This window comes from Chelonia mydas, chromosome 6 (genome assembly GCF_015237465.2).
Source record: "Chelonia mydas isolate rCheMyd1 chromosome 6, rCheMyd1.pri.v2, whole genome shotgun sequence".
Classification (NCBI taxonomy): Eukaryota; Metazoa; Chordata; order Testudines; family Cheloniidae; genus Chelonia; species Chelonia mydas.
In genome coordinates, this window is record NC_051246.2 from 131,716,817 (window position 1) to 131,788,905 (window position 72,089).

Sequence of the window (72,089 nt, forward strand, 5' to 3'; positions counted from 1 at the left end):
CCTTGTTGTTTTTGTGGATAGAGACTAACATGGCTCCCCCTGATACTTATCAATATCTTAGCATCATTTCCAAAAGAGAGTTGTTATCTCCTCTGTCCTCCAGAGGACACGCAGAGTCACAGGGAGGGCACTGACCCCTCATCTCACCAGTGTACACTGGGGTCAGATTCTCTTCCGCTGAAGCTGCTGCACTGTGTATAAACCCTTGCGCATTGGGGCGAGTGAGTGCCCTGAGCCCTGGGCTACAGAGTCAGTCTTGCTCTCTGGCTCAGTGAATGCTGGAAGTATTTAAACACGGTGGAACAGCTTCAACAGAAGCGACTGAGAGCCCCTGGCTCCAGAACACCCTATACCCCATGCTTAGGGCACTCACTGGGATCCATGAGGACTGCTCTGAATTAGCCCATATGGGATTGGAACCCTGGTCTCCCACCGTCAGGGTGCGTGTGCTAACTACGGCATGATTGGGTATAAAGGGACCACCACAGCTGCCTGTGTGGGCCCTGATCTGCTAGGCATGCTCTTAGCTCGCTTCTGTGCACCCCCACCAGCTCGGGTCCCCCAGGTGAGATAGGCAGGGGAAAGCCTAGTCTGTGAATCGCATCAGGGCTTCGGTGTGAGTTAGGCACTGAGCGGCTTGGCAGTATCCGAATTTAGATGGCTGCATTCCCAGCAGCAGAAATGTAAGGGGCTAGTGCACTTTACCAGGGTAAGTTAGTTGCCTAGAAACTTTACCAGGTGTATACGAGGCCCTGCAGCAGCTGAGTTGGGGTTTTGTGAATGCCAGCAATGCCTCAATGTTGGACTTAGTTGCCTAGAGTGGCAGTTAGGTACCTAAGTCCCCTTTGTAAATCTAGTTCCTTAGTGACCCGATTTTCAGAGCTGCTGAGAGCTCTGAAGCCTCCAGTGATTTAGGGGGAGCTGGTGAGTGCTAAAAAGTCAGTTCACTGATCTAGAAGCCTAATTAGACACCTGGGTTAAGGGTTAAAATGAATATATAGAGGTCTGGGATGCCGTGAGTTCAAGATGATGCTATTGTTTATATTTTGCAGTCGATTACTTTGCTCACTTCCGTTGCGTTTTAAATGTTTTGAGTAAATGAATCTGAGCTATTCTGTGTGGACAAATGACATTCAGAGTTAGAGACAAGGCAGATAAGGTAATAGCTTTTACTAGACCAGCTTCTGTTGGTGAAAGAGACAGGCTTTCGAGCCATGCAGAGCTCTTCTTCAGGTCTGGCTTGAAAGCTTGTCTCTCTCACCAACAGAAGTTGGTCCAATAAAAGATACGACCTCCCCCACCCTGTCTGTGATATCCTGGGACTGACATGGCTACAGCTATGCTGCATATTCACACTTGTCAGCTTTGATTTGTTTTTTCCTCCTGCCTGGAACTCTGTGGGTCGATGCACATTCAGCTTTGTGACCAGTAGCTACCTAAGAAGTAAGATGTTTGTACTGCAACGAAAGCCTCCACATTCCTTTTTGGTGCTAAAGATTTTTTGTTTCTTTACATATTTTTAACTTATCTTTTTAGTGCCTGTGGTACACTAGCACATGGTTTGGAGGGCGACGTTGCTTAAATGCTATAAATAATTTAACAACAAGTAGGTAACATTCCAACGTTCGTACCTTGGCAGTGGTACAATCCATTTGAGCCACATTATAATGAAGCAGTGCTTTAGAGCAGAATGGGGAATGCCTGGGATGATCTGAAGACTCTTTCATACTTTGCAACTGCAATTCACCTGTTTGCTGCAGGCTTAGTGAGTGATACATATTGTATGAAGGATGATGTAAGGCTTAATGAATTATATCCATATGTTTGTGATAACCTTCTTGCCAGGGCCTCGTTCAGCCACGTTAACAGTGGCAGAATTGGGCCCTTCAATATTATGATGATTTATTCAGGGATTGTAAATGTTACCTCTAAAATCTGCATAAAGTGCCTATGGCCCAGTGAAAAATCAATGTGTTTGTATAGTCCTGGTCCATGACTAGTGCTCCTCGGCTCTACAATAATACAAAAAATAAACACTAATAATAATGGGACTTCTTGGAAAAGTTGCTTTTGAAGATTTTACCTCATGTCTCCTTCTATACTTAAGAAAACACATGTACCATCAAATGTCCTTTATAAACTATTCAAGTAGAGAATTTACATGTCTTGCACTGCAGGCTAATGTTCTACAAATCCCATTTTTATGACAATTAGCCTTATATTTCTTAACTGATTTTGAACATTTTAATTTTCAAATAGGTTCACCACAAGGTTATTTCTGAAAGAATTTGTAACAATTGGGAAAGTTCAAAGTCCTTGTTGGTTTGCATATCATTGCCTTTATGAGCTGCTGGCATTAAGTCAGTACCCATGGCTGTAATAGATAAAGCATGCACCTCCGGATGTAACTCAGAGCCTGCCACTTGGTGGTGCTGCGATCCTGCTGTTTGTTAGCTCTGTCTGCTCCAAAGTTCAATAAACTTTGTTGTGTGTGTGGTTGTGTAGATTTTGACAATCAAATCAGTTTGGGAATAAGAAGATAAAGTGAATCTGAATAGATTCTTTATATCTTTTTTTCAGCTTTATCTGTGAGTAAATACACATTATTTTTTGTAAATATCAAAGTGCTTCACGGTTTGATCAACTCTACCAAAAACATCTTATTGAAAGCCAGTATGGGAATCAGAGTAGCAGCCGTGTTAGTCTGTAACCGCAAAAAGAAAAGGAGGACTTGTGGCACCTTAGAGACTAACCAATGTATTTGAGCATAAGCTTTCATGAGCTACAGCTCACTTCATCGGATGCATCCAGTGGAAAATACAGTGGGGAGATTTATATACACAGAGAACATGAAACAATGGGTGTTACCATACACACTGTAATGAGAGTGATCAGGTAAGGTGAGCTATTACCAGCAGGGGAGTGGGGGGAAAAAACCTTGTGAAGTGATAATCAAGGTGGGCCATTTTCAGCAGTTGACAAGAATGTCTGAGGAACAGTGGGGAGTGGATGGGGGGAATAAACAAGGGGAAATAATTTTACTTTGTGTAATGACCCATCCACTCTCAGTCTCTATTCAAGCCTAAGTTAATTGTGTCCAGTTTGCAAATTAATTCCAATTCAGCAGTCTCTCCTTGGAGTCTGTTTTTGAAGTTTTTTTGTTGAAGAATTGCAACTTTTAGGTCTGCAATCTAGTGACCAGAGAGATTGAAGTGTTCTCCGACTGTTTTTTGAATGTTATAATTCTTGACGTCTGATTTGTGTCCATTTATACTTTTACGTAGAGACTGTCCAGTTTGACCAATGTACATGGCAGAGGGGCATTGCTGGCACATGATGGCATATATCACATTGATAGATGTGCAGGTGAACGAGCCTCTGATAGTGTGGCTGATGTGATTAGGCCCTATGATGGTATCCCCTGAATAGATATGTGGACCCAGTTGGCAATGGGCTTTGTTGCAAGGATAGGTTCCTGGGATATTGCTTTTGTTGTGTGGTGTGTGGTTGCTGGTGAGTATTTGCTTCAGGTTGGGGAGCTGTCTGTAAGCAAGGACTGGCCTGTCTCCCAAGATCTGTGAGAGTGAGGGATCATCCTTCAGGATAGTTTGTAGATCCTTGATGATGCACTGGAGAGGTTTTAGTTGGGGTTTGAAGGTGATGGCTAGTGGCGTTCTGTTATTTTCTTTGTTGGGCCTGTCCTGTAGTAGGTGACTTCTGGGTACGCTTCTGGCTCTGTCAATCTGTTTCTTCACTTCAGCAGGTGGGTATTGTAGTTGTAAGAATGCTTGATAGAGATCTTGTAGGTGTTTGTCTGAGGGGTTGGAGCAAATGCGGTTGTATCGTAGAGCTTGGCTGTAGACAATGGATCGTGTGGTGTGGTCTGGGTGAAAGCTGGAGGCATGTAGGTAGGCATAGCGGTCAGTAGGTTTCCAGTATAGGGTGGTGTTTATGTGACCATCTCTTATTAGCACTGTCGTGTCCAGGAAGTGGATCTCTTGTGTGGACTGGTCCAGGCTGAGGTTGATGGTGGGATGGAAATTGTTGAAATCATGGTGGAATTCCTCAAGGGCTTCTTTTCCATGGGTCCAGATGATGAAGATGTCATCAATGTAGCGCAAGTAGAGTAGGGGCATTAGGGACGAGAGCTGAGGAAGCGTTGTTCTAAGTCAGCCATAAAAATGTTGGCATACTGTGGGGCCATGCGGGTACCCATAGCAGTGCTGCTGATTTGAAGGTATACATTGTCCCCAAATGTGAAATAGTTATGGGTGAGGACAAAGTCACAAAGTTCAGCCACCAGGTTTGCCATTACATTATCGGGGATACTGTTCCTGTTGGCTAGACAAGTCGTCATTCCCATTGAGTACATGACGGAGTATCCAGAGGCCTCAGCTGAGGTGAAGTCCCATTGCGGGAGGCGCTGTGCAGACTCTAGTAAGAAAGAGTCCTCGCCCCAGAGAGCTGACCGTGTAAACATTCCAGACTGGAAAAGGGTGGGTGGGGAACTGGCAGCACAGCGAGGTGGCCTGTTATGCCCAAGCTCTTGTGCAGCAGGCTGGTGGAACAGCTAGGAATAGAACTCCCGTCTTCTGACTCGACTGGTGCCCTAGATATCACTGGTTTCAGAGTAACAGCCGTGTTAGTCTGTATTCGTAAAAAGAAAAGGAGTACTTGTGGCACCTTAGAGACTAACCAGTTTATTTGAGCATGAGCTTTCGTGAGCTACAGCTCACTTCATCGGATGCATAGCATATCGTGGAAACTGCGGAAGACATTATATACACACAGAGACCATGAAACAAAACTTCCTCCCACCCCACTCCCCCGCTGGCAACAGCTTATCTAAAGTGATCATCAAGTAGAGCCATTTCCAGCACAAATCCAGGTTTTCTCACCCTTCCCCCCCCCCCCCCACCCACACACACATACAAACTCACTCTCCTGCTGGCAACAGCCCATCCCCCTTTGAAACCCCTCTTTATAATGCGCATGATAATCAAGGTGGGTCAGCTCCAGCACTAATCCAGGTTTTCTCACCCCCCCCAAAAAAACACCCCCCCCCTCCAAAAATCACACACACAAACTCATTCTCCTGCTGGCAACAGCTCATCTTACAATGTGCACAGCAATAATCCAAGTTTAACCAGAACGTCTTGGGGGGCATTTTGCAGGAAAAAAACAAGGGGAGACAGGCTACCTTGCATAATGACTTAGCCACTCCCAGTCTCTATTCAAGCCCAAATTAATAGTATCCAATTTGCAAATGAATTCCAATTCAGCAGTTTCTCGCTGGAGTCTGGATTTGAAGTTTTTTTGCTTTAAGATAGCGACCCTCATGTCTGTGATTGCGTGACCAGAGAGATTGAAGTGTTCTCCGACTGGTTTATGAATGTTATAATTCTTGACATCTGATTTGTGTCCATTTATTCTTTTACGTAGAGACTGTCCAGTTTGACCAATGTACATGGCAGAGGGGCATTGCTGGCACATGGTGGCATATATCACATTGGTGGATGTGCAGGTGAACGAGCCTCTGATAGTGTGGCTGATGTTGTTAGGTCCTGTGGTGGTGTCCCCTGAATAGATATGTGGGCACAGTTGGCAACGGGCTTTGTTGCAAGGATAGGTTCCTGGGCTAGTGGTTCTGTTGTGTGGTATGTGGTTGTTGGTGAGTATTCGCTTCAGGTTGGGGGACTGTCTGTAGGCAAGGACTGGCCTTTCTCCCAAGATTTGTGAGAGTGTTGGGTCATCCTTCAGGATAGGTTGTAGATCTTTAATAATGCGTTGGAGGGGTTTTAGTTGGGGGCTGAAGGTGACGGCTAGTGGCGTTCTGTTATTTTCTTTGTTAGGCCTGTCCTGTAGTAGGTGACTCTGGGAACTCTTCTGGCTCTGTCAATCTGTTTCTTCACTTCCGCAGGTGGGTATTGTAGTTGTAAGAATGCTTGATAGAGATCTTGTAGGTGTTTGTCTCTGTCTGAGGGGTTGGAGCAAATGCGGTTGTATCGCAGAGCTTGGCTGTAGACGATGGATCGTGTGGTGTGGTCAGGGTGAAAGCTGGAGGCATGTAGGTAGGAATAGCGGTCAGTAGGTTTCCGGTATAGGGTGGTGTTGATGTGACCATCGTTTATTAGCACTGTAGTGTCCAGGAAGTGGATCTCTTGTGTGGACTGGACCAGGCTGAGGTTGATGGTGGGATGGAAATTGTTGAAATCATGGTGGAATTCCTCAAGGGCTTCTTTTCCATGGGTCCAGATGATGAAGATGTCATCAATATAGCGCAAGTAAAGTAGGGGCGTTAGGGGACGAGAGCTGAGGAAGCGTTGTTCTAAATCAGCCATAAAAATGTTGGCATACTGTGGGGCCATGCGGGTACCCATAGCAGTGCCGCTGATCTGAAGGTATACATTGTCCCCAAATGTAAAATAGTTATGGGTAAGGACAAAGTCACAAAGTTCAGCCACCAGGTTAGCCGTGACATTATCGGGGATAGTGTTCTTGATGGCTTGTAGTCCATCTTTGTGTGGAATGTTGGTGTAGAGGGCTTCTACATCCATAGTGGCCAGGAGGGTGTTATCAGGAAGATCACCAATGGATTGTAGTTTCCTCAGGAAGTCAGTGGTGTCTCGAAGGTAGCTGGGAGTGCTGGTAGCGTAGGGCCTGAGGAGTGAGTCTACATAGCCAGACAATCCTGCTGTCAGGGTGCCAATGCCTGAGATGATGGGGCGCCCAGGATTTCCAGGTTTATGGATCTTGGGTAGTAGATAGAATATCCCAGGTCGGGGTTCCAGGGGTGTGTCTGTGCGGATTTGATCTTGTGCTTTTTCAGGAAGTTTCTTGAGCAAATGCTGTAGATGCTTTTGGTAACTCTCAGTGGGATCAGAGGGTAATGGCTTGTAGAAAGTGGTGTTGGAGAGCTGCCGAGCAGCCTCTTGTTCATATTCCGACCTATTCATGATGACAACAGCACCTCCTTTGTCTCTCTGCGCACGAGAGTTTTGTGAGAGCAGAGCTGAACAGATGAGCTCATCTTTATAAAGTGGAAGAGCGTGATGTGGGACCAAGAGGTGACAGTAAAGGTATTATCAGGATTGAGCTCCATTAGCAATGTTGTTCGGAGCAGGATTGGGATCCCAAGTCAAGTCCAACGGCAAAACTTCCATTGACGTTGATGGCCCAAGCTGTTAATAAAGAAGTTGTGGGAATTTAACCACATGTTTATGGCTGCGTCTGGCCCCATGAATTACAGGTGAGTGGTGCATGTCTTGTTGATAGACTGGGACCTTGGATACAGCTGGATGGAAAGAGACCTTAAGATAAACTTTATAGAATTGGTCTTTTTCATTTTGGATTACCTATTCTGTAGAGGCCAAAAACATTCCACATTCTCTTATGCACTTTAATGAGTAACAGCCCATCTCTTGCAATAGCCTGCGACTGCAGCTAGTACCTAGAGTTTCAGAACAAGGTCTGAAACCATTCATATAATGGGCAATTTTGCAAAAACAAGACACTGGGGGTAACTTCTTCCTGTCCTCCAGCCAGTCAGTGATTCCTTTGTGACCTGAAGCAGGATGCTTGCTGCTCCATATGAACGTGCAAACTCCTGTAACTGCAGATGGTATCCTTATTACTCATGTACATGGCTATTACTGCTTTGAATCCTCCTAAAATATTTTCTCAGTAATATCTTATGCCAATTAATCCAGCAAACTCATAATATAGTGTATTAAAAATGTATTCTCTTTGAGCTCTCTTTGGATTTGTTGGCTTATAATTTAATTAGATGTTCCAGGGTGGTGGTGGTTGGTTTTGCCAGAGAGGGCAAGTAGGGAATGCTCCATGCTATTTGTTATTTACATCCCTCTTTTGTGTCTCCTCGCTAAACTGAGCACTCTCTCCTTCTCTGGAATTCCCTTAAGGCCTCCTAGTTCCTCTGTTACCTCTTCCAAGTGGAGTGATCAAAAATGAGTGTAATGGCCATGCTGATTGTATGCCACCAGTTTATATCATGGTATTTAGCCTAACACCATTCTCTGTCCCTTTCTGAATAGTCTGCACACCCTATTTGAGTTTCTGACCACAGGTCAGCACGGGGCAGATGCCTTCACTGAGTGTGTCTCAGTGATTCCTGGGCCTCTTGCCTGAAATTTCCGTCTATGTGCTGCTGCTAAATAGAAACTTATTGTCATTGTGGCACAAATGCTGCCCCTATCCTGTGCTTCAAGCAGGGCCCGGCATGACGTGGACCAGTGGCGGACCGCCAGACCGTTTGTTTATATTTGCACGTCCGCTGGCAGCTCCCAGTGGCCGCGGTTCTGCAACATAATATGCAACTAGTGTGCAGCTTCCTGTAGAATTTTCCATCAGGCTGCACTTGAGCTGAACAAGTTGTAGAGTTTTTGAATGTTTTGAAAGAAACTCTTCACCTCCATGCTAGACTCTGCTGTGTGCACTGCATGGTGAATAGATTGCCTGGGGATTTTTCTGCCCTACCCTTTTATTTCTTCTTCCAATCCTCAAACGTCAAAAAGCATTCTTAAATTTCCAAAACATTATCTTGATTTTGATGAGCATAATACAAAATGAAAGTAATTTGCTCCATAGGAAAAGTATCAGGGGTTCTGTCAGCAACAATACCATAGTAGGCTGCCCTTCATACTCCTTGGGTACCGGCCATCAGGACTAATTTTCCACACTCTTCCAGGAACTCATTGTGAGGCCTCCAAGAAAGATAATGCGCTTGCATGCAAGTCTGCTGATCCTGATGCATTTGTACTTCATTTAGTTCTAAGACTGTTGTGCCAACTAAGCAATTCTAAAATTCCTAGGAAAAGGTCATTCCCGTGGTCCCCTGCTTCACGACTGGGTCCACAAAATGAAAGATTCCATTCAGCTAAAAACAATGTGATAGCTAAGATGGATTTCAAAATTTTGCACCACTTTACTGTTTCTGCCTCAATGTGTTTTTGAAGAGCATCATCAATTCCAGTATGATTCTTCAAACTTTTTTCCAAATTTTTCCAGTCAGAGTAGACTGAGAAATGGCTTTTTACCTGATCACACAGCTTCTTCCAGTTATATTTGAGTCCAGCATCAGGGCGGCCAAGCATGGATACTTTGGACTTGTGTTCACTACATCATCAAAAAGACAACAAGAAAAACAGAACAGTCCTTGAGCAGATTGACTCTATCCACTTCAGTCTCTGGACGCCTCTCCTCCATTGGGCCAGGTCTTGAAAAGTATGTTGACTGGAAAAGCATAGGCACAGGAATCTCATGGAAAATGGCTAGATGCTTAGAAACCCCATTCAATACAATCAAATTTCTATCTGCACTTGTGAGCGGTGTTTCAGAGGAGCAGCCGTGTTAGTCTGTATTCGCAAAAAGAACAGGAGGACTTGTGGCACCTTAGAGACTAACACATTTATTTGAGCATAAGCTTTCGTGAGCTACAGCTCACTTCATCGGATGCATACTGTGGCATGCACTGTCTTCATGGTGCTGGGTCACGGCTAGGCAGATGTTGATCACTAGTTTCACTCTACAATTTTTTATCCAGCGTGAATCCAGGACCAATATCAGTGTTCTCATTATTTCAAATAAGAATTTCTTCCTAATGAGATCCTCCTGAATCTCCTGGAGTGTAACAAGCGTCTTTTGGTGTCTTCTTCACTTCCCAGTCAGGGTCCTGTAAGTTCTATTCCTTTTCGCTTCCTTTTCAAGTTGTATTTCCTTTGCCTTTCATTTAGCTAACACTGACACATAGCAATACGTCGAGGCATTTCTTTACTTGCCTAGGGTCCGGATCAAAAAGTAGAACAGTTTTGTTACTTCATCTGTCTTTTCATCTCGGATATTATTCAACGCAGAACATACATGAAATAGAATTTATATTTCTTATAGTTAAAATGGAATGCAGGGGAAGCGTGTTCCGTGCTAGTCATTAAAGGACGAGGACTTTAAAAAGCTCTGTAACCTTGGAGGGAAATGCTGTCCATTATCATAAAGTATATATTTAGAACAGAAGATGATAGCTATTTATGAGCCATTCAAGATTATGTTTAATAAGACGGGTGCAGAGCATTTAATACAAGGAAGTCCTGATCTCGCAACACAAATCACAACACAACACAAATCAATCATAACACTTGATATTCCACTGAGTGTGGAGCTCCACTTTAGAAGACAGAATAAAGGCGAGAGGAAGCTTTTGCTGATCTACAATTTCCACCACGACCCATTCCCCAAATGGCAGATTCCAGTTTTTCTCAAAGCAGACGAGGCAAGTCTGTACGAGCATTAAAGCCAGCTATAGCTCTCCACAAGAGACTCTGACTGACCACCGTAGATGCCATTATGGGGGCTATTCCAATGACCTCGTGTTTTTCCGAGAGAGGAAGGGTTCTGTGTGGAAGATTTTCCTCAGGCCGTGCACCAAGTCTGATGTACAATGCACTCCTCAGCTGTATTGCTTAAACACAGTTCAAAATACTTCCACGAAGACTCTCCCTTTCAACGAGTTGAAGATTTGATGTTGGGAAGTGACTACATGTCAGGCAGCACAAAGCTACAGCTGTCAGAAGAGAGACAGGCGGAGACATATTTTCAGCGCAGTATTCCAAGGATCTTCCTGTCAGACAGGTAATAATGAGGTTTATGGAGAGTCCCACGGAGGAGTTAAATGACAGGAGAAAGCTTTTAGCAAACTGGAGGTAAGAACACGGCACAAAATTCGACCTAGTCTTCTGAGGAATACTTAGCTGCCATTGACCCTGAGTCCTCTTTTCACCAAGTTCATGAACAGAACCCTAATTGTTCTGGTGATTTACTGTCCAGGAGACTGATTATGCCACATTCTCAGTAGACATTTTCTAATGGCCAACTGCTCCCCTCCATCTGTGCCCCATATCCAACCCTGTTCCCCTCTCTCTCCCCCCATCCCTGCCATGGGTGTCCCTGGGAGGGAATTTCCCACGCAACACAGAGTAGCGAGGCGTGCAGGGACTGGGCACCCCTGCCCCTGCCCCAGCATCAGCATGGGCTCCTCCAGCCCAGTGCTCCCCCTGCACTGCATCTCCCTCCCAGGTCGGACAAGAGCATCTGGACTTGTCTCCCCTGCCCTACCTAAATACTACTCCTCCCTGCTGGCTCGAGGCTTCCTGCCGGTCCCCTGCGTCCAGAGGAACTTCCCCAGGTTCCAGCAGGAGGGCCTGACAGGACCCGGGTGCCAGCTGGGCTCCCTCTGAATAGAAGCCTCTCCTGCGCTACGCCAGTGCACTCCTTACTCCTCTGTGCTGACTTGAGTCTTCCTGCGGTGCTGAGAGGAGGTGCTCTGGGTTCTGGCAGATGGAGTAGGTTTAGGGTGCTGGCTGCTAGCAGGAGCGCTCCCTGCCTGCTACCTCTCTCCTTACTGGCTCAAGGCTTCCAACCAGTCCTCGGCGCTGAGAGGAGTAGCTGCTGGTTCCCACAGGCCTAGCAGGACCCAGGTGCTTCTCCCAGGCATATGAGATTCACGGCAGTTACCGCATTGCTGCACATGTGTGCAGCTTAAAGGGAACCCATGTCACAGTATTGGTCGCAATGCCTCTGAATCAAATTTAGCCCAGACTCTCTCTGTCATTTTGGGGGCCCTCTCAAAGTGGGAGTCGGATAAATTGGCCCTTTTGCAGAACCTCTGGGAGGTTGTGCAGATCAGTGGGGAGGAAGAATTTAAACTGAAAAATGTTCATGATAATTAGGAATTGTGTAAGAGTATTTTACTAGATCCCCCAAACCAATCATGGAGAGAATACTATACTAGTTACCAACCTGGCTTAAAGGGGAAGTGAAAGCAGCTATGAAAAATCAAATTACATAAAATAAAATAATTGGAAGAAAGGGGAAGGTGATAATACTGAATTCAAAGTACAATCTAAGAAGTGTAGAGAACTGATAAGGGAAGCAAAAGCACAGTAGGAGACATCTATGGCCAGCAGAGATAAGGACAATAAAGGGTTTTTCAAGTATGTTAGGAACCAAAAGAATCCTAATAATGATACTGATCCATTACTGGATGGAAACGGTAGAATTAGAAATAATTGTGCAAAAAATGCAAAAGTGTTCAATAAATATTTGTGTTTTGTATTTGAGGAACAAGTCAATTAATGTAGTCATCAGATGATGATGATGAAATTCTTTCCATTCCAATAGTATCTAAAGAGAATGTTCAACAGTAGCTACTAAAGATGGACATTTTAAAATCAATAGGTCTGGATAATTTGCATCCAGGAGTTTAAAAACAGCTGGCCAAAGATCTATCTGGACTATCAATGCTGATTAGTCAATATTTTTGGCACACTGGTTGGACTGGAAGAAAGCTAATGTTGTGTCAATACTTAAAAAGGGTAAATGGGTGACCTGGAAAATGTATACGTCTGTCAGCCTGACGTTAAACAGTGGAAGAGCTGATACAGACTCGATTTCACAGAGAATTAAAGGAAAGTAATATAATTAATGCCAATCAACATAGATTTATGGAAAATAGATCTTGTCCAACTAATTTAATATCATCTGCTTGTGACTGGCTGTTTACAATAATATTACTGCATAACTGGGAATCTTTCTCGTTTTTGTTTTTTTTAATTGCTAGGATTCCTTTACAAAGTGTAATGTGGCCAGATATTGCTGTTGTTCCTTCTGAGCTGACCCAAGTCCTGATTCTTTTAGGCTGCTGTTTCCCAAGTTCCCACTTTTGGAACTCCATGTCCATCTCCCTCTGGTGGCAGCGATTTTAGAGTGCCTGTTTGCTCTTTGCCTTGTGTTCACATTCAAAGGGCTCCTTAGATCTATTCCGTCTCAACGGCCAAAATCTGCTGATACAGACGTTTGCATTGCCCTCTGGAAGCTGTCTCTTCAATTTGGGGCACTTTTGTTAGGTCAGCAAACCCATTCATGTTTGTGGCTCTTGGGGTAATTGCTGTAAGTGAAATACTCCGATGGGTGTTAATGTGCTCTGGGAGGATATTCTGACCTGTGCCTTTTTATTCTTCATTTGCTTTTGCTTGCCAACATAATTTTTGAAATAAAGGAACTCTCTACTTCTGTCTTTGACAGGAGATCATTTTTTTCCTGCAAATTCTAACCTTTGGTCTTCTGCTTTAGCTGTAGCAAAAAAATCAAAGTACGCCTAGGGGTGCTGCAGTGCTGGAAGAGCGCTCTGGCCTTGTGGTGCTAAAAGAGATGCCTTGATAGGCTTTGCAAGTTCTATGTCATGTTCTTCAATTAATGTTGCCAGGGGCTGACAATGCTTTTGCTTCTCCCACAAGGTCCACAACATGGCCCGTGATCATGTGGGCACCAGAAGCTTTGGTCGCACAATCAGATAGTGATGGACATAAACTGAATTTACAATCAGACCATCTTAAGCACCTTGCCAGCAATCGATCCAGGTGGCAATGGATTTGCAAGGCCCTTTGGGATTTGCAAAGATAATGATGACATTGTGCAGAGGAGTCTGTAGCCAGTGAGGAGGATGGATCTACCCTTTGTGTTCAATACCCATCCGTAAAACAGCAATAATATGAAAAAGGACAAGAAGGTCAGGCACCAGAGCCAGTGCTGAAAAAGAGAGGGGAAAAAAAAAGAAAATCCACATTTGAAAAGAAGCAAAACATAATGGAATACATTAACAATGCAATAAAACAGTTAAAAATATAAAGCAAACATAGCTAAACAAATCCTCTCCTGCTTTACTCAAACAAAGAAATTCTAACAATATACATTTTTCTCTTTTGTTTTTCAGAATTAGAAGCACACTGAGTTCAGCTGTAAACAAGTCGTCATGCAATCAAAACCCCTTAATTTAAAACTCTTTGCATATGCATACCTGTGACCCAGGAAATGTACGGAACCCTACAACTCTGGACAGCCGGTTCTACTATATGGCACCTGATTTAGTCTCCTTAATGCTTCTTGTTTGGGAGGTTTCTTGGTCCAAGTCTTACAGCAGAATCTGCTAGTGCTAAAGCTTGTGCTGAAGACCCGGGTCTGGGACTCAGGAGATGAAGGCTCAGTTCCCCGCTCAGCCCAGACTTCTTGGGTGAACTTTGGGAAGTCATTAAGGGCTAGATTCACAAGGAACTTAGGCACTGAAGAGCCCAGGTGCCTAGCCACTCAGTGGAATCAGGTGTCCAGGCTCCCTAAACTAAGCATGGGGAGAGAGAAGTGCCTAGCAATGGGATTCACAAAAGCCAGCAAGCGAAACGGGGAGCTGCCTAAGCTAGCGGAGAGGCTAGGGGTGGTTCATTAGTGCCTTCCTCTCAGGAAGGTCAGCACCTCGCCTTGTTTGGGATTCACAGTCAGGAACCTTCTCCTTGAGTCAGGTGCCTATGTTGTTTCTTGCAAGAAAGGTGGGAGTGCACACGCCAAGCCACACAAAACAGCGAGCTGCAGGAGGACAGGGCCCTCAGCTCTCCCATTACAGTATTTAGCCCTCTGGCTAAGGGTGCTCAGCCAGGCTCTAGGAGACCCCAGTTCAAGTCCCTCTCTACCTGATGTAGAGGAGAGATTTGAACATGGGTGTCCCACCTTACAGGAGAGTGTCCTAACTGTGGGCCTATGGGATATTTATGTGGGAGGGGCTGCTCTCCAGCTCTCCTTTGTAGCTGTTCCACTGGGTATGAAATAATTAATTGCTAGGCATCAGCCAGAGCCAGGGAAAACGACTCTGCAGTGCAACGGTTTGGGCATTCACCTGCGAGGCAGTAGGTCCTTGGTCAAATGCCAGACTGGAATCAGAGGGACGGGAGAATTGAATTGGCATCTCCCCCATGAGTACCCTAACCACTGGGAAAATAGTCCTGAGGGAGGGTGTTAGTCTCACCCCTCGGCCATTTTTGTGAGGAGTGGGGCATGCTTTGAAAAAACCCCACAGCCAGAAGAGGCAGGACAACACCTGTCTTGAGAATCATGCTGGGACTTAGGTGCCAAGCTGCAGAGCCGGCTCAGCACTGAGGCAGTTTTGTGCATCCCCAACCGCTGAAACTTAGGGACTAGCAGAAACAGGGGTCTTCGGACTTTAGGCAGCATTTGAGCAGAGATTTTGTGAATGCCCGTGGTGCCTAAATGTTAGACTTAGGTGCACGCAAGTCCCTTTGTGAATCTAGCTCTTCATCTTTGTGTGTATTAGAGCTTCCAGTCCGTGATAAAGCAGTAACAACACTTTTCTTCCTCACACGGGTGTTGTCCCACTCTAGAATCCAGCCTGCTCTAGGATAACGCTGGAGACCCATGCTGGGTTCCAAAAGTAGAAGCTGCACTGGGATGAGCTTTATCAAGTGGACACGTCTAGTGTATATATATATATGCTGAAAGTCACCAATTTTGCCAAAGCCTCTTCAAGAAAATCTCCGAGGTGACACACGCACAGAATCCTTCAAAGACCTGCACATGAGTTTAACTTCATGGACTTGGAATAGCTTCACTGACTGTGATGGGACTACCCACAGTATGTGAAGTGAACTGTATGAATGTGTTTCTAAAAGAACAGATTCGTAGGTCTTAGTCCTACAGGTATCTTCTATGACGCTTAAAGATGATTGGTTTGAGTAATCATCAGTAAACACCATACTCAGTAATAAGTGTTTTCAGTATCACAGAGCCACCTTTGACAATTTATGGTTGACATAAGTTTTGATATTTCTTGCCAAAACAACACGTATAAGTACACACTTGTATAGACATTAGACCAAAACATTTTTGATTGGGGACATTATGCAAATATTGCCATTTGTCAATAAGTTTGCCTCTGCTCCAAGGACAACTAGAAAGTCATGATGGATAGACTTTTATAAATTACTCCTTCAGCATTCACCGGTTTGACTTAAAGTTTCAGTTCATTTAATGACCTAAGCAAATATTATTTTCAATTAAATTTTGCAAGATCAAAGTATTGGCAAAGCAACATCAGATGTCTGATCAACAAGTTCAAGAAATAACTTCCCCTGTGTTGTTAACCTGGCAGTGCTGGTTTGTGGCTGCCTCCACCAGAAACTGAGAGAAAGCAGAATAGAGCTTATAACCATTTCTGACATTGGGCTGCTTATTTTTATGTCACTAATTCCCTCTTCATCAAGATGGCTACTGCCTGCAGGAGAGTTAGAAATGCTAATTTTGACTCAAAAAAATATTCTCAATTGAGCTCAAAGACACCCCGGGGCATGATTTTATGGGGACATTAATCCATGCTTCAGATGTGCCGTGTTTCTGCTTTAGTCCCTTGGGGCACTTATTAATAGTCCAATGAAACATGCCCTGAAGTGTCTAATTGCAATTAAAATATGGCCCTTTATTTTTAATTTAATTTTTCTAATTATTCTCCTTAAAAACAATTTCCTGAAGAGCTCTTACCCTAGAAAAACGTCTGTGCACTTGCTATGAGTGTTTTCTCAAGCCTGTATTAGGACTTGGCATCTCTGTGGGTTTGTACTTCACTTGCAGTGTAAGCCATCACAGCGGCAAAAAAAGTCATTATGATCTATAGGCCTGTCACAAGGTGGCTTAATCCCAGCTGTGGCTAATTAGCTGCATTCCAGGTAGTCGGGGGTGAGGCAAGGGATCAGGTGAAAACCATCAGGTAACTTGGTCTTTTAGATTGAAGGCCAACAAGCAGCTCAGTTGAAAGAGACTGACAAAGTTGTGGGGGAAGTAGATAGGTGGTTATGGAAGGCTGTGAGGTAGGGGACGGGGCCTGTCTTATTTAATTTATCCTAGGCTGTTAGGGTTTTGAGAAATAGACCCATCCCTATAGAAGGGACTGAAATTTTGCTTCTGTGGGGAGTTGTATTTGATCCCCTGGCTGGTAAGCTGGCCTACCAGTTTATAAGGCCCCTGTTCAGATAGCATATAAGCACATGCTTATGGGCCCTCTAAATTGGTGGGACTTGAGAATGTGATTAAGTGCTGTCCTGAATCAGAGACCAAGCATGGCTGACTCTCCCATGTTTCAGAGCATCCAGACCTGTTCAGAGGTATGGGTTGTTAATATGCAATTATGGTAGACCCCAGAATGTGACTTAACATCACTTATTTTGTAGATTTTATGGCATAAAGGCTGACACTTTATACATAGCCCCTGTGTGCTCACTGTTCTCTCATACTTCAGGCATGTTTCATAGGTCTTCCAACAACGTGACTGCACTTGGACTGTCTGTTACAACCTAAACAGAGAACTTTCACCCTTAACAGATTGTTTTCCTTTTAAATCAGATGTCCAGCCATACTGAAAGGCATGGGAAACTAGTAGAACACATGCCAGCGAGAACTCATCAAAATTATTTATGCAGAAAGTTTTCTCAGTGGGAAACTGGAATTTTTTTTCTGACCCCCCCTGCTTGGGGAGCACTGGAGAAAAATAGGGTTCATTAATCTCTGTCTACCTCCTGGGAGTTGTAGTCTGGCTGGGGAACCTGGTCCATAGAGGAGAATGATAGTATTGGGTGCCCAAACTACATCTCCCATGATGCTTGTGGTCTCCCTTCTGGTTGAACTGCTGCAGTGCATTATGGCAGTCCCAAGACCCTGGGAGACAGCCCCACCCAAAGGAGAAAGCGGAAGGAAGCACTGAACTACAGTTCCCCCGAGGCACCACAAGATCTCAGGTGGATTGAGGTCAGTGTAGCACAACAAAGTGTTTTGATCTGGAAAGATCTAAAAGTTTTTAATTTCAATAATTCAGAATTTTGATATTTCAACTTTTGGCCCGAACAATGATGGAAACAAATGTTTAACTAGTGGAACTTCTCACATAATGGAAATTCTGATTTGTTTCAACCAGCTTTACTAAATATATTTATCCTATCACAGCAGTACATCTGCGGCACTAAATTAGCTTGGCTAGTCTAGCCTTCTAAAAGTCATGTGTGTGCGAGTGTGAGAGTGTCAGTTCTTCTTTGCGTGACTGCTCATGTGCATTCCAGTAGTTGTGAGCACGCGCCATGCGCACAATCGTCAGAAGGCTTTTCCCCTAGCCGTACCCATCGGGTTGGCTGTCGAGATCCCTGGAGTGGCGTCTTCGTGGCGGTGTATATAGGTCCCTGCCAACCCACCGCCTGCTCAGTTCCTGCTTACCGCTAGTTACGGTTGTTGGAGTGGCTCAGTCTCTTGCATTCACAAGTGCCTACCTAGTGGTTCCCTTTTCTTCGTTGTAAATAGTTTAATTGAGTTGTAGTAATAGTAGTTATATAGTAGTTTATAGTTAGTTAAGCTTACTTTGTGGGGCTCTACCCCCCTACTGCCCTCAGGTACTGGGGTGTGCCTCGGTCACAGGGGTTTAAGGCATGCGAGATTATTGTATTTAAAGTCTGTGCAACATGATCTAACTAAGGTTTCTATTGTGTCATCAGAAGTGCCATCATTTGAGATGGACAAGGTCAAAGATTAGCAATGAGATCAGCAATAGCTCTTACACTTTCTACAACAAGAAGTTCTGAGCTCTAATTATATACTCTTAACAGGGGAGTCTCTCATCTCCAATCAATATCTGCTGAGTTTAGGGGTTTTGGAAGTCCAGGAACCAGAGAGAACTGAGGTAAGCAGTTTCTGTGATAAAATCAATACTGCAAAACCTTTTTTTGTCATTAGGATACATACTCAATCATAAGTCACAAAAGACCGATTCTGTCTCCTGATCTAGCCTGTTTTGTGACAGGTGGTTCTGCTCATGCAGCTGCTTTTCATGAATATATATTTCTCCTTTGGATTGTAAAATATATTGATCATTCTCTCTAGACAGCTTCTTCCTATACCGATAGGGTGATATGTGCCTCCTAGGCTATGCTAATGGAATGGTGTCATGTGAGACAGGCCAGATGATATGTTACCTTTAAACTGTTTTAACAATTCTACAGTTTCTCAATTAAAACAAGTGAAGAGTCTGGAAATATACATATTGCCAGATAAGAAAAGGAGGACTTGTGGCACCTTAGAGACTAACAAATTTATTTGAGCATAAGCTTTCGTGAGTTACAGCTCACTTCATCGGATGCATTCAGTGGGAAATACAGTGGGGAGATTTATATACATAGAGTACATGAAACAATGGGTGTTACCATACACACTGTAAGGAGATTGATCACTTAAGGTGAGCTATTACCAGCAGGAGACCGGGGGTAGGGGGGGAACCTTTTGTAGTGGCAATTCTTCAACAAAAAAACTTCAAAAACAGACTCCAAGGAGAGACTGCTGAATTGGAATTAATTTGCAAACTGGATACAATTAATTTAGGCTTGAATAGAGACTGGGAGTGGATGGGTCATTACACAAAGTAAAACTATTTCCCCATGTTTTTTCCCCCCCCCCCCCCCGCATCCTCCACTGTTCCTCAGAGGTTCTTGTCAACTGTTGGAGATGGCCCACTTTGATTATCACTATAAAAGGTCCCCCCCCGCCCCGCTCTCCTGCTGGTAATAGCTCACCTTAAGTGATCACTCTTCTTACAGTGTGTATGGTAACACCGATTGTTTCATGTTCTCTATGGATATAAATCTCCCCACTGTATTTTCCACTGAATGCATCCAATGAAGTGAGCTGTAGCTCCCGAAAGCTTATGCTCAAATAATTTGTTAGTCTCTAAGGTGCCACAAGTCCTCCTTTTCTTTTTGCGAATACAGACTAACACGGCTGCTACTCTGAAACCTGTCATTGCCAGATAAGAGAGTTTATTTTAAATTTGAATTTTTTCATACTTCAGACATTGTTTTGAATTTGAGAAGATCTTAAATTTCATTGATTTTTCTTTTTAAATGACTATCTATGTATATCGTATAGGGGCAAATTTGCAAATATATCTCGGGTTTCTAAATGTGATGGTCATTGGTGTTATACTGAATATGTGGTTCCCTGAAACATGTGATGAAGTTTTATAACAGATTGAAATTTCTTCTGGCAAGAAGGCAGTTAAAATTCACAGCTTTTCACATAGTGGAATTTTCTTAGATGCCTGTATAGGGAAAGCATGTTTCATGACTTCCTTTTCATTGTCACAGAGTTGGTTTTAGAATGGCTGTTGCTCTTGAAGGTTTCTGTTGTTTGTCTTTAGTTTCTTATTGATGCTTTTGCTTATTTATTAAATGGTCTGAAAGTCTTCATAAACTGAATGGCATATTCTGCCCGAGTTTGATCTCCATTTAACTGATATCCAGTGTATAAAATATAAGACAAATTCCTGCTTAATTACTACCGACATGTTGATCTACGTTCTAGGGATGTATTTACACATGATCAAGGATTTTCACGGTGGAAGTATGGAAGCTCTTAGATTTAAACTTGCTATGCATGCAAATGCTATTTTTTCTATTTATTTAAAAACCAGAGAGCTCAGTTCCTGCCACTGTTACTGCTATTGACTGGCTTGGCTCTTTTTAAAGAGTGAAAATCAATTATAAGTCAAAGGGAATGCATATTTCTGCTTCCTCTGCAGATGGGATTTCCTTTCAGAAAGTAAGTGACTTATTTAGGAGTGTCTTTCCCCTCCAAAGTTGCATAATCTTTATTCTGATGATATTGATCCCCTTTTAATACGGCTAAACATGATTCAGAGCAAAGATAAGTGCCACTGTGTTTATTCTTTACGGCTGCATTGACTCAGAGTTGCTATCCTCCCGAGTCGTTTATAGATATTTCTTTTTCTTACTGCCACTGTTGATTCCTGAGAAGAGCTATATTTGAAATATAGGGAGCTTATGGAATTTATGAAAGTTTTAAAAAATACTGCTTAAAAAGGCAGCTACAAAAAGCAAGATTAAGTAAACTTCAGATTTTACAAAGCCATTTCTGCTGTGCTGTACGCTGGCTTACAGTCTTCTCATATCTCTTAGCTGTAGCAAAATAAAATAACTTCATAATCTGTCACTCGGGGTTTTATGTCCTATTGGTAAAATTCCTAGGGCAAGAGTAACCCGTCCTTGTGTTCTCCCCCTTGGGTCGGATGTTTGCAGATGCCCAGTTTTGATTAATAAGAAAAAAAATGGTTTCCCATTTGCAAAAACCAGAATTTTGCCTCGGAGACATTTCAAATGAAACATTTTTACTGAAAAATTTTACATTTGAAAAATGTTCTGTGGAAAGTTTTGAACAGATTCTAAGCAACATGTTTCGTCGTCCGTACCCATAACAAAACTAAAGAATGCACGAGTGGTCACAGTGAGACTCTGCTGTTGATGTGAATGAACTTTTTCAAAATGTGGGGCCCACTCATCGGTCTGAAGCAACGGGAATGTTCTGAGAGTGCGAGCTGCCATCTGTGCTACAGACAGAAAACAACCCAGTCGGAAGCTGAAAATGGCCAGCTGCAGAAGGTACTCTGTGGTCTTGATTCGTGTCTCACGTTTTCCAAGTTGGCATTCAGCAGAAAGATGGCTTTTCTTTTCCTTGACTAAATACAGCTGCATCTGAGAGAGCCTCATTGTCCCTGGTGTCTGCAGCTACTCAGGGTTGATGTTCCAGAACCTATAGAGCCTGTGAGAGTCAGATCCATTTTAATGACTGTGACCATTTAGGTTTTCATTTGCAATTTCTCATTTTTATTATTTTTAGTCCATGGCTGTACATTAGTGCAGACTGGTAGCCTGCCTCAATACATCAGGGAAATTAGACTGCACTGAAAGATAGGACACATAAAAATAAAATTTGTGAAAAATTGCAATGACATGGTCATGTTGGTACAGGAGTTTGTGACGTAGTGAAATTAAATATCTTTCCAATGTACCAATTGTGTGTAGGCAATACAGATATTAACAAGGTGCTGTGTTGGACCTGTCCTTAGTGAAGCTTAGCCTTTAGTTTGAATATCACATCAACAAATTACTACCAACTTTATGCACCCAACTTCTCAAGCATTAAGTTTCCAAGGGTGTTAAAAACCCCTTCACTGTCATTCTCACTGACAATACGTGGGTGTATGAGAAGTTTGTCTGACTGCTGAAGTTGCTATTTAGGTAGCTGAATTGCCTAATAGATGAGACATCGGTGTTAGAGAGCGTGTGCCTGCCCAGGTCACTGCTTGCTGGCCACTGTCGGGCTGCGGCAAAGCATTGCAACCGTTTTCTGGTCAATGTGCTGGTCAGTGTGTCTGGTTCATCCTGGCTGGTCCTGGATTTATGAAAATAAAGCTCGTCAGAGAAGCAGTTAAAACCTGAAGGAAAGGATAGTGGCTTAGGGATTGTGATGTTGTGATCACAGTCTATTTCCTTTTTCTCTTACTAGTAGTTGATATGCACTTTGAAGGGAAGTTTCCAAAGTGACTGACTAGTGACTTTGGGTACCTAGCTTGAAACATGTTAGAAGGGGCTGTTTTTTATTCAGAGGGCAAGAAGCCACTTTTTGTTGTGTCAGGTTGAGCGTTCAGAAATTGAGGCACACAGAATCACTAGTCGCTTTGGAAAATCTTCTCCAAAGCAGTTTAAAGTGCAGCATGGGTTATCGTCTTTCCCCTTGCAGCTGTTCTTTTGGAAATCAATACACTAATTTCACTATTTTCCCCTAGATCTCAATTGCTTCGGGTCATAAACACTAATGAATCTATGATCAGAATGCTATCCAGCCAAAGGATATCATTCTGGTTCTTGGTGCATCATCTCTGATTTGGGAAGGTCTGAAGCATTCCTCTGCAAGTGTGATGGGTCCCGGGCGCTGTCATGTGCTAACGCTTGCAGGGTTTGTTCAGAATTCTCAGCTCTGGTTAGTACGTGGTAGTTACTGTTCAAAGCACCATTCATAACATCAAATACAGTAATTCTGGCTCCAGAATTTGCTCATTGTCATTTTGATTAGTCATCAGTACGTACCTTATATGGTGATCGTGACACACAGCCGGGCCATGTTTTAGCTCAATAATACTTTGCGGCTTGGTCTACACGACCAACTTAAGTCGGTGTAAATACGTCACTCAAATCCACCCCTTGAGTGACCCAGTTATACTGACCCAGCTGCCAGTGTAGACAGACCTCTGTTGATGGGAGGGCTTCTCCTGTTGACATAGCTACCGCCTCTGCAGGAGATGGGGTGCCTGCGCCATCGGGAGAAGCTCTCCGGTTGGCATAGGTTGCATTTCCACTAAACGCTACAGCAGCGCAGCTCTGTCGGTGCAGCACTGTGTGTGTAGACAGGCCCTGTACGTTATGGTCTAAGCGCTAACGACACACGTTTACGAAATAAAACTTAAAATCTGTCGGTAACCATTTTGTCCTATAGTTACAGGAAAAAAAGCTACCATTTAGTTAAATGTTCAACACAAACTTCGCCAGTCATATCCTCATGCCAAGTCCTCCTGTGTGACATCTGTTTGCAGTCTTGCTCCCATGGATGAGACTACACAACCACATGAGCACACACATGGTGCTGTGGCATCGTTGTCGGATCTGACAGGCTGCCACGTCAACACAAACTGTTAAAGCAAATACTAGACCGCTTAGGCCAGCAAGAATGGAGTGAAGACTTCTCATGCCGTGCTTGAGAAGGAAGGATGATCTTGTGGTTGGTCGCAGCACTGCACTAGGTAACACGGGATCTGAGTTCAAGTCCCTGCTCCGCCACTGAGCTTTGTGTGGGACTGGGCAAGTCACTGAACATTTATGTGCTTCGGTTTCTCCATTTGTAAAACGGGGATGATATTTCCTTTCTCTCCCCCTTTGTTTTGTCTGCTTAGAATGTAAGTTCCTTGGGGCAGAGACTGCTGCTTACTCTAGGGATATATGGTGCCTAGTGCAACGCGGCACTGATCTTGTTGGAAACTGAAGGCTCTACTGTTATACAAATAATAAGCTGTAACCTGTGTTAGGATATAGATATTCAGGCCTGTCTGTAAAGGCCTGTACTTTAAGAATTTAGGGGTATTCTTATTACTTGGCTAGTTAGAGGTATAAAAGAATCAAAATCACTGTCTGCTGGTGTAAGGGCCTTCTCTTACTGTGACAGTTTGAGGCCCTGTTCTTAGGCTAAGGCCTTTGGCTAAGCAGCAGAGGCAGCCATAAGCCAGGAAGCGAACAGTCACATCCTCACATTCCAAACTAGCCACATTGAAAGAAGGTGCTATTGGGCTGTTAGGAATACAATCCTGTCCTGAATACAATCCTGTCCTGATAATTCCTATCACCTCCAAAGAAAGGGAAGTGCCTAGAAAATGTAAAAGGAAACTTAGTTTGATAGCATCCTGTCTGGCAAGAACTCACTTATCAATAGCTGGGATGTGAAATCCTCACTTCTGTATTGTTTTCCCACTTTGCTATTGTTTGTCTGTATAATCTCTGTCTGGTCCTGTGATTGTTTCTGTCTGCTGTATAATTAATTTTGCTGGGTGTAATCTAATTAAGGTGGTGGGATATAATTGGTTAGCTAATCATGTTACAATATGTTAGGATTGGTTAGTTAAATTTCAGTAGAATGATTGGTTAAGGTATAGCTAAGAATATTACTATATAAATTAGGGGCAAACAGGAAGTAAGTTGGGATTCGAAAATAAGGAAAAAGGAACTTGTATTTAAGCTTGCTGGAAGTTCACCCCAATAAACATCGAATTGTTTGCACCTTTGGACTTCGGGTATTGTTGCTCTCTGTTCATGCGAGAAGGACCAGGGAAGTGGGAGAGTGAAGGAATAAGCTCTCTAACATCTTGGTGCCGGGACTTGGATACATCGCATTGGATAGGTGAGTGGCAGCCTGTAAGTCCCCCTCCCCAACAGTCCGCGCAGCTGCTTGGAGGGGGTATGGCGAACTCTCGTGATGGTAGTTGCGGGTTCTGGCAAGCTGGGGTAACGGATTTTTTGAACAAATGGATAAGGAAGAATCAGGGCCCATACCAGGTGCAGGGGTTCACCTGGGATGAGATTGAGAAGGAGATGGGAGAGGTTTTGGGAGACCCCAAGGGAAAGGAGTGTAGGAAAAAGGGAATGGTATTACAAGGTTTGTGTGCTGGGATGGCATACTGGGTAAAAAGGGAAGCTGATCTCCTCCAACACATTAAAGATTTGGAGGGGATTGTGGATCAGCAACGGATTTTAACAGAAAAATCTGTGTTAGCAGTAGAGGTAGCAGATTTGAAGGCACGGGATGCTGCACGGACAGAGGAGTCTTGTGAGGCAATCCGAAGAGAGAGGGACGAACTGCTGGGGAGAGTAGGAGACTTAGAGGAGGAATTGTATCATTGTAAACATGGGGGCAATGGACTTGGGGACCCCAAACCATCCGCCCCACTAATGGAACTGAAGGAGACACCTCCACCACCCTACCCTGAAAAAACACTGTACCCACCACTGCCAGTGGACGTTGTAAGCCGGCGATCCACAGTTACAGCCCCTGCGAGAGAGGCTACCCGGGAGGAGCTGCAGGAGGCAGGAATAGTGGCCCCGGTTGCAGGGTGGGGGGACCAGGCCCCACAAGTAGTAGAACAGGCAGAAATCCGCCCCTTGTCCCTGAAGGACCGGGAGGCAGTACTGGGTCGTTTGGGAAAGGTACCCCGGAATGATTGGGATCAGTTTGTGCTGTGGCTAGTGGAGGTGGACAGGGAGATGGAGGGTCTAACTCGTGAGGACCAGGTGATCTTATGGCGTAGTCTTTTGGGACGAGGTACCTTGGGAATCGATGTGGCAGGAGTGGCACACACATTTCTAATCCCCGGACAGGTGGCAAAACACTTGTTTGGGGTGTATTCTCGTACTGCGGGGATGAATAAGATGAAGCGAATCCCTGGGGAAACAGGGCGGGATACACTTAATCGCATACAGGCATGGGCACGGTGCTGGGTGAATCCCCTGGATGGTCCATGGGTGTTGCCACAGGCAGGGGCACCGGGACCTGGTGGGGGTGTGGAGCAGGGTAGGGGTGTGGAATTGCTGGAGAAATGGTTGGAGCTGAGCAATCCGCAGTTCGTGGGGCATTTAAGGTTGCAGCACCCTGAACTTGCTCCCAATCAGCTACCCCAGTTTCTGGAACAGGCAGATGTGTGGAGGCAGATGCATCAGGGGGAAGAGCCAGTCCATGCTATTACTGCGGGGGATCAATACAAGGTGGAAAGGAGTGGGTCAGCCTGGAGAGGAGGAGGTAGAGGGAGAGTTCGTGGCTTTGGGAGGGTAGTCAGGGACGAGCGGGCAGCTATAGAGCAACAGATCCAGAGACTGCAGGCTAAACTGACTACCCATGATCTTACCAGATCAGGGGGAAAGTGGTCCCGGAGGCCAAGGGACTGGGACTGCCTGAAATGCCAGACACACAATTTTGCATGGAGACAGGAATGTGTTCGGTGCCAGGACCCCCGGTCCCCCCATGAACCAGTGGGAGGGACAGAGGTGGGTGCTGCAACTTAGGGGTGCCCTGGGAGGCGTCCTGTCCATGTTCTCAGTTTAGGACGGGATGCATCTGGTCGCCCCACGCTCCAGGGGGCAATCGAAGGGAGTCCCATGAGGGATTTTTTGATAGACACTGGAGCAGCCATCAGTTTAACCACATGGGGGCAGGGGAGACCCTCAGAAGGGACTGTGACAATTGTAGGGGCAACAGGAGGGGAGACACAGTTAACCCTGAGGCGGGGACAAATCAAAGGAATCTGGGGGGAAGGGGAGATTATGTGGGGTTGTAATGATATGCTTAATCTGTTGGGGGCAGGAGATTTACACAAACTGGGACTTGTACTGGATTTAGCCAATTGGGTGTGTTTACTGGGGCAAATGCAGGACGGTCAGGGCTATACCATTCCCATGGGGATAGCCACTATGACCATTAAAGCAGCACATGCCCTCCCACCACCCCCGGCTGGGTGGGAACACATCCCTGTGTGGGCGAAGGATAACCTGGATTGTGGTAGGGGCAGCATGGAGGTACTGATGGAGGGAGGGGACCCTCCCCCACAGAAACAGTATCCTATTCCTCGGGAGGCATTGGCAGAGGTGGGGGCAACTATTGGGGAATTGGAACAGAGGGGACTGATTCGGGCAGTTGCATCCCCTTGTAATGCTGCTGTGTGGCCCGTGAGGAAGCCAAATGGTACCTGGCGCCTCACTGTGGACTACAGGGCACTAAATGCTCTGGCCAATTCGCCAGCCTCAGTGGTGGCAGCGTACCCTGAAATGTTGGCCCGTATTGGACCCCAATTCCGAATTTTCACTGTTTTGGACATAGCTAATGGGTTTTGGTCTCTGCCACTAGCTACCTCATGTCAGTATAAAACTGCATTCACATGGGAGGGCAGACAATTCTGCTGGACAGTCCTACCCCAGGGATATAGGGACTCCCCTGCAATTTTTCACAGATACATGAAACAGGCTCTGGAGGGGGTGGATTCAGCAAGGTGCATACAATATGTAGACGACCTGTTGCTAATGTCAGGGACAGAGGAAGAAGACAGGGAACTAACTGAGCAGGTCCTGCAAGCTTTGGCAAGAGCAGGATTGAAGGTCAATGGGAAAAAGGCTCAGATGGGACAGACAAGAGTGACCTACTTAGGAGTGGAAGTGTCTCAGATGGGAAGGGAAATCGATAAGGGACGGGTGCAACTGATTCAGTCCCTGCCACTGCCTACAGATGTTAAAAGCTTGCAAAGTTTTCTGGGTCTAACTGGATTTTGCAGGGATTTTGTGGCCAATTATGCAGAAATAGCCCAGCCTCTATTTGACCTAACCCGAGCCTCAACTTGGGAATGGTCAGAAGAGTGTACTGAGGCAGTGAGAGTGCTAAAGGAAAACCTGGCCAGTGCTCCAGTGCTGGCCTCCCCGGATGGGGAGAAATTCTTTTATCTGTACCCTTTGGTATCAGACACTACCATTGGTTGTGCATTAACACAGGAGTATGGAGCAAAGGACCGACCTGTGGCCTTTGCCTCTCGACTTTTGAGTGCTGTGGAATTGAAGTACGGATGGTGTGAAAAGGTGCTGTTGTGCACCTACTGGGGGGTAGGGAAATTTAAATACCTTACGGGAATGCAGAAAGTAATAGTCCGATCTCATCATGACCCCCTGCGGCTGTTAAACATGCACACTATCTTACAGGGACAAGTGAGTGGGCAGCGTATTGCTAAATGGTTGCTGGCTCTACAGGCAGAAAACATTACAGCAGAGGTGTTAAAGGAACCCACAGTCTGGGTAGCTGGATTACATCTGGCTGGCACCCCACACCAATGTGAAGCCAGCCCAGGTAAAACCCAACATCAGGTGTTTCGGGCGGCTAACCCCAATCAGGTAAAAGAGGGGACACTGGTATGGTTTTTGGATGGAAGTTGTAGCTATCAAGGGGGACTGAAAACTGCAGGCTTAGCTGTTGTGGGAATCAGAGGCAATGAGACAGTCAGCACGATTGGTTTCTCACTAGAAGCAAAGTCAGCTCAGGAGGCAGAACTGGCAGCCTTGCTAACAGCTTTAAATGAAGTGGATCCCAAATTTGAGCCAGAATGTTGGGTGGTGGTAGATTCAGATTATGTATTTCGTGGTGCCACATTAATGCTGAGATGGTGGGCAGATAATCATTTCAGGGCAACAGACGGCTCCACAATCAAGCATGCTACCTGGTGGAAGCGAGTGGAGGAGCTGAGTCACTGTTTTACACGGATCAATGTGGTAAAGGTAAAGGCACACAAGAAAACAGGACCCCTAAGCAAAGGAAATAATCTGGCTGACGTAGAGGCCAGGCGGGCTGCAACAGAGGCACCCCCATGGCCCTGGGAGCCAGAAGAGAGAGTGCCTGTAGCAGTGATAACAAGAAGCGGGGTGGATACAGATCGGGGAGGGCGAATTCGAGAGTTGCAGGAATCCGACCCAGGACTGGAAGGCATCATGAAACTTGGGGACAGGCATGTGCCAAAGGTGGAACTAATGGAAGGGATTTGGTGTGTCTTAACAATTGAGGGACCGGTAATGTTGTGCCCTCAGGGAAGTCGGACGGCTTTCTTAAGCTGGGTGCATGGAAGCTTGGCAGGGGGACACCCTGGGTTTGAGGAGGCACTGGGGACTTTAAAAAGGTTGTGCTGGTGGCCAGGAATGGCAGCTGATTTAAAATCACATCTGGAACGTTGTTTGGACTGTGCCAGGCACAGCCCACCTCACAAGGTGCTAAGGGGAGAATTAATGAGACAAACCCCAAGGGGACCATGGGAAAGAATACAGATTGATTACACAGGACCCTTACCACCAGATCACAGGAAAAACCGATTCATGTTGGTGGTAGTGGATGCTTTCAGCCGGTGGGTGGAAGCTTTCCCCACAAAGTATCAAACTGCCCGGGTAACTGCTGCAATACTGGTAAATGAGGTATTCACTCGCTGGGGGGTCCCAAAGGTGATTGACTCAGACCAAGGAGCTGCTTTTCGGTCAGATCTGTTAGGGGAGCTATCAGCCCTCACTGGAATCACACAGTTGTTCCATATTGCTTATCACCCCCAGGCTGCGGGGCAGGTGGAACGCATGAACCGCACCATTAAAAGTGAGCTAAGAAAGGGAGTGGAAATCGGAGGAAAAAACTGGTCACAGTTACTGCCCTTTGTCTTAATGAGAATAAGGGCCCGAGAATCAAAGGGCACCGGATTTTCTCCATATGAAGCTCTCATGGGAAGGCCTATGGAACGGTGGGAAAATCTACTTACCCCAGTACCTGGGGAAGTCACTACACATGGCTTAACACAAGAATGGATTTTAACTTTAATCGAACATGTAAAACAAGTACAGCAGGCGGTGGCCTGGCGAGACGAGCAAGGAGCAGCAAGAGTCAAAGCATGGTATGACCTGCCTGGGGAGCGTAATCTACCCATGGTGGGAGATCTAGTGATGTACAAGATTCCAGGTCAACACCATCCATTCCCAGCTCCTAAATGGAAGGGTCCCTATCTTGTCCTTGACCAATTAGGGCCCAGTCTGCTATTACTGGGTACAGAGAATGGAGGACGGGAGTGGGTTCACTGCACGCAAATAAAAAGGTACAAACAGGGGATTGGGAAAGGGGACGTGTAAAGTTTGTTATGTGTGTATTACAGGTTAATTCAAAAAGGAGAAAAGGATGAAAATTCCCTGGCCCTGGATGGAACTATTACTAGTGCTAATCACAATTGTCACATTTACAAATTCTATTCAGATCCCACGATGTGAAGTGTCAAAAGGAGGAAACACATGGACGGCTACACATGCAACCTGTGGTAATAAAGCTAATGAAGACTATGAGAATCTCCCCATAGAAAGATGTACCACTAATACTCCAACAGGAATTTGGCAGTGTCGGTATATGGTTTATGGATTAGATGGGGGAATCCCAACCAAGTGGAGAATATCAAATTTATCAGGAAATATCGCATGGTACTCCCTGGGTGCTGCCATGATTAACGATAGTGGAAAACACAGTTACCCAGCTATGTGGTTTGTTACAGAGGGTCCAAAGAATATAACCCTCTGGTCCCCTGGAGCAAATGAACCCTCTTGGGAAAATAGGGCCCCACATTTAGGGTGTGATGTTACCATATGTAACCACAATGGTACTTCCATGGAAGATAATCCCCGAGGGTGTGATTGTTATGTACATATTACATTAGGTGTAAAATCCCCTTTGGGACGCTGGGTGTACGATGAGTTAACCATTTTACAGAATGTAACCCTACAGGTGATATGGATGCCAAGTTGGAAGAATCCAAATTTAAAGTGGCCACAGCCTGGAGCCAAGAATATTCCCCGATGAGCAAATGTCTGGGAGCCATTGTGGGAGCAGGTGCAGCCAGCACTTTTTAACGTGTCCTTTCACTCTATTACATGGGTGGTACGCCCCAAGGAATGGTGGGTGGACCAAATCCATCCTAACTGTAGTATGTACATAAAAGGATTGAAACAACAATTCAATGCATGGGTGAGGGGACACAGCTGGAATCGTCGTCGGAAAAGGGGATTGTGGGCAGCTGGGAACACTATGCTGGGTACATGGAATCTGGGGGACGAGTGGGTAACCAAACAATTAGTAAGCCAAAATGTGAAATTTCAACAACAAATTAATGAATTAATGGCACAGCATCTATCAGCAGTTGCCACAGGGTGGAGGACAGCAGTAGAGGTAAACTTGCAGTTAACTCATTGGGCAGGGGACCTGGTGACATGGGTAGAGGATGGCTTCAGAAGACTAACATGGGGAGAAGTGTGCGTAGGTATTCAAAATGCTCAGTTAATAATGTTAATGGATATTATGAGAGATGCTTGGTCAGAACAATGGCCTTCAGTATTAAATCGGGAGGCTAGCCCATATCTATCCACAATTGCAAAAACATACCCATCTACCTGGAAAATAACATCCCCGACCTGTGGGGAGAGTTCTTGTGTAATTGTTACTATGATACCATGGGAAGGAAATGCAAATAAGGTGGTTCCCTTGAACCCTATGGGAGTAAGTAGGGAAGGGGGAGCACGTTGGGAGCCACTAGGGAATAGGTGGGGGGGATGGAATGGGGTAAACTGGACTGTCATCACATTAAGCAGTTGTATATCCAGAGGAGGAATATGGATGTGCCCCTCTCCTATGACTATGGAGGAGCAGGATCAATGGCCTATTGCAAAGGGGGGGCATTTAGGGGTAATGTATATGGGGTACGGTGTATTCTGTTGGGAATGTATCCAATCCTGCAATATAACACTAGGAGGCAAAATCCTTCCAGTGTATGACAAAATTATGAGCTTCTATACACTGCCACCTGGACTATGGTGCACCAATGGATCAGTGGACTTAATCGTTGTAAACAATCAAACCAGCACCTACTACCCCATACCGTACCAAGTAGTTGAATTGGTTTGGACAATACCAAATTTCACTGTGGATATTCAATGGACACACAATATGGACAAAAGTACACAAAGATTACAAGAGCAACTTGCTGCAAGCGCCAACAGTTGGACACACTTACAATACACACTACAGGATGGCGCTGACAAAATTTTAACCTTATCAAAGGAGGAGAAGCAGTGTTTTTGGTGGTGGCCAGGATGTTGGACCATACTGCAGGGGTCAGGACTCTCGGTGTTGCTGTGGATTATCATAGCAGCTGGTGTATTGTTAATTATATGTGTGTTACATTGCATATGGAAACGATCAAGGGGGGCACAACCCCCTAGAGAACAGCCACTAATTATAACCTATAAGTAATGTAGTAAGCCCCCCCCAAGTGTACTAGACAACCCGGACCCAACCTTCTCGGGCCCACTATACTGGGAAGTCTGGAACACTAATTGGAATAGGTGTAGTATGCCCGTACGAGAGAAGGTGCAGGGCATGGTACTACACAAGGGGCAGTGGGACAGATGGAGCATCGACACCTTCCACCTTGATGCCTGGCCCTATCAGGAAATGTGTCGCCATATGTCCTATGCTTTTCCAGGGATACCTGGGCAGGAGGATCCCAAAAGAAAAGAAAAAAAAAAGGGGTGGAGTGTTAGGATATAGATATTCAGGCCTGTCTGTAAAGGCCTGTACTTTAAGAATTTAGGGGTATTCTTATTACTTGGCTAGTTAGAGGTATAAAAGAATCAAAATCACTGTCTGCTGGTGTAAGGGCCTTCTCTTACTGTGACAGTTTGAGGCCCTGTTCTTAGGCTAAGGCCTTTGGCTAAGCAGCAGAGGCAGCCATAAGCCAGGAAGCGAACAGTCACATCCTCACATTCCAAACTAGCCACATTGAAAGAAGGTGCTATTGGGCTGTTAGGAATACAATCCTGTCCTGAATACAATCCTGTCCTGATAATTCCTATCACCTCCAAAGAAAGGGAAGTGCCTAGAAAATGTAAAAGGAAACTTAGTTTGATAGCATCCTGTCTGGCAAGAACTCACTTATCAATAGCTGGGATGTGAAATCCTCACTTCTGTATTGTTTTCCCACTTTGCTATTGTTTGTCTGTATAATCTCTGTCTGGTCCTGTGATTGTTTCTGTCTGCTGTATAATTAATTTTGCTGGGTGTAATCTAATTAAGGTGGTGGGATATAATTGGTTAGCTAATCATGTTACAATATGTTAGGATTGGTTAGTTAAATTTCAGTAGAATGATTGGTTAAGGTATAGCTAAGAATATTACTATATAAATTAGGGGCAAACAGGAAGTAAGTTGGGATTCGAAAATAAGGAAAAAGGAACTTGTATTTAAGCTTGCTGGAAGTTCACCCCAATAAACATCGAATTGTTTGCACCTTTGGACTTCGGGTATTGTTGCTCTCTGTTCATGCGAGAAGGACCAGGGAAGTGGGAGAGTGAAGGAATAAGCTCTCTAACAACCTGGGCCTTTGTGCTTAATTACTGTACCATTCTCAGATCTCCAGTGGCTAGCCACTGTGCAGTGGAAGAAGGTCTGAATCTCTTGGCTTCTGTGTTATGCAGCTAGATTTCAGTGGTTTAACGTGGTGGCTTTTTGTTTTTCAAATGGTGGGAGAAGAAGGAAGGAGGCTGCACTGGGTTGTATGATTTCACTGGCAATGTTACAGCTTTTGCTAAAATCTAGACAGCTCGTTCTCACTGGAAAGTCTGAGACGCAGTTTGAGCTCCAGTAAAAGATCCCTCAAAGCCCATTGGATTAAAAGGCACAATTCAATAATCTGTGACCCGTTATCTTCGGATCACTGACACAATCAACCAGAACAGCTCTTTGGTATTTAAAAGTAAAAGAGTAAAAGCCCCTAGAAATTCTCATCTTATGCCCTGTGGTCTTGCCAGATTCGCTCTTGTTCTTTCAGACGCTGGGGCAGGGAAGAAGCATTTAGAATAGTTCCATTTAGTTGCCAATCCACATGCGTTGTGTCAGTCAGACCACTGCTGGCCCTTCTCTTACATGTTGAGCCGCACCATTACATCAGACTGTTTACTCTGGCGCTCCGTTATCCTCTCTGAAAAGTGGAGACAGCTGCTTCTCCGCAGGCTAGCGCATCTTTGGGGAGCTTCAATGCTGAAATGACTGAAATTAGTTATTAGGGGGTTATAGGTCTTCATTTGCAAATTGGATACAATTAACTTAGGCTTGAATAGAGACTGGGAGTGGCTAAGTCATTATGCAAGGTCACCTATTTCCCCTTGTTTTTTCCTAACACCCCCCTCCCCCACGTTCTTGTTAAACCCTGGATTTGTGCTGGACATGGCCCACCTTGATTATCATACACATTGTAAGGAGAGTGGTCACTTTAGATAAGCTATTACCAGCAGGAGAGTGGGTTTGTGTGTGGGGGGGGAGGGGTAAAAAAAACCTGGGTTTGTGCTGGAAGTGGCCCACCTTGATTATCATACACATTGTAAGGAGAGTGATCACTTTAGATAAGCTATTGCCAGCAGGAGAGTGGGGTCGGGGGAGGTATTTTTTTCATGCTTTGTGTGTATAAAAGATCTTCTACACTTTCCACAGTATGCATCCGATGAAGTGAGCTGTAGCTCACGAAAGCTTATGCTCAAATAAATTGGTTAGTCTCTAAGGTGCCACAAGTCCTCCTTTTCTTTTTGCGAATATCTCTATAATATATCATAGGTACAATCAGGGTAATATTGCTAACATGTGTAAGGATCCTGATCCCAATCTCTCAGTCGACAAGTGGTTGCTGTAGGTTTTCTAAAACTTTGTGTTTTATAATAAACCAAAATCAATGCTGGCCCATAAAAGGACAGCAAGCTTTGAATTAGAGGAACCGAGATGTTTTAAAACTTAAAAACAAACCCCAACCAAACTACTGGAGCTGGTCAAAAACTTCAAAATTTAACATTTTGTTCCACTGAAAAGGGACATAAGCTTTCGTGAGCTACAGCTCACTTTACTCTGAAACCTGAAAAGGGACAAAATTTCATGAAAATTCATAGAAGCAAACCTCTTCACTCTCTTGACAGTGACAACTAAAACCGAAAACCAATGAACCAAGTTAAGTGAAATTGGTTTTAAAAAACAACCCTCACTGAAACTGTATATTTCAGCATCATAATGACTTTTTTTTTTTTTTTTTTGGTGGGGGAACTATGGGGACGTCTTCTCTGCAGTGTTAGCCAAATGATCAACACCTGGATTAGCCTGGACCTGGTGTGAGCATCCTCACTGCAAAGGTTTCAGAGTAACAGCCGTGTTAGTTTGTATTTGCAAAAAGAAAAGGAGTACTTGTGGCACCTTAGAGACTAACCAATTTATTTGAGCATAAGCTTTTGTGAGCTACAGCCCACTTCATCGGATGCATACTGTGGAAAGCGTAGAAGATCTTTTTATACACACAAAGCATGAAAAAATACCTCCCCCCACCCCACTCTCCTGCTGGTAATAGCTTACCTAAAGTGACCACTCTCCTTACAATGTGTATGATAATCAAGGTGGGCCATTTCCAGCACAAATCCAGGGTTTAACAAGAACGTCTGAGGGGGTGGGGTGGTAGGAAAAAACAAGGGGAAATAGGTTACCTTGCATAATGACTGCAAAGATGTACCGCATTGCTGGGTCCTCATTGTTGTGCACTTGTCTGGGGGGGCATATCCCACGACTCTTTGTGCGGAGATGATCTTGGATTCTCTCCCAGTTGTGGGAGAACCTCGCTGTCCTTTGTGGGGAATTGTGGGAAGGCACTGGAGGACTACCAGCACTCGAGTGATTTAGCCTGCATCTTCACTGCAAATTGGGCAGGTTCCAGCCCAGATTAAAGCAGAGCCTGGGTTCTAACCCACACACGCAGCCGGATGAAGCTCGCTTGGGTTTAAAGCACCTGTAGAAAAGGTGCATTTGTGTGGACAACTGGGGGAAGTGAAAACCTGGGCCAGAGCCTGGCTTAACTCTGCTGTGAAGACCTATGCTGAGTTATAAACCTAGGAAAACTGGTGCTTGTCAACAAAATATTAGCAAACCATTTGTTCCAGAAATGCCAACGGGTGCTACTGTAATCTCCAATCTCCCCAGTCATGCAATGCTAAAAGTCCATATGGTAACAGCCATGAAGCGATCTAGTAACACAAATGAACTAATCTCCCAGCTGAAATAGAATAGCTGTGTAATACGAAGGAGATGTAACTCAGCATGTGGTTAGAGATTAAGAAAGAGAATGAAAAGCTGTTATGAACAAAACAAGCCAGAGATGCCTGTTTTCCTTTGCAGTTAAAATACACTGAGTGAAAACTACAACTGGAAATTGCGTCTCTTAGCAAATGTGTGAATTTGATGAGGTAGCCAGAGAGAGACACGGGGTGAGCAGGGACAATGGATGGTGAATGAGGAAAGAGAACGGGCATACCTCAAAGTACTTGTGCCCTATGACTCTGCGTGTAAAAAATGTTACTAGAAACCTGTCAGGTCAGCAGAGAGCAAATTCCATATTGGATAAGCGCTGCCCATATCTGGGCTGGCCTTAGGATTTCTTGCCAGTCCCCCTTCTCCCCCCCCCACTGCTCTTCCCAGTACATCCTCCCTCCCAACTTCCCCTGCCCTACCTTCCCTTACCTCTTCTCTAGTCATCCCCCCAGGATCTCTCCCCCAAGCCCCTACATTCATGGGGGTGAGGCCTCTGCTTCCATTAGTACATGGGCTAGCCCCATAAATCAAGAATGTCCCTCTCCTCTAAGGCCGGTGGCTGGGGAGCCGCTGGTGATGCTGACGGGCTGGGTGAGCATGTACGTACCTTGCGAAGCAGCCCCAGCTGTATCAGACACAAGTGCTGCGCCTCTGCAATCTGTGAAGCCCCTCAGTCAGTAACCCCTGGAGCCAGCTGCCCTCTCCCCACATGCAGGGTCTGAGAGTGGCAAGCCCGCAGCCGGGTTGGCTGGGCTTTTGCCAGGAGCAGGGGTCCAGCACCGTCACTGCTGCTCACCTTCTGTGCTTTTAGAGAATGCCTGAGAAGGACAGCGGGCCCGATAAAGGGGTTTGTGGATGGGGTTGCTAGAAGCCAGTGTGCGCACATTCTGGTGAGTTCCATGGTGCTACTCAAGCACTCTGTGGGCATTAGAGACACGCTTGTCGCAACGCCCCTGGAAAACAGGACGGTCCTGATTTCTACCCCAACGTCGGATGGGTGTTTCAGGTCAGATTAAGTAAATCAAGAAAATTAAAACATGTATGTTAACGTTCTAAACGTGAAGCGGAGGCCCCCGCTGGGTAAGGCTGGTATTTTTATACAGGGGTGTGTTAGAATGAAGCACCTACCGGCAAACCTCTGTGTTTAGCTGACTAACTTCAAACACCCAAGTGCGTCAGGACACACCAGTCAAAATGCTCCAAGGAGGACACAGAAGGAATCATAGGATCATAGAATCATAGAATATCAGGGTTGGAAGGGACCCCAGAAGGTCATCTAGTCCAACCCCCTGCTCGAAGCAGGACCAATGCCCAGTTAAATCATCCCAGCCAGGGCTTTGTCAAGCCTGACCTTAAAAACCTCTAAGGAAGGAGATTCTACCACCTCCTTAGGTAACGCATTCCAGTGTTTCACCACCCTCTTAGTGAAAAAGTTCTTCCTAATATCCAATCTAAACCTCCCCCATTGCAACTTGAGACCATTACTCCTCGTTCTGTCATCTGCTACCATTGAGAACAGTCTAGAGCCATCCTCTTTGGAACCCCCTTTCAGGTAGTTGAAAGCAGCTATCAAATCCCCCCTCATTCTTCTCTTCTGCAGACTAAACAATCCCAGCTCCCTCAGCCTCTCCTCATAAGTCATGTGCTCTAGACCCCTAATCATTTTTGTTGCCCTTCGCTGGACTCTCTCCAATTTATCCACATCCTTCTTGTATTGTGGGGCCCAAAACTGGACACAGTACTGCAGATGAGGCCTCACCAGTGTTGAATAGAGGGGAACGATCACGTCCCTCGATCTGCTCGCTATGCCCCTACTTATACATCCCAAAATGCCATTGGCCTTCTTGGAGTTGGTGTCAGTACTGGGATTAGTCTGTTGTGCTCAGGCCCTGGTTTAGTCCACTAGATCATTGACCTCCTTGTCGAGGTCATTTCAGCTGCTCAGCAGAGGACCTGGCTCTGCAGCATGCTGACAGCTGGTCCCTACTACCAGGGCTGCCTCGGTGCAAATGCCTCTGTATTCTTGAGCTAGGCCCTGAAAATCAGCTGAACCACGCTGTGGATTTTCCAGACCCCCAGGTGAATCCGAGTGGCTGAGATGGGGAATGTGAGAGGCCTGTACAAAGTTAGTGATTCTTGTCCAAGTCTGCTATCCACCTGTAGCATCAAGGGATAGAGCGGAGATCCTCTCTCTGGTGTGCCTCTCAGCTGTAGTGCGGGCTGCGGCATGCACTGAGACCATCCAAAGCACTGGGAGCCCATCCAATTGGGGAAGGCTGTTTAGCCACAGACAGCCAATAGAGCATGGCAAAATGCTGCAACATAAATATTATTTCCACTTATGTGGCACAGCAAGATTTCTCTCTCAGGCTTTCAGACTAAAATCCCTCCTTACCCAATGGGAAAAAGACATTGCTCTGTCTCTTGTGCATGTCTCTGCTCTAATGCTTCACAGTCGTGTTAAACTAAATCAGTTGGCTTTTTCCAGTTCCAAAGGAAGAGCTTCAGTTTAGAAAGGAACTCTTAATCTGTTTTGAGCCTAACAATCTGTCCTCCCTGTGTGCTTTTTGAAAGACAGGTTTCTCTCTCGAGCACCCTTCTGCCCTGATCTTCCTCTACATCCATCCTGTGCATTTTACTGTTAGTCAAATGTCTGCTCTCTCTCGCCTCTCCCTCCTTGAACAGTGATCGTCAGCACATGCTTCAGAAGGCATGTACACTCATAAGGAAACAGCCGGTGAGATATACAAGGTGTAGCACCCGCTTAGCACAGCTCTAGTGGCTTTGTCAAAAGGCACCTCCCTCTTGCCATAATGGGAGAGCTCCAGCTGGTACGCTAGGGAGGGCTGGGATAATAATTGGAATGAATTATTCAAGGAAGATCTTTTTTCACAGTTTGCTCAGCTTGTGGAGCTGGGGAGATGGTTTGTAAATATATTAATCAAACTTCCTGACACTATTAAAATAAAAAATTTGTCCTTTTCTTCCCTGTTCGCTCAGGTCTTTCTGCAGAGGTGAGGTCTCCAGCAGGTCTGCTCTGTGCTACGGCACCAGAGGCCAATTCTGCTCCCTTACCACTGTGCAAATGTGAAATAACTCCACTTAATTCATTGGAGTTAGTCGGGTTTGACACAATGGGAATCCAGCCCCTCAGGCTGGCATTTGGCAAAGCAGATCATTGCTCACTCTGCCCATTTGGAAGCGTACTGCAAGTAGCAGCCCGATGTTTGTGTGCGTGCAGAGTATAGAGAACTGAAGCATTGTCCTCTCTTTGGGGAATGTTTTGAGGATACACTCATCGGTAATGATGTGTGGAGAAATCAATGGGCTTATACACAATGTAGTGATCACCATTTAAAACAGTTTTTACTCACCACTAGGACAGAATGGCATTCAAGATATTCACAGATACAAGGCTGGAAGGGACCATTGTGATCAGAAGGGACCAATTTGACATCTTGTATAAGGCAGGCCATAGATCTTCCCTGCAATAACTCCTAGAGCAGATCTTTCAGGAAAAAAACATCCAGTCTTGATTTAAAATTTGCCAGTAATGGGGAATACAGCATGACCTTTACTAAACTCTTCCAATGGTTAATTACTCTCATCAGTACATGTTTGCATATTATTTCCAGTTGAATTTGTCTCGCTTCAACTTCAACAATTTGTTCCCAATGCAGATAGTCAGACGGTCATCAATTCACCCCTTAACCTTCTTTTTATTAAGCTAAATGTAGCTCCTTGACTCTCTCACTCTAAGGCAGGTTTTCTAATCTTTTCATCATTCCTGTGGGTCTTCTCTGAACTTTCTCCAGTTTATCAACATCATTCTTGAATTGTGGGCACCAGAACAGGACACAGTATTTCAGCTGTAGTCACCCCAGTGCCAAATTCAGAGGTAAAATCACCTCTCTGCTCCTACTCGAGATTCCCCTGTTTATGCATCCCAGGGCCACATTCACTATTTTCGCCAAAGTGTCACACTGGGAGGTCATGTTCAGATGCTTATCCACCAGGACCCAAAAATCTTTTTCAGAGTCACAGCTTCCAGGATAGAGTCCCCCATTCTGTAAGAATGGCCTATGTTCTTTGTTCCCTGATGTATGTGTTTACATTTAGCGTTATGAAAACTCATACTGTTTGCTTGCTCCCATCTTACCTGGGAGATGGGTACTCCATGGCTTAATCAGGCAGGAGGCTGATGAGCTAATTAGAACACTCAACCCATCAGCTGTGAACAGTTAAAGGTGAGGAAGCAAGTGCACGCGGCAGGGGATAGAGGATCTCAGGATGAGGTGATCTCTCCCTCTCCCTTCCCAGAGAGTGGGCTAAGCAGGCAGTTTATGTCCACTTGTATGTTGCTGCAGAAGCCTGTGCTGTGCTGGAGGGGACTAAGAAATAGCACACTGGTGCTTGCAAATCTGGAAAGCATTCAGCTGGTTTGGAGTGGTCCAAAAGGTGAAGATGATCTCCCTGGTACAATGTCCCTCTGCTGTTTATTTGTAAATGCTATTAGCCAGTATTGTTTGTACAGAGATCGCGATACAGATGCATGTGTACTTTATTCCATAGCGGCAAAGTTATTGAATACAGTGATATCAGTACACCCCACTCCCCCCTGACCCAGCTTACTTTAATTTCCTCTTATTTTCTAGCTCACATCAGTTTTTCAGGTTTCAGAGTAGCAGCCGTGTTAGTCTGTATCCGCAAAAAAAGAAAAGGAGGACTTGTGGCCCTTTGGAGACTAACAAATTTATTTGAGCATAAGCTTTCGTGAGCTACAGCTCACTTCATCGGCTGCATGCAGTGGAAAATACAGTGGGGAGATTTATATACACAGAGAACATGAAACAATGGGTGTTACCATACACACTAACAAGAGTGATCAGTAAGGTGAGCTATTATCCGCAGGAGAGAAAAAAAAACCTTTTGTAGTGATAATCAAGGTGGGCCATTTCCAGCAGTTGACAAGAAACTGAGGAACAGTAGGGGGAAAAATAAATATGGGGAAATACTTTTACTTTGTGTAATGACACATCCATTACACAAAGTAAAACTATTTCCCCATGTTTATTTCCCTCCCCCCCCCCACCCGCTACTGTTCTTCAGAGGTTCTTGTCAACTGCTGGAAATGGCCCACCTTGATTATCACCACAAAAGGGTTTTTTTTTTCTCTCCTGCGGGTAATAGCTCACCTTACCTGATCACTCTTGTTACAATGTGTATGGTTACACCCATTGTTTCATGTTCTCTGTGTATATAAAATCCCCCTACTGTATTTTCCACTGAATGCATCCGATGCAGTGAGCTGTAGCTCACGAAAGCTTATGCTCTAATAAATGTGTTAGTCTCTAAGGTGCCACAAGTCCTCCTCATCAGTTTTACAAGAGTCAAAGTCAACAATCAGGTATCCTTCTGTATCGATCAGATCTATAAACATTGGAACACGGTCAACAAAAATGACAACCACAATCGGAGAACACCCATCTCAAGTTCAACCTCAGCATTCAAACTCGGGACCTTCTGTTCCCAAGGCACTGGCACCTACCCACAGTGTTACCCAGAAGGCTAAAGACACCTGCTGCAGAGGAATGTCCATGCATAAGCACGTATCTCACATTTCAGTAGGGAGCAATGTGACACCTACCTACAGGTCACACCTTCGCTTCTGCCATGAAGAATCTGCTTTGCCTACCCACTTGATTTAAAAATCCCTTTCTGGCAGCTGCTTGAGGCCATTTTTATACTTCTCTGTTTGTTTATTGTGTCTTGGAGAACTTATCAGATTAATATGTTTTATCGCTGCATGGTGAGCCTGATAAGGTTTATTCGTATAAAGTGCCTTTTCTCATCATACTTAGTGATATAAATTTGTTGGAATAGTAAAACCTACATTCTACAGCAATAACAGTGCTATCCGTCATCTATTTAACCGGAGCACGGGCTTCCATTGTAAGTCAGACTTATTAAGGACATCATTCAAAGCTTAGAAATTACCAGCGCCAATTTGGGGTGGGGAAAGAGGGAAAGAAGAATCTTAATTGGACCATGAAATTTGTAGCTGCTTAGCAATGAAAATTAATGGTGAACATCTTTATGCAGTATCCCTTTTTCTCAATGGGGCAGTCTGCGAATGCATTCATACAACCATCAACATGATATTTTACCTCTGTGTTCAGGATTCAGGGAGATACATGACCCCCAATCCCAGTTGTGATCAGTATTATTACAATGCCTCCCCGATGCATGAACAATCAGCCAATTCCTCTGTCGGTTGTTGTTGCTGAACCATTTCTCAGCCCTGAGGGCTCACGAGCCTAGGAGAACATGCTTGGCAAACATGTAAGAATCACTCCAAAATTAACATAGATGTGTGTGTGTGTATTGTTGGACCATTATGATAAAATCAGTATTGTCTGTACTGTTAATACAGATGAGATTTATAGACGTCTTTAAAACATCTGAGAGAGACAAGGTGGATGTGGTAATATCTCTTATTGGACCAGCTTCTGTTGGTGAGATGGACAAGCTTTCGAGCCATGCAGAGCTCATCTTCAGGTCTGGGAAAGGTACTCCCAGTGTCCCAGCTAAATGCAAGGTGGAACCGATTGTTTAGCATAAGTAGTTAGCACAGGTTTTAAGGGACCATTCAAGGTGACGTGGCCCATTACACCTCGACAGTAAAAGGACAAAAGGAAGAGGTTAGTGGGTTACAAATTGTTGTAATAAGCTATAAATTCAGCATCTCTGATGTGTGGAAGGCTGTTTCAACTGGCCTCTGGAGGATTCTCCCAGTGTAACAGGCTGCATGATTCAGAGATGCTGTAGCCACTATTGCCCCCTTCCCCTTCCCTTTCCTGAGCTGTGCTGGCTGCAGCCCAGGGTCTGAGGTGAAGATGTAGAATCAGATTTAAGGGACGGATAGGAAGAGTTTGCTGGAACTGAATTACTTTGATGGTCCTACTGGGTTTGTGTAGCACTATAGCCAAATCACGGTTAACCCCTGGAAGGCTTCTGCTGTTCAGATGCCTATTAGCATGCAGCTATTGTTTCAAGAAGAAAGTCGCGGATATAGAAATTAAATCCTGTTACGGTGAGTTCCTGGTCTGTGCATCAGAGAATTAACTCAACAAAAGCCCAGAAGTGAGTCACGCCGCACTCCTTGCTTCCTTTCCCCCTAAGTTGAATGCTTCATCCTCCATTGGCTTGTGCAGGTTCAAAACATAGCAAATAAAAAACAAAAGCAGAATAGATGATATTGGGAACTCACTGACTTGTTACAAGATTTTCCTAGAGCCCAGTGATACTGGTGCTCAGACACATGGAGTTAAAAGCACAATGGTCTCTCTCACTGCTCATGCGCTTGAGTCTTGAAGCTTAGATATCTCTGGACCATGGTAGTGTGTGTGTTACATTTACAGCATCTGTTGCATTTGCAGTAAATGAGAGAGAGAGGAGATAATTTGTATTCATGCCTATAAAATAAATACATAATAACAATATATTAACAACATAACAATAATTATTGTTAATTAATTTGTTTGTTAGTCTCTAAGGTGCCACAAGTACTCCTTTTCTTTTTGAGCCTATTGAAGTCACTGGGAGTTTTCCAATGACTTCAATGGGGCTAGGATTTCACCTATTGTCTGTAATTAGATGTTAAGTTCTTTGGGCAGAGACGTTCTTTCTCTGTACTGGAAGACACTTAAATGGGCAATGGAATCAACCATACAAGTTGGAAGAGTTCAGTGAATTGAAAGAATGCACATATCACATAAAGAAGGCAGATAGGTTCCTCTATTCTAGTTTCAGTAGAGGAGGTCAAATCAGAGGAAATGTTCCTGAGCAGGCATACAGCTTGGCTCTGCAAAGTAGCTGGGTCGCTCCCTTTAGCATGCACCTCTTGCCATGTGAATGAGAGAAAACAGTTTGCCATATCCAAGTTACTGAGAATCCCTACTGGAAAAGTTTCATACCTGACACAAGCCACCCAAATCCATAGCTAGGGTCAATGCTGCAGACACTTGAGCATGTGTGTAATTTGAGGAGCTATGATGGGGAGTATCATTGATATCAGTTGGACTATCCACATGAAGAAGTTACACATGTGCTTAAGAGTTTTGAGTATCAGGGTCTTGGGCTCCTACAGTAAGTAGCTTGACTTTCCAAAGTAGCAGGAGTGAGACAATCAGGCATCCAAAGGCTTCGGGTGCTCTGATAGGACTTCCTGTGGGGCCTGACTTTCCAGAATTGTTGAGATGCTTCTCTGCCCATTTCCTTTGGTGGTGACAAGGGAGTGTCCATTGAGTCCCAGCCCAGCGTTTGAGACCCACACCCTTGGATCCTTACACACATGCACCTCCGCCCTTCAGGCATGCTGCTCTCTGGAGTGGCACTGAACTCAACTTGTTGGGCTGAGTCTGGGGAAACTTTTTCACTAGATCAGAGGCCTGGCATGGGTCTCAAGCTTCCAGGATTGTTTCCTGGGACCATAACCTTCCCAGTCCCTGAGGTATTGGAGGCAACCTCACAGCAGTCAGGAGTCAAGGATCTCATGCACTATATAGTCTTGTCCCTGAATCTCAACTGGCGGAGCAGTCTGTTGAGACTGATCTGAAAGGAGATTCTCTGTGTAGGGCTTGAGGATTGATTCATGAAATACCGGGTGGATGTGGAGGGACTGGAGAAGTTGCAACTTAAATGTGTTTTCCCACCAGAAGCAAGACACAAACTGTGGCCCTCAGGGATAATTTGGTCTGGGAGCCCATCGAGGAGGAGGAGGAGGGTCACCAGCAGCTGAGCTGTTGCCTCAGCCAAAAGCAGGCCATCTCAGGGAATGGAATGAATCATCTTAGTTTGTCTATGACTGTGAGGACTAAGATGTGGCCCTTGAAGCTTGGGAGCTCTGCAATGAAGTCCAGAGTGATTGAGATCCAGGGTCTGGCTAGTCTTTAGGGGTATTCGGGCACCCAGGGTCTTCGCATGAGGTGTCTTAGTACAAGCACGTACGGTATAGGATCTGCACTGTCCCAGACTTCAGCATGCATAGCAGCCCACGAGAACAAAAGGCAATAGTATGAAAAGTCTTGAAGTGACCAAATGGCCTGTGAGTGGAGCGTCATGGCATAAGCACAGTATTTCCAACTGGGCTTGTCCCTGTGGAATGCAGATGTACCCACTGACATATGTGACTCTGTCCTGCATGGACTGTTCCATCTCAGCCATTCCCTTTTCAGGTGGAGTCCCCCGGTGGAGGTACCTTCCTGAATGGCTGTCTGAAGGAGGACCATACCTTCTAGGCAGGTTCCAGTGTAGATGAAGTTCTGAGGCTTCAGGACATGGGGTGGTTCCAGACTGAGGTCCTTGTTCCCTTGGTGATAATCCCTTTTATATGACAAGGCATCTGCCTTCCCATTTCTGTTCCTCAGATGGTATGAACTACTGAAGCCATATTGGAAGAAGAAAAGTGCCCACCTGAACTTATCTTGGGTTTAGGACCGGTGCCCTCTGAAGGTATTCAAGATTTTTTTGGTCAGTGAAGACATGTACTGGGTTTCGGGTCCCCTCCAAATAGTGTTGTCACACTTCAAAAGCAGATTTAATAGCAAGTAGCTTCTTTGTCCAGTATTTTGTAATTTCTTTCAGAACTTTGTGCTTGTGTGAATAATGCATGCAAGGCTGTAATAGATTGGGACCCAAACTGTGGGACAGAGCAGGACCAAGAGGCAGGTTAGAAGCATCTACCTCCACCACAAATGGCTGACTGGGTCCGTGTGCGCCAAAATGGGGGTTGTCATGAGTGTGATCTTGCACAGCAAGCCTTTGATGAGGTCTTCGGTGACCACGCAAACATCATGGACCTGGTCTGGAGTTGGTTACCTTGTTTCTGTGGTTCTAGTGCCAATAGGGGGACCACTGGGTAGCAACAAGCCCACCTCCTCCATTTGGGCATCCAAGCCAGTTGTTAGGAACCAGGACATAGGTGGTCTGGTCTAGTGGCCAGAACATGAGTCAGGTCTAATGGGTGGAGCGTGCGTCCAGGTCAGGAAACATAAATGGGTGTCACAACCAGGAGAATTACCAAATACCAGAACTGTGTTAGACCCAGAGTCAGAACCAGGAATCAAAAACTGAGGACCAGAGCAGGAGTCACATACCAAGTGTTGATCCAATGGCTGGAAGTTGAAGCTAGAGAAATTAAGATGTAAATGATCCAATGGTTGATCCAGAGTTGGAGCTAGGGATCAGAGCTCTTTAATCTACTCTATGCCTTAATTACACCTCATTTTCCATCTGTAAAGTGGAAAGCACAATACCCCCTTCCTCCCCATCCTTGATCTGTCTTACCTGTTTAGATCCTAAAAACTTGATGCCAGTGGTCCCATCTGGCTTTGGAATTCATTTAACCAGTTTCTTAGTGCTTGAGATTAGAGTGGGGCTGGAAAATGTTTTCACATCCTAGGGAAAATAGATTTTTGAAAAATGTCCCCATCCCAAATCGGGATGAGAAATCAATCTTCAAAATTCTCATCATTCAATTATTCTACTTGTCAAGGAGGAACAGGCAGGATAGGGAGGAGAGGAAGATATAGACAAGATTTAAAATATTAGCAGAATCTTCTAAGTCTGTATCAGAGTGGGTATGTCCCTTTTCCCCATCCTTAATTATGAGAGCTGAGGCTAGAGCAGTGGTTCTCAACCCCTGACATCCTCACAGCCATACAGGTAGTGTATGTATTGTGTGGGTGCAGCCCACGCAACACACACAGCTTCATATGTGGCCCACAATGGTAAATGAGAACTACTAACCTAGAGGCAGGTGCAGAAATGATGGAGTCTTAAGGGTTCAGGGTTCTTAATTCCCCCACCCCATAACATGCTGATACCACTCTGAGGACCAGAGACAATTCTTGCCTTTTCTGTAGGCCAAAGAGGGATGAGAGCTGTCTCACTTTTCATACCAAGGTGGTGCATTAACCAAAGCTATGACAATCTGCCTGAGCTCCTCACATAGAGACTATCTCCCACAAATATCCTTTGCTCAATAGATCACTTCAGTAGCCAGGGATCTTCACAGCTGTTCACTGACCCAGCCTCTCTGTGGCTAATACCACCCCATGGAGGATTGACTATGATTTGTGTTATGGCAGGACTGGGGGACCCCAGACATTGTGCAAGGTGCTGTGCAGGTGCATGACGACAAGACAACCCCCGCCATTTCTGTCCCAAGCGGTTCATCAGCCTTAGGGTTACCAGCCTTGGAAGGAAGCATAGGGAAGTAAGAACCTCTCTCCTCTTCTCAAGTGGTTACATGGAAAAGGACTACCCCATCCTGCTTGGTCATTTCATCCCAGGGTGTCAACACAAGAGTGCTCATTGTTTTCCCGCTGCTGCTTTCTGGGGATAGAAAACTCGCTTTATAAGGACTGTTATAGCTGAATGCCAGAAAACAGCTAGTCCCAAGTCACAGACGGAAGAGCTAGAAGGGTTGGGGAGGGTCCTTTTTCCAGGTTGTGAGTTGGGGATGGTCAGTTGGTCATTCTCTTCTCACTCTGCATACTATATGGAGATGGCAGCCCAGTCATCTCCTGGGAGTGCATCAAGCCATTTTGTGGGGACCACTCCAGTCAGTTAAATAGCAGGATTGATCTGCTCCACCAGGGGGACTGTATCTACTGTTGGCCTCTGGGAGTATTATGGGTGTGAGGGGCCTTGCGGTGGTCAGTTGAAGAATAAAATTGAGATCTTATATGGGCTTTCTGAGGCCCCAGAGAGGTATGGCAGAGAGGTTTAATTTCACATTTGGGGAGCCATGAGCCTTTTATAACTGCCCAGCTGTCTGCTTGTCTGCAATCAGTTGCACACATACAAAACGGGAAATGAGTGCCTAGGAAGGAGTACTGCGGAAAGGCATCTGGGGGTCATGGTGGACCACAAGCTAGGTATGAGTCAACAGTGTAACATTGTTGCAAAAAAAGCGAACATCACTCTGGGATGTATTAGCAGGAGTGTTGTAAGCAAGACATGAGAAGTAATTATTCTGCTCTACTCCATGCTGATTACGCCTCAACTGGAGTATTGTGTCCAGTTCTGGGCGCCACATTTCAGGAAGGATGTGGACAAACTGGAGAGGGTCCAGAGAAGAGCAACAAAAACGATTAAAGGTTTAGAAAACATGACCTAGGAGGGAAGATTGGGGGTGGGGGGGCAAAAGGGTTTGTTTAGTCTGGAAAAGAGAAGTATGAGAGGGCACATGATAACAGTTTTCAATTATGTAAAAGGTTGTTATGAGGAGGAGGGAGAAAATTGTTCTCCTTAACCTCTGAGGACAGGACAAGAAGCAATAGGCTTAAATTGCAGCAAGGGAGGTTTAGGTTGGACATTACGAAAAAACTTCCTAACTGTCAGGGTGGTTAAACACTGGAATAAATTGTCTAGGAGGGTTGTGGAGTCTCCATCATTGGAGATTTTTAAGAGCAGGTTGGACAAACACCTGTCAGGAATGGTCTAGATAACTAGTCCTGCTACGAGTGCAGGGAACTGGATGAGATGACCTCTCGGTCTCTTCCAGTTCTATGATTCTCTGATTTGCCCTAGCGTGTCCCACTTTCTCTCTTTGCTGGGAGAGTGCTCATTCTGTGCTATCTTGCAATTCTGCTTAAAAGGCTTTTCATCTCCACCTTTCATCTCTCAAGTTCATGTCCAACAAAATTAGTGATTCATATTTTTTGGTCTCTAGTGAACAAGGTTTAAAAGTTTGCCGGCTGTGAGAACAAAGGAGGAGATTTCCTTTCCCTCTTAGTTTCTTGGGTTTGTGGAAGATCAGAATGATTCTTATACCGAAGCGTTTTGCTGTTGCTGCTCTCTCTATTTCATGTCTCCGGCTCAAACATCCTGAGCCAACTGCAGTTCTGTGTGGCCCCACGAATGCTTCTGATGTAATATGTATGATGGATAACCTGTACAGCAAACGGAGTGCTGCTTTTGCACACAGACCCCAGTAGCTGTGGCTTCCCTTTTGTTTTCCTTGTTCGCTTGCTTCTGGCAAAGCCAGAATTGGGCCGTGTGAGCAGAGCTTTCTGTGATGTTCTAGCTCTGTATTTGAAAGCACAGTGTGTTCTTTTATGTGGAATCAACCTGCTTTGGAACATTTCCCAACTTCGTGGGCATTAGGGAACCCTCTGTCTCAGAGGCTTAGCCCCCCAAGTGTTCTCAACAGGACACATTTCTCTAGAGAAATCAATACATCTTGGACAGTGGAGCAGGGCCTTATGTCATCCAGTGTGAGGCTCTGTTGCTGCCTCAGTTTCCCCTTCTTCCCCTCTTAATCAGTTGTCCCACTGTGGGTTTTTGTTCCTTTTTTGGAGTCTGGTTCATTAACATAAAGATGAAACCATAAACATTCCCCCTCCTAGCTAGCTGGCACTCAGGTTCTTTGCTCTGCCCCTACTGAGGCTTTCCTCCAGAAAGCTGGCTGCTGCTCCCTGCAGGCATGCACTCCTTGGCTTGGGAGCTGGGGAGAGCATCTCTGTGTCGAGCAGGGCACATATCCCTTCTACCCCTGTGAGTCTCTCCCTGAGCTCCGGTCGCCATTAGAGTTCACAGCAGACCTGGTTCTGAGTGGTAGGCTCTCATCAAGTGACTCCTGGACTCGTTCCCTTCACCTGGAGAGCCGGACTAGGCTAGGCACACGTGACGTTACCTGGGCTTATCTGAACCCAAGCTATGGTAAATAATCTCTGTTTTCCAGGCAGTGTCAGGAAATAAACTAGTACGGGACACAGCACTTCTGCCTGATAAATGATTGGTACACACAAGAGTGCTTCTGCCTCCAAATCCTTGTTTTTATTAAGTACAAAGCACACACCAAAATAGAGCACCCCGGAATATAGTTACCCAAAGTCTGAGGTGATGTTGAGTGATTCAGTAGCAGAGTTCCAGTGGCTAGCCTTCCTCCGATCTGCTGGGGAGTTTCATGTTGGTGGCTGGTTGCTTGCAAAAAATCCAAAGTTCTCCAAAGTGCACTCTCTAACGAAACTTTTTATACATTTTCTCCGGACAAACCACATAACCCATAACAGCCTCTAATAGGCTAACAATATCCCTAGCAACAGCCAATAATAATTTTTCTCATCAGCAAAACAGCTTCAGCAGGAAAGTTAAAAACACAGGCACCCAGACCAAGGTCAGTTTTGCATATTCCCCCTGCCTGGTCTCATGAATCAGCCCTTTCACTTTCGATAGCTCAGTAAAACTGCAGTTGCAGCTGCTTTTGTTCTGTCTGCTGGAGCCAAGGCCAGGTTTTCTGACTCTGTGGCATCCTCCCTTCCAGCTCATGGGTCTACGTGCACGGAGTGGCTGCGCATTGTGTCAAATCTACGTCTCTTGTGGCAACGAGGCTGAGCCACCAACTCACTCAAAGGGCAGCTCACCTCTGAGAGGCAAAGATACAAAGCTGCAATCCAGGGGCCTAAGAGGCAGAAAGGAAGAGTTCAGTGAATACTTCACGTTGGTCACGCGTGACGGGGCAAATATTCAGTCTTTGCTGCAGGCTCTTTGAGCCAATGTCGTAGCTTTTTTAAGCAATACCTGCTTTTATTACGTTGTTTCTTTCTGGGTTTCTGTCAGAGATTTTATGCTGCATTTTACGCTACTCCCATTGGGACAGGTGTTGGGGAAATGTAGCAGGAGAGGCGAACATAGAATAAACTGTGTGTGTGGCTGGGCGGAGGAGGATACAGTAATCCAGAGAGACCTTCCCTGTGAAGACGTACCTGATTTTTCAGGGGGACGGGGGGGAGCGAGAATTATTCTTGTGCTGTGGCTTTTCACTTATAAATTTTACTCTAGATAATCTAGATTTGGTAAGACTGAGGAGCTACAGGTAACTCCTGTTAGTTAAAAGCTTCTAAATTTGTTTTCAGCCTGTAGTTCCTAATTGGGCCAGCATTTTTCAATTTGTATTATTTAATTTGGACTTTCTTGTACGAAAATCAAACCACCATAAATCGAAACGGCAAGTGTATGTCTATACAACAGGAAACCATTTCTAGTAGTGTGGTTGGAAGCTTCAGAGACTGCTGAAAGCAGTGTAACTGTGGTTTAGGATGAAAATTGAGTGAACAATTAGAAGAGACTTGATCAAACCTGTGTACACCTGGAAGTGCCTGTGATATGTAAGTGATGAAAACTGTGGGTTACACTTTCTACTCCATGAATCAGGAGCAGTAATAGGCTTTGTTTGAACTTAATGTGTAAAACAAATTCCTCTTTCAATGGCCAGCCATGCGGAACATCCTCTAAAAGCAGAACATAAAAGGAACTGAGTTCCACAAAAAGGCTGTCTAGCTTATTCAGATTACAGATTTAAGAAGTAGACAGTGTTTGGTACATGTTTTTTAGCACTGTAGTTTCACTGTGTTTTGGTGCCAGATAGAACTATTTTATTAGGAAGTTTCATGTCACAGAAGTTGTATGCATCTTGATCATTTCTGTCTAGCAGAGGAAAAATCGGGTCCATAAGGTCACCTTCGAATAGTTTTATTTTTATCATTAACCACAAGTGCAAACTGTAATCAGTTGTCCTGCTGTGGGGTTTTGCTCCTTTTTTTGGAGTCTGGTTCATTAACATAAAGATGAACACACAAACAAAGCTGGATTTTCAGACAGTCAATGTTTATCTAAATGAAGAGTTGTTTCTGCCACTAAATAGCAATGTAAGTTCAGGCACAGGCCTGGCTTCAGGGGGGGTCATTTTTTTTGTACTTGAAATAGATTGTTTATAATTTTTCAGCTGTTAATTTTAGCATGTAGGTGATGCAATGCATGCCTGCCGTGGGTTACTGACAAAGGTAGTGGGATGCCAATCACTTGCATGTACGAAGTCTTTCCATGTGCAGAGAAGCCACCATCCAAATCAGGCTCAGCATAGCTAACGAGTTTCTAGGAAGGATGATCCAGCATACTAGGATGTGGAAACTAGTCAGCACTCGAGTCGTTCGCATGATTACAATTTTCAGCTCACTCCTCCTGGTTCAGTTTGGATGTCAGTAGAGCCTGAGGACCAGCAGTTTTGTGTGATTGTTGCAGCAGGAGACACTTACAATGCTAAGAAACTAACAAAACGTGCGCCTCTCTGCTTATTTAGAGCAAAGAAAGAGGATGGGGGAAGGATGGAGTACAATTTTTGTGTAAATAGCTGCAATTTCTGGACTGAGTTTGGTGCTCCCACCTCAAACTCGTCTAGGCATTCAGGTAATAGGCTATTATGAATGTTATTTACCATTGTCTAAGTGTATAGAACGGGGTCCTGACTCCCCAAAGGATTTGAGCAGGTACATAGATCCTTTTGGAATCTGTGACACTAAAGTTCTTCGCTTTATAGGAATGGACTTAATAGGAAAATACTGAGCATGTGATTGAGAGTGAGATTTTAAAAATAATCTAACTGAGGTTGCACCGATAGTGCTTTGCTGAATTGGGCTCACTGTACTTCTCGGTCAACAAGCATTGAATGTCGTCTGGGTACTTGAGCTGCTGCTGAATCATTAGTAAGTTCAAAGCATGTGGCACAGTGACTCTGTTGGTCTCCATTTGACAGTTTTGTGTCCTCGTCCAGATGTGTGAAATGAACGTGCATAATTTTCAAGCATATTTCTTAGGACAGACACCTGAAACCTCTTCCAGTGCATTACAAGCACGTGAGTACACAAGGATGCCCACTCCTTATGGTTATAACCAACACTCAGAATTCAGCACATCTCTTTAAGAGTTCTGACAGTTCTGTCCTTTAACTATTATGGGGAAAAAAAGGGCTTACTAAGCTCTTCATGTGCATTTGGTATCTTAAAAAGAACCACTTAGAAATACTTAGAGAAGCTATAAATAATAGATTAGCATTACAGACATATGTCTGTCAATGTTACTTTATTTACCAAAGAGGTATTTTCTTACTAGGAATTCTTTCTTAACTCTTCAGTCTACAAGAGTTATCCACGCCCTAGGCCAGTGGTCTCCAAAGTGGGGTGCGCAAGACCATCCGTGGGTGTGCGCGGCTGGAGGAGTGCTCCTGGACCTTTGATTCTTCGGCGGCACGCCAGCGGCCGCTCAGCTCTCCCCGCTCTGTCTTCGGTGGCATGCTCTTCTTTTTTTTTTTTTTTTTGCTTCCCCAGAGCTGGCCCTGGGGGTGTGTGATAGTTTTCCTTAGTAATCATGCAATAATTAATAGAGCAATATAACTGCTACAGAATGTGCAGTAAATTAGCATCTTGTGTTTTTTTTCCAAGGCCTCTGGTTTTACCTTTACAAACTGTTACACCCATAGGATTCTTTTCTCTCAGAGCAACATCCAAATTTAAAAGTGCCCTGTCTTCTCAACGTCTTATACTTTTAAGACAGTCCTGAAATTATTACAGAATGCCAACAAGTGCCACCTAAACTAAGAAAATCCAACATAAAACATAACTGGGGTCTTTTAGTCTTATGTCTCTGCTAAAGCAATGTGAATGCTCTGTAAGGACATTAGTGTTTTGACCAGGATCGTGTGCCTAGTGAGAGCTGGATGTGGTGGGTCTGATGGTGGAGTGTGTTTGCATATTCAGACTGCTATTTCTGTGCTGCTTGTTCTCCAGCCCAGGTCAGAAACCATTGTATTATCCTGACTAAAACCACTGGCTAGTAGCAAGCTCTCAGCTTTCTTTCTGCCACCTTCAGAGGAACCCATTCTGGAGAGTCCTGTGTGTGTGATCACTGGTGGCGGCCAGCCTAGGGCTAGCACATTTTGCTTTGTAGCATTTCTAGGAAGGTGTTACCGCAGAGCTGGAGGTATCAGGCAAGTGGCCGGGTGGCACCATTATGAGTGGGAGTGCATGTGAGGAAAACAATCACAGATATAAGGGTAACAGATACCTACAGAATTTCTATGCTCTCTTGTGGGGAAACAGGAAGAGTTGGTTTGTCTAGGGCTTTATACTGAGCCTCTCCCCATGGTATCGGGGCATGCAGCGTTGTGTTGCCACAGAGCTGGACCTCAAGATCCTTAAAACAGGAATTCTGTAGCCCTCCTTGATTAAAAGTACCAGACCAAGAAAGTCTCTTCTGAGATCAGAACCCTGCCCCTTCTCCAAGCACAGACAGTTCTGTAGGTGGATCTGGCTCTTCATTTTGTGAGCCAAACTGTCTTTAAGAGTGGCTTCCTAGTGGGGGTACCTGTGGCTTGTTCTCTTCTTCTCCTGCTGTGCCCCCCTTGTCCATGAATAGCTTGAGGAGCAACAGTACCCAGATCAGGTGCTGCCAGACCATCATGACTCCGGTCTAGTCCAGCAACCCCCCATCACATTAATCTCCCCTACGCAAACCTTCCTCTGGGCTGAGAGCGCTGGCCCCAAGGACTGCTTTTGGGAGGGGTTACTGCATAGGGCATGGAAACATCTTGTGATGGCTCTGATGCTGATTGGGTAAAGCACAAAACCAAATAACTGAAACCTGCCTCTTACTGGTCTGATCAATGGAAAACGGAATCTCTCTTATTGGTCGATGCTGCACTGCAATCTCTGTTAGCTTATCAGTCAGTGGGCTGTGTTTCAAAGTCCTGCACAGAGAGATTGAAAGAACCTTTTGAATACAGGCAACCTGATAGGGTCTGAATCAATAATTGTCATTTGTGTGTTCAAAGCCAGCTGATGTAGCTAGGCAAGATCACCAAAGAAAACATTCTTTCTGAATGCTATTATGGCCACCACTAATAGTCAAGGGCGTAATTTACTGTAATTTTGTGAAAGCGCTGATGGAGTAGATATCCGTTCTTCTTTTGCTTCTTGTTGCCTTTTTATTGAATCCTTTGCCTTATCTAGTTCCTGGAGTTGTTCTACCCCATAGGGCTGCATTGTTCATGTGGTTGCACTCGGAAGCTGATAAGGCTTTCAGGCTAATGGAGTGCTCCGCAACTTCCCGAACTGGAGAGAGGCAAACAAAAACCCTGCTGACAGTCTGACTTTGTGAACAGACTTGTTTCCTCTGGCTAGCTGAAGCCAAGCTCTGCTGTAAGACCAGCTCAGAATTTCACACCCAAAGCAGTGGTCAGCTCTTGTTTATGTAGGGGGGACTGTTGCCCCCTCACTAACACTCACTGGGGGTGTTTTGGTTGCTAGCTCCCAGTACCAAAAGGAAGGGGGAGGGTGGATGGGAAATCAGGACCCTGAGACTGACAGTCCCCAGGGGCAATGGGGAGAGGCCAATGCGCCAGGTCAGCCTGATTGACAGGGCGGGCAGGCTAATGAGGGAGTCAGGAGGCCGGGGGGTCCCACCCTCTGTTTGAGCTGGAATTGCCTGGGTCAGGCAGAGTGGGGCTGAGCTAAGGGGAGAGCAGGGGCCCGAGCAGAGCTGGGCCGGCCAGAGAAGCAGCCCAGGGAGCTGGAGGCAGAGCAGCAGCAGCCGCCGAGCTGGGGCAGAATGGTGGAGGTGGAGATGGGGCTGGAGCTGGAGCCGTCCGGAGCCGGGTGCGGGGAGTAGCTGGGGAGAGTAAGGGGGACCCTGGGCAGCGGGTCCAGCACAGGGAAACGCCCCCAGCCAAGAGGCCCTGCAGACCAGACTTGGAGGGGGATCGTAACCCCGACGTGGGGGCCGACGCTGGGAAGAAGGGTCCTGCCACCTAGAGCCTGAGAGCGTGTGGCCACCGCCAGAGCGAGTGTCCGACCCACAGCACAGCCAGGGCCGGGGCCTGGGACGTGTGAGGAACAGCCTGTGAACTGCCCTGACATCCCAGAGATGCTGGTTGTGATGTCCCCGTGCCACAGAGCAAGACGACGGGTTTTCCTTTCACCTTTTCCAGTTTTTCCTTATTTTTTTATACTGATTTCTGTTTAATAAATTGTATTTGCTTTGAACTGTATGTAATGATCAGTGGGTCAGGGAAGCATCCAGTGCAGAGAGAGCATCCCAGAGTGGGGACACCCTAGTCTCTGCTCTAAGGGACCATGACAAGGTTGGGAGTCGAGTCCCACAGGAATCCTGGGCCCAGCCTTGTCGGGGTTACGAGGACTCTGCCACACAGGAGAGTGGAAGGGGAGCTCTCAAGGTCAGGCAGGCCTCTGGGTAAAGGGAGTGGGAGCGAGGACTCAGCCCACTTCACCGGGGTTGTGTGTAAGCCAGGAAAGTTCCCCACAATAGCGGGACCAGTTCCCCGCTTACATTTAGATTGCAGTGTTGAAAACAGATCTGAAGACCGTAAATGTTCCCTTCATTTTTGCTTTACCAAAATGTGAAATTTCTTTTCCCCCCTAAAATTCCCTTAACACATTCCCTCTCTGAATTCCAGACAGCAGCATATTATGGTTTGTGGCATTCTGTTGTAAAACTTATAGCTATAATACTTATTCTAAGACATCACAGCTCCCTGGGTGCAAAGAAAAGGAAAAGTTGGAGAAGCTGATGGTGCTGGCTCAAAACATCAGTTTCAACCATGCCAAGAAAAGATATAGTTTGCTTGTGAATGTAGATATATAGTATATACAATTGTTTTAATTAGTTTAGAGATTATTAACCCATGAAAGAATTCCCTTTTTGTTAAGTGATTGGTTTCACTTTCATTTATACATGGCATTGTTTGCTCTAATGAAATGTACATAGAATATAGCCGACTGGTGCTAAAACTTTAGATTCACTTCATTGCCTCACAAACTGAGCCCTTCATATTTCGAAGTGTGTTTCAGGACGTCCACACTGCCTTTACAAAAAGCCTTCTATAACTTAAACATTAACTCTTTGTTCAACAAAGTTTTTTGTCTGGAAATTTCCTTGTGTGGTTTCTTTTTTTTAAATGCCAACAAAAAGTTTTATACCCACTTGGCGTACAAAGTCTGTGTTAATGGCATCCCATTCTGACACAGTTTAAGGGTTCCCCCATGGTGGGGCTCCCTCTTTTAGACTTTAGCCACTGCATAGGGATGGGTTATCTAAGGCCAATTCTACCTGCAAAGGATATGGGGCAGTGCATAGTGGGTTCCTTTTACTCACACTGAAAACTTCTAGCGTTAGTTGACATTTTGTAGGTATAAAACTTCAAGTGCTAGAAATTTGCATTTAATAAACTGGCCACAGGATTCCAGCAGTGGTCACACCAGTGCCAAACGCAGAAGTAAAATAACCTCGCTGTTTCTCCTCGAGATTCCCCTGTTTATGCATCCAAGCCGTTCAGAAAGTCCTCTCAACTGTTCGTCGCCTCGGCTGAGCGTGTGAGGGGCCAGCTGATTTCCACTCAGCGGCTTTCCAATCGGATCACTTCGTGCATCCGTTCCTGCTATGAGCTGGCGGTTGTCCCCCCGCCACCCATTGTGAGGGCACACTCGACTTGGGCGCAGACCTTGTAGACTGCCTTCATGGCCCACGTCCCCATCCAAGACATTTGTAGGGCTGCCACATGGGTCTTTGGTTCACACGTTCACCTTGCACTATGCGATCATCCCCCAAATCAGGGATGATGTTGGGTTCGGCAGGTCCGTCCTCCATCCTGGGAACTTGTGAACTCCTCCCACCAACAGACATAGCTTGGAATCACCTATTGTGGAATACACATGAGCAATCGCTCGAAGAAGAAAAGACAGTTACCTTTTCCTTAACTGGTGTTCTTCGAGATGTGTTGCTCATGTCTATTCCACATCCCGCCCTCCTTCCCCTCTGTCAGAGTTGTCTGGCAAGAATGAACTGAGGGTGGGGGGAGTGTGCAGCCCCCCTTATACCGCGCCAGGCAGGCGCCACTGCAGGGTTCGCAGGGGGCGCTCCCCCCCTACGGGTACTGCTTGGGGAAAAACTTCCGGCACCGGTGCACGTGGTGAGCACACACCCCTATTGTGCAATAGACATGAGCAACACATCTCGAAGAATACCAGTTACGGAAAAGGTAACTGTCTTTTAGCAGTTTAAATCCATTTAATGTGTCACATTAATTTTATATCCTTCTAGGTTTTAATCAAAATGGCATGTGATACCATCTCAAATGTCTTAGAGCAGTGTAAGTATTTATAGCAACACTATTACTTTTATCAACCACACATTTAATACAATCAAAAAATATTGTTAGTTTGACAGGATCTATTTTCCATAAACCCATGTTGATCGTTAATTTTATTAATCTCCTTTAATTCTTTATTAATTCAGTCCCATATCAGCCGCTCCATTATCTTGCTCTGGATCGATGTCAGACTGACAGGCCTGTAATTACCCGAGTCATCCTGTTTACCCTTTTTAGATATTAGCCCAACATTAGCTTTCTTCCAGTCCTCTGGAACTTCCCAAGTGTTCCAAGACTTACTGAAAATCCACATTATTGGTGCAGTGAGCTCCTCAGCCAGCTCGTTTAGTGTTCTTGGATGCAAGTTACCTGGACCTGCTGATTTTAAAATGTCTAGCTTCAATAGCGGCTGTTTAACGTCTTTCTGAGATACTAGTGGAGAGGAAAGAGTGTTGCAGTCCTTATCTCCCCCTCCATCCCTCCTCATTCTCCTATTTTCCTATGTGCCCTTGCCTCCCCGAGATCTTCCTCCCCACCTCTGTACATGAGATGTCACAGTAGGCCTTGCTGGAGCCCTAGGCATAACTAACCATGTGAACCAAAGGCTGTGAACCAGAGTAGGCCTGCCCTTGGCAAAATAACACAGTGGGTATTTGCTAATATCAAGTGAGCACGTCTGACCAGAGAGGATAGTACAAAACACAGTGATCTCCCAAGTCACTCCATAAACAAATTCCGAAGAGATGATGCAGGAAGACACTGACCCCTCGTACGATAAGAAGGGATGCCAAGTTAATGAATAAGGATGTTTTGTTCAAACTAGCGGATATGAGGATTAGGGTGGTAACTAACAGTGTCTGGAGTGTAGTATGTGGCTTATTTGTATCAGTGTATAAACAGAGAAGTTTATAGGAGGGGCTACTTTAGGCTGATCTCGGTGATAGGATCCTGGTGTCCTGACTGAAGGCATACTATTGTCACAGGCATGTGTGTGTTAGTGTAGGTGTAGCTCCTGCGGGGCGCTAGTACTGTGCTTTGTCGGCAGTAAACCTGTCCGGGTGCTTTCGGCACCAAACGGAGTCTGTGGTCGGTCTTGTGAATGAAAAGGAGGACTTGTGGCACCTTAGAGACTAACAAATTTATTTATTTGAGCATAAGCTTTCGTGAGCTGCATCGGTCTTGTGAATAACGCTGAGAGCTGCTGAATTAACACGCTGCACGATCTCCTGCCGCTGTTATCCAGGGTTTCAGAACCCAAAGCGGAGGCATTTTAACGTTCTCTCCAGGCAGCGTCAGGAATAAATTAATGGGGGCACAGCTCCTCCGACTGATATGTGATTGATATATGTGCTTTTACCTAAAACTACTTTTTATTAGGTCTCAGGCTTGTGTGCGCACACACATCCACACACATGCTGAAGCAGTCGGTTCTGAGCATTTCAAACATTGATAGTTACCCCAAAAGTCTTAAATGGTTTTGAGGAATCAGCAGCCAGGCTTCTGAGGGCCCCCACCTTCAGTCTAGCTTCTAGGAAACTTAGATGTCCGATCCTTGTCCAAAGAAAGCTTCCTCGGACTGCTCCAAAGTACACTTTCTAACTAAACTTTTTATAAATTGTCTCCAATCAAAGCACATAACTCATAATAGCCCCTAATAGTGTAACGATTTGCCTAGCAACAGCCAATAACAATTCATTATTCTCCTTACCAGCAAAGCATTTCTAATCATAACAATAAAATGTACATGTCAGAGGTACCCCAAACCAAAATCGTCTGTCCAAACATTCCTTCTGTTTTCATGGAACCGTAACTCCCTGTCCCAGCCTCCCATTCCGATAGCAACACTGCAGACAGGCAGGTGCACTGCCTTGCCTTTCAGGGCCTGAGATTAGTGATAGCTCTGTGACGTTTGGGTGTCAGCTGGCAGGGGCTGAGCATGCAAAATGGCTGAGTGCAGTACTGTCGAATTCTTGGCTAACTGGCGGGAAAGTCAAATTCCGGAGCTACAGCACAGCTGGCATTGGAGCTCCAAGAACCGTGGCACTGGCCGCAGTAGCAAGCTTGGTCAGGGTACTCACCTGGGACCCGCACCGCTCCGCAGCACTGTTGGCAGTGAGGGGCCAAGGGAAATTAGTAAAGCATCAACAGGTAACTTTCTGAGGCCTCATAACGCTGCGACCTTTTTCTAATCCTTTCCAAACTTCCCAGAAACCTTCTGCCTTAAATGAGATGTGGCCTGTCAAATTTCAGAAGGATTGGTTTCTTTTGGGGAAGGTTAAGTGAGTGGGAAGGGTTGAAAAGCCGATTCCCCAGTAGGAAGCTAGATGTAGCATTCACTCTGGAGCAGCTACATCCGATGAAGTGAGCTGCAGCTCACGAAAGCTTATGCTCAAATAAATTTGTTAGTCTCTAAGGTGCCACAAGTCCTCCTCCTTTTCTTTTTGCTGCTCCATAGTAATCAAATAAATCAGCTGCAGACATGGTTAGTAAAATCCTAGTATGAGATGCACAGATTCTTTCCAATAAAATAAAACTCTATGAAATAAAACAAAAAGGCCAATGTATTATGGTTTACCTTAAAAAGAAATCTGTTTTAACAGAATGGACTATTTCATCTCAGATCAGCCCATGACATCCTGCTCCAACACCTTCTAGCACTGCAGACGTACTGTGTACAAGTTGGACTGATTGTAAGAGATGGGAGAATAACTGATTTTTCAGTTTGCTGTCAGTGCCAAAAATATCGGTCAATCGGAAACATTTTCTTTTGGGTGTTTGTACAAGCTAAACACTAAGGATAATAGTGGCTCCTCCTCCAGCCCTTATGTGAATGGCATCCAAGTCCTGAAGAAAAAAAAGTTTGTACCAAATAGTTTTACACACTTCCTGTCAATTTTTCAGACAATTTTGGGTTGATCAAAACTGCATTTTTCAGCAAATAAACTATTTGCCTGAAAGTGTTTGCCTAACTCTTTTTATAATAAAGAACTTTGGGACACTAGAGAAGGTCGGTCTAGCTTTGAGCCTGCTCCTATTAAAAGACAATGTTCCTGTTGCCTTCACTTCAGTAGGAGCAGATGTGAGCCCCCATCTTTCCCTGGGACGTAGTGATGCTAGATTAATGCTTCGCCATTTGAATATCTGATAGTCTTTGGCTGGATGGTCGTACAATAGTAAATTACTGCCATTCCCCCAGCAGCCAATCAGAATACAGAGACCAGAACTTTATGCGGGTTTGTAAACCAACACAACTAGTGGTAACATGCTGAGGGGGTGTGAATATAGCTTTGTTTCCATGATTAGCAGCGTGTGTGCAGCATGGTTGTGCAGAATGGCAGGTGTCCTGTATCAATCAGTCAACGGTCAATGCACATTCGTTACTTACGACTGAACATGGATTTTTGCAGTGAGCTGAACTGATGCGTAGAGCATTAATTCATTAGTCTTGTTTATACTTTGCAGACATCCAGGCCCCTGACTAGGTTCTGGGACTGATAGAGCAAGGAATTCCTCAGTCATAGAGGCTGACAAGTTCTCTTCACTGTAGGACATACAGTTCATAAATTAAATGTTTATATTTTCTCTCATTCTAAGAACATAAGAATGGCAATACTGGGTCAGACCTATGGTTCATTGAGCCCAGTTTCCTATCTTCCAACAGTGGCCAATGCTAGATGCTTCAGAGGGAATGAACAGAATTGGGCAATTATTGAGCTATCCATCCCCTGTCGTCGGGTCCCAGCTTCCAGAGCATGGGGTGCATTCCTGATCATCTTGGTTAGTAGCCATTGATGGATCTATCCTCCATGAACAGATTTAATTCTTTTTTTAACCCAGTTACAGTTTTGGCCTTGACAACATCCCCTGGCAAGGAGTTCCACAGGATGACTGTGTGTTGTGTGAAGAAATATTTCTTTCTGTTTGTTTTTAAACCTGTTGCCTGTTAATTTCATTTGGTGTCCATAGTTCTTGTGTTATGTGAGCAGCTAAATAACACTTCCTTATTTGCTTTTTCCACACCAGTCATTTTATAGACCAGTATCATACCCCCTCCTCCCCCCCAGCGTCTCTTTTCTAAGCTGACCAGTTCTAGCCTTTTTAATCTCTCCTCATATGGAAGCTGTTCCATACCCCTCATCATTTCTGGGACCCTTCTCTGTGCCTTTTCTGATTCTAATATATCTTTTTTTGAGATGGGGGACTTTTATGCTGTTTGGACTCTAATGGGCAAAGATACCTAAACATAAGCAAGAGGTCTCCAGGATTAACCTGGGTTAGCCCTAACGGGCATATAGGGCTGGCATATTTCAGCAGCTCTATCACTAAGCCTGAAAGTCATTTGTGAGTATATGTTTATCTATTTTAACCTTGTAAATAACTCTCATTTCTTTTTCTTACTTAATAAATCCATAGTTACTTTACTATAGGATTGGCTACAAGCATTGTCTTTGGTGTGAGATTTCTGGTGCAAGTTGACCTGGGTAAGTGACTGGTCTTTTGGGACTATGAGAAACGTGAATAATTTGTGACCTTTGGTGTCAAGTGAACATCTATCCCAGAGTCCGGGCGGGAAGATAGATCGGAGTGCCCAGGGAGAGTATCTGTAGCTCCATGTTAAGGCTGTTACAGTGCCTGAGGAGTGGGATTTGTGCCCTGCTTCTTAACAGTCTTTCCTGAAGTTGGTATTTTCACTTGTGAGCCACTCCAGACAGAATTTTTGTCCCTTAGAGTCCAAACAACATAAAAAGACCCTAATTCCTTCTGGTCGGGGTCTTTTATCCCCATCTCCCTAGAGTCCAAGCTGCATGTTCCCTCTTCATGGGTGTGTGGGGAATAATCAAAAAATTTGTGTGCTTTGATGGCTTACAATGGTTCATTTGCATTCAACAGGCTTACCTGTTTGGCCGGAGATAACCCCTCCTCGTGGGTGCAAACCAGAATTTCACACTTGGGAATGTTTCTTTCCTGACTGCATTTACCGTTTCAGAGCAAATATTTTTTAGTTACAGATCAAACTCCTAAGTATTACCTTGTAACGTGGGTTACAGATATTATAAGTGAGATTATTAATGCATGTAGCAACTTACAAGCATTTAACAAAGTCGACACACTACACAGATTGTTACAAGTCTAATACCTATTTTAACAATACTAACACACAGGTGAGTCAGAGTGGTTTCCAGCTATACATTTGACAGTGTTTTCTTGAGGCCTAGGGACCATGGCATGAGCTGGCACCTGGTCTGCCAGCATCACAAGGGGATCTCCTCAATATCCTCTACAGTGACAACAGATACAAAGAATTCATTTAGCTTCTCCGCAACGGCCTTTTCTTCTCCGAGTGCTCCGTTAGCACCTCCGTTCTCCAGGGGCCCCACTTGGCCGGCTTCCTGCTTCTGATGTACTCTACAAAAAACTGCTGTAATTTTTGTCTTTCACGAGTTGCTCTTCACATGTTTTGGGGCCTGCATATTTATACTTTTACACGTGACTTGCTAAACTTTATGCTCCTTTTTATTTTCCTTAGGAGGAGTAGACTTCCCATTTTTAAAGGATCTCTTCTTCTTGTCTCTAACCACCTCTTTTACTCTGTTTAGCTGGTGGAGGTTCTTTTGGTCCTCTTGCTGTGTGTGTGTGTGTGTGTTTGTGTGTATATATATATATATATATATATATATATATATATAATAAAATGAGGTATAGCTTGAGGCGCTATTGTGGTGGTTTTGAATAGTTTCCATGCAGCTTGCAGGCATTTCACTCTTGTGACGATTCCTTTTAATTTCCATTTAACTAACCTCCTCATTTTTGTGTAGTTCCCCTTTTTGAAGTTAAATGTTAATGTGGTGGGTTTCTTTTGTATTCCCCTCCACCCCCCCCCCCAGCATGTTAAATTTAATTATGTTATGGTCGCTATTACTGAGGGTCCAGCTATATTCACCTCTTGGACCAGATCCTGTGCACCACTTGGGGCTAAATTAAGAATTTCCTCTCCCCTTTTGAGTTCCAGGACTAACTGCTCCAAGACATAGGCATTAATGATATCCAGAAACTTTATCTCTGGATCCCATCTTGAGGTGACATGTACCAAGTCAATATGAGGTCAGTTGAAATCCCCGTTAGTGTTGGGTTTTCTATTTTTGTAGTCCCTCCGATCTCCCTGAGCATTTCATAGTCACTATCACCATCCTGGTCATGTGCTTGTAGTATATTCCTATGCAGGAATTGCAGGAGTAGTCCCTTAATTTGAACCCAAAGACTAAGACTACATTTAGTATTGCTGCAGCCAAAGAATGCTTTCTGGAGGTTCCTCCTTTTCTATGGTTTATTAAACTAGCTCTAATAGTTATGAAAACACTATCCCCTTAATCATGTTGTTCTGATTCATAATCCCAGAAAAAAAATCTGGGCTAGAAAGAAGCAAGTTATATTCTCTTAGGTAAAAAGAGGTCCTGAGCTATGCTCACAGAGTCTGATTTTTTTTTTAAATATTTTTATTGCCCTTCAATGCATATAGTCATTGGAAAACACTATAAAATAAGGAAAGAACAAGTTAAAAATGACTGAGACAAGTTAGGTGTCTTCAAGTCGCCAGGGCCTGATGAAATACATTCTAGAATACTCGAGGAGCTGACTGAGGAGATATCTGAGCCATTAGCGATTATCTTTGAAAAGTCATGGAAGATGGGAGAGATTCCAGAGGACTGGGAAAAGACAAATATAGTGTCCATCTATAAAAAGGGGAATAAGGACAACCTGGGGAATTACAGACCAGTCACCTTAACTTCTGTACCTGGAAAGATAATGCAGCAAATAATTAAGCAGTCAATTTGCAAACTTCTAGAAGATAATAAGGTGATATGTAACATTCAGCATAGATTTGTCAAGAACAAATCATGTCAAACCAACCTGATAGCTGTCTTTGACAGGGTAATAATCCTTGTGGATAGAGGGGAAGTGGTAGATATGGTATATCTTGACTTTAGTAAAGCTTTTGATACTGTCTCATAAAGAAACTAGGGAAATCCAACCTAGATGGAACTACTATAAGGTGGGTGCAAAACTGGTTGGAAAACCATTCCCAGAGAGTAGTTATCAGTGGTTCACAGTCAAGCTTGAAGGGCATAACAAGTGGGTTCCTGCAGGCATCAGTTCTCGGTCCGGTTCTATTCAATATCTTCACCAATGATTTAGATAATGGCTGAGAGAGTACACTTATAAAGTTTGCGGACTATACCAAGCTGCGTGGGGTTGCAAGTGCTTTGGGGGATAGGATTAAAATTCAAAATGATCTGGGGAAATGGTCTGAAGTAAATAGGATGAAATTCAATAAGAACAAATGCAAAGTACTCCACTTTGGAAGGGTCAATCAGTTGCACACATTCAAAATGGGAAATGACTGCCTGGGAAGGAGTACTATGGAAAGGCATCTGGGGGTCATAGTGGACCACAAGCTAAATATGAGTCAACAGTGTAACACTGTTGCAAAAAAAGCAAACATCATTCTGGGATGTATTAGCAGGAGTGTTGTAAGCAAGACACGAAAAGTAATTCTTCCATTCTACTCTGTGCTGATTAGGCCTCAACTGGAGTACTGTGTCCAGTTCTGGGCACCACATTTCAGGAAAGATGTGGACAAACTGGAGAGGGTCCAGAGAAGAGCAACAAAAATGAATAAAGGTCTAGAAAACATGACCTAGGAGGGAAGATTGAAAAAATTGGGTTTGTTTAGTCTGGAAAAGAGAAGAATGAGAGGGCACATGATAACAGTTTTCCATTATGTAAAAGGTTGTTAGGAGGAGGAGGGAGAAAATTGTTCTCCTTAACCTCTGAGGACAGGACAAGAAGCAATGGGCTTAAATTGCAGCAAGGGAGGTTTAGGTTGGACATTACGAAAAAACTTCCTGTCAGGGTGGTTAAGCACTGGAATAAATTGCATAGCAAAGTTGTGGAGTCTCCAGCGTTGGATATTTTTAAGAGCAGGTTGGACAAACACCTGTCAGGAATGGTCTAGCGCAGTGTTTCCCAAACGTGGGAGGCCGCTTGTTCATGGAAAGCCCCTGGTGGGCTGGGCCGATTTGTTTACCTGCCGCGTCTGCAGGTTCGGCCGATCGCGGCTCCCACTGGCCGTGGTTCGCCGTTGCAGGGCAATGGGGGCTGCAGGAAGAGGCGCGGGCCGAGGGACGAGTGCAGGGGACTGGACTAGCTGACCTCTCGAGGTCCCTTCCAGTCCTGTGGTTCTATGATTGGTGCCAGTGCAGAGTGTCAGAGACCAAACCAGAATGGCTGTCTGATCTCAAGTAAGTGACCCTACAACATTCAGGCCAGTGATCAACTGGGCCTAGAATGCTGGAGAAAAGCAAACTGCCTTCACAAATCTGAGCCTTTCTGTGGTGGCTGTGAGCAATTGGAATCATATTTGAACTATGAAGATATTCTCTAATGGCAGGCCAAGTTAAGAGAGATATAAAGCTTCTTTCATTAAGGCTGTGCAGGTCTTCTGTCATTTTTCACAGTTCGGTGGGCTTTGTAGCATTTTTGGCTGTGATATTCATTGTGCATGTTCCAAGTAAGAATTATTAGTTCACAAGTGTCAGGAAATGTGAAGGTAAATCATGAAGTAGAAATATTCTTTGCCTTCAGATGTCAGAAAGTTTTTTGTTGCAATGAGATTTTGACCCAAAATTCCCTTTTTGCAAATCTTAAATTTCAGTTTTGCTAATTTTTTTTTTCCCAATCAGGAAAAATTGAACTGACAGCTTCCTGGGGGCCTGCTCTGAAGGCTTTTGTTAATTTCACTTTCTGCCCACCCATGAAATTGACAAACTCTTTTCTGGAGGGCTGATGAGACAAGGTGCATGGGTGGCTTTCCCAGACCCCCAGGCTCTGGAGGATGGAGAGGCAGTGAGCTCAAGCACCCTGTTTCCCCCTGCTTGGGGGGAGGGAGAGGAAAAGAACCTGAGGGCCCACACTCTCTGCTTCTCCATCCTTGGGGGAGGTGAGGAGGCTGAGCGGCTGTGCTGTCTGGTTTCCAGAGCTGCAGCGGGAGGATGAGCAGCCTGGATCTCTGCCTCTCCAGCAGCGGGGCGAGAAGTCTCTTGTCAGCTTCACATGTGAAATTGAAAAGAGCCTTCCTGCCAGAAGCCCTTCGGTTCTCCCCAAATTGATTTTTTTTTCCTTGAAATCACTTACGGCAAAAAACGTAGAGCTGGAAGGCCATCTCTCTCTATGTCCCCTGTAGCAGCTAGGGCCACTTGCCAGCGGTAGAGACAGGCCAACTTTGCATTTTCAGCACAGTCTTTCCCTTTCTCATTCTTCCTTGGCTTGTTACGTCTCTTGCAGGAAACACTGCTCAGCTGGTTCATAGTTGGCTTCTTTTCTTTTCTGGGTGTTTACACTGTGTTTCAGATCACTTATCCTAAATCCATACCTCATGTTAGGCTCTGGAGAAATAAGCTGTTATGGAACTATCCTGTTATTTTCTTAGCTTTTGTGATGTTGGAAAAACAGCTTACTGTAAACCAGGGTTTCTCAGCTTCTGGGTCAGGACCCAAAATTGGGTCACCAGAATGTTTCAAAGGGTCGTGTGGCAGCTCCTGTGGCTCCTGTCCCCGGGGCTGGCTGGGCTCACCTCCCTGCTCCAAGCACTGCCCCCTCTGTGGTCCCAGCGCCACTCAGGTCTGGCCCAGCCGTCATGACGACAGGAGTCTGGGGAGAACAAATGTGAGTGTGTGCACTGCAACCCGGTGAGCCAGGTCACAGTTCCACTCACACACATTTAGTCTAGTTGGGGCAGGGCCAGACCTGTGAGGCACTGCAACACTGGGCTGGGAGAGGCGAGCCATGTCCAGCCAGCGCCACTGTGGGGTGAGTGCGGGGCAGGATCTGAAACCTCCCCTGGGCCTCCGCATCCAGGCTGTGTTCTGGGTCATGAGATGCCATAATGGGTCCTGAGCCAAAAAAGGTTGAGAACCACAGCTGAAAGCTTTCTGCCTCCATTTACCCATGTGTGAAATGGTTATAATAATACTTGCCTGCTTTGCAGGAGCATTGTGATGCTGCGAGTACCTTGGGAGCCTTAGGGGCAGGGCACTACTTTAAGCATGAAGGTACCATCTTTGTTACTCTTCCAAGTGGTTGTGTTATCCTGCTATTTCTTCACACTTACTATTGAGATAGAAACGAGACACGGTGGTGTTCTGCCCTAGATAATGCTCTGTTCATGGTAGACTGCAGGGGTTAGGAACCAACCCTATTACTGCCCCATCTCTGAGCACTAGAGTCTCAGGTAGGTCACGTGGCACATGAGTCGTGTCAAGTCTTCATCAGTCTTTGTGATCAGAGAACTTTGCTTCCATGAGCTTTATGATGATCAAGGCATCCAAGCAAAAGTTAGCAGTCTTACAGTTTAATAGAGAAATTAGATTCGATAAGGCATAAAATCAGTAACACAAGGTTCTTTTATGTATAATCCACAGAGAGCAATGCAATAGAAAAGAGTCCAGCAGCCCCACTAAACTTGTAAGTTAAGGACAAGTGAGGTAGATATTGCTGAGAGCATGAATGGAATCTGCATTTTTATCCTTCAGAAAAACCGAAGGGTCATAGTGTTCTGGAGACACAGGTATGTTTTTCTAGAAGGTGGGAAGAAAATGAAATCTTTCATGTTCATAATGGAGCAAAAGGCCCACTGAAATCAATGATGGTCTTTGCACTGGCTTCAGTGAGCTTTGGATCAGGCCCCTAGATCACATGAAAATCACACACTTGTGTTCTCAATGGACATGATAAGGGAAATGCGTTAAAAAAATAAAATGCCCAAACCCATCAACTATGGATTCTAAGCAATAGGCTATAAAAAAAAACAATTGGTGTCATTTCTTTTAACACTCCCTGTAATAATGTTAAGCTATCATGCTGATCTCTTCTGTATAAGTGTGGATGGTATATATCATGCAGTGGGAATTCCTCTGTCATCAGACACTCTGAATAGTTGCTCATTGTAAAGAACTAATGATTTTTATTTTTTTAAACCTCACAAAGCATTGGAGAAAAGCATCGAAATAGAGTTCATTTAGCCTCATGCATTCAACAAGAGATCAAGAAAACGTGCACAGATGTATTGACCTGGGAATATAGCTTGGAGTTACTTACAGACTAAGTCTGAATGTGATGGGGGAGCTACTTATGAATAGTGCATCACTGTGCCAAGCAGACAGTGGGCAATTGCCTGTGAGATAAAGACCCCAAGGGCCTGGCTGCTTAAAGATTAAACACCTTTGCCATAATATGATAATATTCATAGTGCTTCACATAGGTTTTAAATCTACAAAAACCTTCTGCAGCTACCAAAATGGGTAAGTAACTGGGCTGTGGCTGAGAAAAGGGAGATAAATTTTATTCTCACTATTTAAATAAGTGTTATACTGTAAAAGTTGATGCAAGGGGGTGAAAAAACTCAGTGGAGGGCACAAGGGGTTAAGGAATTCCTTTTGGTCCAGCCAGCCCCGCCCTGCCGCACCTGCAGCAAATGCTCCATGTGGTGGAGGAATTAAAAGACCTGGAGAAAACTCATTTGGGGGCAGACCTGGAAGAGAGCAGACCTGCAAACCCCAGCCTGGGCAGAGCAGAGCAGAGGGAAAGCCAAAATCTGTAAGGTAACTGCCCCAAAAGGGGCCTCCCTTCCCTCAGCGAGGGCCCACCCCAGAAACAGAGAGAGAAACATCCCCTTCTCCCCGGCATATGGGCCCTGGAGATTAGTAATCCCTTTTTATTTTCTTGATTGGGACTACCCCAGCAGGGGGAAGCCTTGGACTGAGCTGGCCTGGTGGCGTAGGGGGCAAGGGGGAGAGGAGGTGGCCCAGGGAGGCCGGGCTCAGCTGGCCTGGGTGTATGGCCAGGATGTCACCCTGTCTGGGTGAACCAGGAGCACCTTTGTGAGAGGGGTTTGGCAAGCAGGATGGTGGTGGCTCTGTCAGGTTTCTGACAAAGGAAATGAATATGTGTGTGGGCTGTATCAGGACCCCACACCAGTGGTCTCTTTACAGAAGGGCCTTTGGGCTGCTCGGTGAGGAGGGAGAGCGGCAATGTTAATATGTGATGATGCAGTAGCGTGTCAGGGTCCCGTTGTGCTAGTCACTCTACAGACATGTAACATGCCCTGTCATAAACGTAGAGGGAAGGGTAAACAACTTTAAAATCCCTCCTGGCTAGAGGAAAAACCCTTTCACCTGTAAAGGGTTAAGAAGCTAAAGGTAACCTCACTGGCACCTGACCAAAATGACCAATGAGGAGACAAGATACTTTCAAAAGCTGGGAGGAGGGAGAAAAACAAAGGGTCTGTGTCTCTGTGCGATGCTTTTGCCGCAGACAGAACAGGAATGGAGTCTTAGAACTTAGTAAGTAATCTAGCTAGATATGCATTAGATTATGATTTCTTTAAATGGCTGAGAAATTAAGTTGTGCTGAATAGAATGAATATTCCTGTCTGTGTGTCTTTTTGTAACTTAAGGTTTTGCCTAGAGGGATTCTCTATGTTTTGAATCTAATTATCCTGTAAGGTATTTATCATCTTGATTTTACAGAGGTGATTCTTTTTTACTTCTATTAAAATCTTTCTTTTCAGAAACTGAATGCTTTTTCATTGTTCTTAAGATCCAAAGGTTTGGGTCTGTGGTCACCTATGCAAATTGGTGAGGATTTTTACCAAACCTTCCCCAGGAAGTGGGGTGCAAGTGTTGCGAGGATTTTGGGGGGAAAGACGTTTCCAAACAACGCTTTCCTAATAAATAAACCAGATAAATGTTTGGTGGTGGCAGTGGAAGTCCAAGGGCAAAGGGTAAAATAGTTTGTACCTTGGGGAAGTTTTAACCTAAGCTGGTACAAGTAAGCTTAGGAGGTTTTCATGCAGGTCCCCACATCTGTACCCTAGAGTTCAGAGTGGGGAAGGAACCTTGACATGCCCCAAGGAGCTTACAGTCCACAGGTCAGATGATAGACAACAGGTGTGCGTGCCAAACAGGTGGGGGGAGTGCAAGCAAAGAAAGTGACCAGCACGATGAGCAGTGGTCTCAGCACCGCAGCTCGTTAACAATTGCCTAATGAGTGTCACAGACAAAACTCTACTCAGAGCAGAATAAATTATTGCCGTGAACAATGACATAACAATACTATAACACTTGACAACCGCTGAGCAAAGATGGATGTAACCAGGTCTCTGTGTCCGGGTCAGCAGCCTCTCATGAACCTCCTGGTTGCCTTTGGGTCACACTACAGGCAGTCTGCCTCAGTTTCCCCTCTTGGACTGTTCAAATAAAACATCACCAGGCTTTTTGTGATCAAAAATATCCTTTCTTGGCAGGCCACTCCCAGGCCTTACTGAGCTGGAGTCTCTCTCATAGCTTCCCGGACTCTGCTAGAATCTTGCTCACTCCTTGCAATCTTTTATCCCTAAGCATCCCTCCTCATCCCTGTTGCAGCCTCCTGCTGATGTTTATAGGGAAAACACCTGATCTCTCCCAGCTGTAGCTCCTTAGTTGGCTAGCCCCAGACCCTCCAGCCATTAACGGGGGAGCCACCCTGTTATGGTGACATTCATGACCTTGGAAAGGGTCCGAGCCCCTAACCACCTCACTTGTTTCTGGCATCCCTGCTGACTTGAGTGGCATTGGTCAAATAATATTTGAACAATTTATTTGATGAATTTTTCTGATAACATATTTGACTCCATTTGCCTTTGCAAATAATTAATTTGAAAATTGGAGGGGTTTATCAATATTTCTGAATATATACGAACTTCATACAGTATTCCCATCTTTTTTCCCTATTATTCACCTAGATTTAGAGCTGAGGATTTCTTGGGGGGCAGGAGGGTGTTCCGTGCAATACAGTACTTTTAAAAATGATATCCACACATCACTGGCTGGTCCCGACCTCCATGAGGACCTTAGTCGGAGTATTAAATAGTGGATGTGCACTCCACATGCTGGCATTGCAGCATTTAGTGGTGTAAGCAAGCAGGGAGGTTACAACCAGTTTCTTGTTTTGGTTTGTGGAATTCTGTGTGCCTGTAGACTTGCAAGAGCCAGGCAGGGTGATT

At 45.0% G+C, this 72,089-nt stretch overlaps 2 long non-coding RNA genes across 2 annotated transcripts in view; both read left to right on the forward strand.

The window, feature by feature from the left end:
• The first annotated feature begins 17,530 nt into the window (after positions 1 to 17,530).
• Positions 17,531 to 45,489, forward strand: LOC122466135. Its single transcript, XR_006291443.1, has 3 exons — positions 17,531 to 17,649; positions 18,495 to 18,568; positions 45,222 to 45,489. It is a non-coding gene; the product is annotated as an uncharacterized LOC122466135 (long non-coding RNA).
• A 24,088-nt stretch (positions 45,490 to 69,577) lies between these two features.
• The window catches only part of LOC122466225, a 26,117-nt gene continuing 23,605 nt past the window's right edge, over positions 69,578 to 72,089 (forward strand). Inside the window, exon 1 of the long non-coding RNA XR_006291584.1 lies at positions 69,578 to 69,648. This is a non-coding gene — a long non-coding RNA (uncharacterized LOC122466225). The remainder of the gene's footprint in view (positions 69,649 to 72,089) is intronic.